Raw genomic sequence first — 60948 nt, 5'->3', positions numbered from 1 at the left:
AGAGGACCTGTCTGGGCGTTCCTCTGAGGGAGCTGCAGGATTTCGGCAGGAGCCATGGGCGGGGGACAGCGGGTTGGGAGGGTGGTGGTATAGACTGCACTGGAGGGAAGCAGAGGGGAGCAAGGCAGGACAAGGGGCCAAGGAGCTGTAGCACGGTGGTTTCTGCTGAGGGAAGGGAGCAGAGCTGGTAGAGGCCATGGGGCGCTGCCTCCCGCCCTGGCCCGCACCCTGCCTGCGGCCGGGAGCGCTGGCAGGGGAGGACGTGGCACCGCGGGTGGGTCTGTGGGGTCGGGGTCTGTCCCGGAGAACCGGGGAGCAGCGGGGCTGTGGCGTGCCGGGGTTTGCCCTGCCCTGCCCGGCGCTGCCGTGCCCGGTGCCGCCCGCGGGGCCCCGCGCTCCCGGACTCCCCCGCCGCTGTCAGCGGTGCTGAACGGGCGCTGTCCGCGGTGTCGAACGGCAGCGGCGCTCGGCGGCCCCAGCGCGCTCCCCGCTCTCTCGGCGGCGGCGGCGGAGGCGGGTCCTGCCCTCCCCTCCCCTTCCTCCCTCCCTCCTCTTCCTCCTCTCCCCGTGCCGGGAGCGCGCTCCCGCCTCCCACCCGGCACAAAGTTTAGCAGCAGGAACTCGGGCGGGAGCAGTGCGGAGCCGGCGGCGCCGGAGCGCAGCCGCGCTGAGCCCAGGCCGCCCCGGTGCCCGGCGGGGGCCGGCGGCGACCGTGCCATGCGGGGCTCCCCCTCCCCACCGGCGGCGGCGGCGGCGGGGCGGGAGGGCAGCGGCGCCCCATGCGGCGGGGGCGGCCGGGCGGCGGCTGACACCATGTGCGCCCGGTGCCCGGGGCGAGGAGCGGGGAGCAGCCATGGCCCCCCCCGCCGCCCAGCCGGGGGTGCCGGGCGGGCGCGGCTCTAAGGTGCCCCCGGCGCGGAAGCTCCTCTGCATGTGCAGCCTCTCCCTCTGCCTCACCTACCTGTGCTACAGCCTCATGGGGGGCACCGGACCGGGCGCTCTGCGCTCCCCGGCCGCGCTCCCTGGCACGGCGGCCCCGCGGTCCCCGGCCGCGCTCCCTGGCACGACGCTCCCCGGGCCCCCGCGCTCCCCCGCCGGCTTCCTGGGAGGCTCCGTGGCTCCGGACCCTTCGGCGGCCCCGGCGCGGGCCGGCAACAGCAGCCGGGAAGGGGCGGAGGGGGCCTGGCCGCGGACGCCGCTGGCTCCCGGGGAGGTGATCACGGCGCAGAGCGGAGCCTTCGAGAGGGACCCGCAGGAGTCGAGCACCACGGACGAGGAGCTGAGCCGGGCTGGCAGCCCGGGGAGCCGCGGCGGCAGCAGCAGCAGCACCACGCCGGACTACGGGGAGAAGAGGCTGCCGCAAGCTCTCATCATCGGGGTGAAGAAGGGGGGGACGCGGGCGCTGCTGGAGGCCATCCGGGCGCACCCCGACGTGCGCGCTGTGGGCACCGAGCCCCACTTCTTCGACAGGAACTACGAGAAGGGGCTGGAGTGGTACAGGTGAGGGCGCGGGAGCTGCGGGGCAGCGCGGGGCCGCCCGGAGCGCCGGTGTGTGTGTGCGGGGTGTCCGTGAGCAGGTGGTCCCGGGGGTCCCACAGTGCTCGGGGGGTGCCCTGTTCTCCCCCAGGCTGGCCCCGGTGGGTGGCTGGCGATGGGGCCCGGGCCCGGGCCCGGTGCGTGGGTCCGCGGGGACGCGGCGGGAGCGGAGCCGAGGCAGGCCGGGCTCTCGCGTGGATCCCTCGCCGGGGCGCGGTGATGATTTGGAATGCGGCGTTCTCATGGGAGGGCAGAAAATGTGCGGAAACCTCCTCCTCTAAGTGCCGTGCACTGAGAGCTCGGGCAGACCCTGGCAGTGCCACTGCACTTGGTGTAAACCGCGTCTAAATGGCTCAGTGATTAGTAAGTACTGAAATAAACAAGATCGCGAGCGGCTCGGTGATGGATGGCCGGGGCTCCGAGTGCAGGAGGACGCCTGCCTTCATACGAGCTGCAGGGCTCTCTTCACAAATGAGATTTACTCTTTTATTCAACAAGTTCCGAGTCAGAAAGTTTTTTTTCCATTGACAAGATCTGATATTAGCCGTGAAGAAGCCTCTACGTGTTCTTGTCTGACACAGGGCAATGTTTCAAGGGAATCTTCTGCTAAAAGCCCTGATTGTTAGAAAACAGCGGGCTGCAGTAATGAAGTGTTAAGTGCCTTGGCAGGTTTAGCAAATCAATGAACTCTGAGGGCTCCGGCTTTCTCTCTGGCTTTTAAAAACGCAGGACATCCGTGGAACCTGCAACTTACCAGCAGTTTACGGTTAAAAGCAACCCATGCTAGTTTCTTTATAAGAAACAGTCTATGGCCGGGCTGGTGAAGTTCTGTCTTTTTGCTGCACTTAGTATGGTATCTGCTGTGAAATGAAGGGAAAATAAATAGAGGCAGCGAGTTAGTTACTGCTTGGATTATCTGGTCACTCTTTATCAAATAGACTACACAGCCTTCATGTCAATGGCATTTAAATGTGAGGAACTCCAGGCAATTTTCTGTGGCAGTTGTGGAGGCGAAGTCTTCATAACACTTCCTTGCTCCAGCACCGGCTTGGCTGTGTTGAAATGCTGAGGGATTTTTTGGGGGGGATTTCAACAAAGTGAACATCAGCCCCGAGAGTGTGTTTGTCTGCAGGAGTGTGCTCAGTGTGCTGTACCAGCATGGGAAAGGAATAAAGGACTGGCTGTGCTGCTTGTTTTTATATGTATCATTTCAGACACAGTATCTTATTTCACTGAATTTTCTTGCAGGAAAGGTTTGCCTTGAAAAATAAGTCTAGAAACTTGCTGGAACAGGCTAGAAAGTGGCATATAAAAAGGTTTGGGTTTATTCAAAATAAGCAGAAGATCAAGCACTGAGTATGGCAAGCAGCTGCCTTTTCCTCTTGTAAGTCATGATACAAGGAAAGGGCTGGAGAGTGGGTGTAACTCCTCTCGTGGAGTGAAAGGCACACACAGGTTTTCCTTCGCAGATGCATTGTGAAATCTTTCCTCCTTGCAGCAGCAGCTCTGGGGTTTGTTCAGCTCATTTCCAGCATGGGCGCTGTGCTGTGCTGTGGAGGGGCTAGGTCAGGGCTGGTCTGTGAGGGTCCAGGGGACAGGAGGCTGGGGTGGATTCTGTGGCTGTGTATATAGGCTATATAATAGATTACGCTGCTATGTATCTGCTGTTGTGGCTTGAGGACGTGCCCCGGTTGTTTCACCTGAAGCCAGATATCTCCACGCCTGCCCAACCCCAGCAGTGTTTTCCTCTCTCCTTGCACACATCTGTTACCTTGCTCGGGCAGGACACCAAGTCACCCCGCGCTGGTGGCTGCACCTCGGTGAGCGACAGGTTTCCCCCAGAGCCACACCGGGACCGGGCTGTTGTCCTGGCACAGGAGGCGAGTACACTTGATGCTGTACATATACAATGGAGGGGGAAGGTGGCCATCCCCACTGGCAGCTCTTCCTTCCTGCCCCTCTGGAGCTCACCTGGTTGAGCTCACCCAAGGTGGCTGCTTCCAGCTGCAGCCCAGGATTGGTAATTGGAGATGTTTCCTATCCACAAAAATACCAGTTTTCTTTAAGCAAAGAAGCAGCTCTTGAAGTGTTTATACCAGCATCTCCTTACAGCCATCTCTACCACTTGTTTATGTTTTGCATATAACACTTCTCTGTATGCCTCATAAACTGTTAGCTTTTAATGCTGTCAGGTTTTCCCTTATGTAGCGAAATAAGGGAAGAGCAGGCCCTTGGAGTTCCTCGTTTTGTCATTGAGTCCTGAGGATGTCTTCTGCTCCGGCAGAGCTGTAGGGAAGAGGAGCAGCTTTCCCAGCTTGGTTTCTCTGCCTGTAAAACAAAGGCAGCACCCTAACACTACCATGTACTCTCATGTGTCCCATGATGTGTGCTGTGGGTTTGCTGTCTTAGGACAGTCAGCTATGAACCTGGTGCCTGGGTCTGTGTGGGGACAATAGTCAGAGGCTGAAGTTGTGGGGCAAGCAGAGCCCCAGTGCCAGCTCTCCACCCGAGGTCTTCCTGCACATGTGTTTGTGTGAACTGGGTCGAGGCTTGTTTCAGTTGGTTGGTGTTGTGCTGCCAGAATCATTTGTGTAATTGTAGTTTGTGATTCTGCACATCCTGGTGTTGGGCTGTCTGAAGGACAAGTGCAATGATGCCGCTTTCCTTAAACTGCACTGAATACCCCCGTGTACATTAACTCTTGTTGATAAATTTCCTAGCGTGTCTATTTGATGCAGAATGTAAGCTGACTGCTGTTAAGCAGTGTGCTAAAGGCTGAGTGGGAAGTGACTTTTAACCTTTCCTTCTGTTAGCAGACTGGCAATGCTTCTCTCTGGTGTGTTACTGACATAGCTTCATCGCTCTTTCAAGTTGGGGACACGGCTACCTAGCAGTAAATATTATCTTTGGTGATGAACTTTGCTGACTTCATCCCTTTCACTGTGCCAGGATGTGGTCCCACCGCGGATGAAGGTTGTGGCCAGGGGCCGGTACTGCCTTTCCTTTGGAAGTTGCTGGCGACTCTTTCACCCACTGGTTCCTTCTAAACCATGGGATGCACTGTCCTTCCCTGCAGGAACCGCTGCTGATTTCCAGGCAGTGCCTGAGCATCCTCCTGCTCCCTCTTGTGCCCAGGGCAGCTCTCAGTGCCCACTTACCCCAGGCATGGGGTGACCCCAACATGCAGCTGGGCTGGACCAGAGTGTTTTGCACAGGGATATGCTCTCTCCAGTGTGATGCTCGTGCCTCAGTGGGCCTGTCCCATGCCGTGAACTCTGCCCCGAGCTGTCCTGCTGTTGGAAATGAATTGAGAGCCTTTCTGAGCAGAACGATGGGGGGACCTGGAGGCCTCTGAGCACGGAACGAGTTAAGTTTATATCTGTGAATGTGAAAAGCGGTCGGTGCTTCAGACCTCAGGCTTCGGCATCTCAGAGCTCTCTGAGCTGAGTAGAATAGCTCAATGCTCCAAGTCCACTGCTCCCACCCACAGGCTCAGCACCATGTGGTGGTTCAGTGCTGTCCACACTTTCAAGGCTTTTTTGCCATCCTGCGGTTAGCAGAAAACTGGAGATTTGTAACAGTATTTTGAAAACAAATTTGCAGTTTTAACAAAAATATAATCCCCACAATGCAGAGAGAGCAACTGATAGTGGTGGGCTTAAATTGTGGAGCTTTAAAGCTCGCTGATTTGAGGATTATTCCAAATAATCGAGAGTTAAATTCTACGTGTACCTGCACACTGCTTTACTCCTTGTTTCCCTGTCGGTGGAGCCTTCACAGAGAAGCTGCAGCAATGCCTGTAATGAGACCACGTTCCTTTTACTCTGCCCTAGGCCTCCGTGTGTTAAGCACTTACACAGGGGCATAGCTTTCTGCGTGGAGCAGCCCCATCGCAGGCGCTGCAGGAGCAGTCACCATGACAGGCAGTGGAGTGGTTTGCATGTCTAACGCTATTTTTGCCGCCTGTCTGGGTTTTTCGGAGCGCTCTCGCTAACCGTCAGGGCTGTGCGTTGTGCTGTGAGCTGCTGCCCTCACACAAGTCATGGATAACACCATGACAGGGAGCTCTTCTCCTGGTAACAAACACGTGCTCTCGAGCCAGTGATTCCAAGGAGCAGCTGTGGCTGCGGAGCCAGTACTCACACTTGTATCCCTGTGGGCACTGTCGCCTGTGTTGGGAAGTGCCTGTCATACACTGTTATGGCTGCGATGGGCTCACCTCCTCCTGCACTGCCGTGGGGGCTGCGTGGTGGGGCTGTCCCTGTGCACCGCGGCTGATCCTGCTCACGGCTATTGCTGTGTCTGAGGAGTGTGATGAGACCCCCCTGCAGCATCCCTTAACAGCTGCTGGACAGCAATAGCTTGGGGCCGTTCCCACACGGTATGACCCTCGCTGTGAGCAGTAATTGTGTGGCTGGGTAGTGCCTGTGCCTCTGATCTGCTTGGGGTATTCAGAAAATCAAACCCCTTCCATCATGCTGTGAGGCTGTGCTGATGGGCACTACAGAACACCTGCAGCGGATGGATAGATCAGGGCTTGCTGCTAATGAGTGGCACCACTGCCGAAGGCTGGAAACTGCTGTATTTCTCTGCAAAAGGCCTTCCCAGTGTACAGTGCCCTCTGCACTCCTGGTAACTTAGGGAAAGTGTATTGATTTTTTTTCGTTGGACCTGCTGTGAGTTGGCTTTTGCTGAAATGTAGTGACTCAGCCGCCCTCTCTCCTCTGGATCCAATGCATCAGGATTCATCTGGGTTGAAGACTGTACAAGCATTTCCATGTCACAGCTCTTTCAACACCTTGTCCCCTTGTGCCTGTCCTAAACCTGTAAGTCTGGGTTAGATCCTACGTGCGTGCTGGTTTTCCTAGCCCAAGTGTTCCATGACTTGGACGCACACACGTGCACACCTGCAGCACTGGCCTCCCACTGGTGCTGAGGTCTGGCTCCCAGTGAGGCTGGTGCAGGCTCAGGGCTGACCTGGGTCCCAGGCTGGAGGCCGTGGCAGGGGCTGAGGTCTTGCCTGGGCAGTCTCTGTGTTCTACCCGTCTGGGGACTGAAGAGAGGTCACTCCAGCATCAGGCGTGGGTTTTCTTCCACATCCAGAGCTAAAGGAGTGAATCCACTGTGTGCCATAGCTGGGGGCCTCCTGGCCCTGTGTGCTGGGCTGGTGGCAGCAGACTTCTCCCAGCCTTTCTGCTGGGTTTCAGCTCAGGGGATGGGCTGCAGGAGTGATGCAGGCCTGTCTGCAATGTTTTATCACCTGATGATGGCTACCCACAGGCTACTTGACTGTAGCCGTGGGAATGGTGGCTCCTCGCAGCCCCTTCATGCTGTGCCTGCTCTTCTTGCAAAGAGAGTGAGAAGCGTGAGGGGCCGGAGCGCCCACAGAGCTGCTCGCTGCTTCCACTGCTGTGTAAACCACTTGCAGGTGAGTGTGTAGTGGTGGGGGAGGCAGGGCAGGTAGGGGACTCCATGGCCATGTCCCAGCACTGCAGCCTCTGGGACCTGCCCTCCTGTGATCAGCAGGGCTATGAACCCAGGGCTCAGAAAACCAGCCAAGGGATGCAGAGATGCTCTCAGAGCATATTTGGAGCATGTAGGGAACCGCCATAAGGCTTGAAATGCTCCAACTGTTGCACTGTGTTTTCAAGAATGTTTTCTGTGAGATTTTGCTCAATAATCCACTAAACAGACACTGCAGTGCTTTGCTATTAATGGCTTAAGTGTTATTTGTAGTGTTAAAGCTTGTGAGCTTCGCTCTGTGTGTGAATGCAGCATCCCTCAAGCATGTAGATACTACAGAAATCCCAAAATAGGCCTGAGGAAAAACAGCCCCCTTGGAAAAGAGGAAGGCAAAGAGTCAGTTGCTTTTGTTCGTGGGTTTAACTGACGAGCCTGACCCTGCTTGGTTCCTAATTTAGTGAGGCTCGTTCTGCTCTGCTCAAAGCCCAGGCTAGCAATGGAGGTGCAACAGGTTCTCAAAGGAAGTTATGGACAGAGGCTTTTGATTTTCAAAGTGAAAATTCCAGTACAAATTGGTGACACCGTGTATCGAGAGAGGTCAGAGCCTTTTGCTTTCCATGGCTTTCTCTTGCCTCTTGTTGTCATGGGGACTTCTTTTCCCTGACTCTTTCTATCATGCGCTTCAGCAGAAATTTTATTGCTTTGGGGGCTGGAGAGGCTCATGTGGGACATTTCTCACTGCTCACGGTGCAATACACACAGGTAATTTCTTTCAAATGATTTTTGCTTGAAGTGGTTTCAATGAATTGCGAAGGGTGCGAGTATGAATGGATGGCTGCCTGTTTGCACTGGGCTCCGGTGAGGAACATGAACCGTCAAACTTTCCAAAGCATTAAGTGTGGATATTATCATTTCACTATGGTATGTATGTAGGCAGCAGTCCATTTTATCCTGTCTTTCTTTTCAAAGTAACTTTTTAAAGTAACCTTTAGGGTTTGAGGTGGTTTAGATTGGTGTTCCTCCCTTTTAAAAAGTTAAAAAGAAAATCCTAAGTTATAGGAGTCTTTTCTAAGCAGTGATTTCTTGCTGTGAGTGAGCAAAGGCACAGGCATCCCTGTAGGAGCAGCTTCTCACACCTCTGCTGCAAGGTAACAGGGCTTTGAGCTGCTTCAGGGGATACCGGTGCGTGGTTGGGGTCCTGTCCCCCCCAACCAGAGGTGAGCATCCCCCAGAGTCCCATGTGTTCAAGGTCAGGTTGGATGGGGCTTGGAGCAAGCTGCTCTAGTGGAAGGTGTCCCTGCCCATGGCAGGGGGTTGGAACTGGATGAGCTTTGAGGTCCCTTCCAACCCAAGACACTCTGTGGTTGTGTGCCAGGGACCTCCTTCCCGCACAGTCCCTGCCTGGCCCTCTATTTGCTCATTCAGGCAGCTGCTGTTTCCAAGCCGAAGGAGAGTGTTTAAAAGCCAGCTGTTTGAAAGATGTGGAAAGGATTCATATTCATGGGGAAAAAAAAAAGGAAGAAAAAATAAACCAAAACAACCTCAAAACCCCTCCAACGTGTTTTTTCAGATCTCCCATTTGCATCCCCAGAGTCAACACACCAATTTAGTAAATGTTGCAAGGCACACAATTTTCCCCCTTGTCATATTATACATCCAAGCATCGAGGATGGATCATAAACTTGCTCTTTATGGCTTTAACATTTCAATTGCTAGTCACATTTTATGTAAATGAAGGTATTTACCTTGACAAGCTCTCCTGTGAAGTACAGTACTTCTTTAAAGAATTTATTTGGCAACATAAACAGGCCAAATGCTGAGGGTGGATGCAACATTCACAATTGATTTTTACAGCTAAGTAATGCAGGGTCCTCCCAAAATATACCCAGTGTTGTCTGCTCCAATCTTGTCAGTGCCTTGGAGAAACTGAGGCAGCAGGATGGGGGGAATGGAAATAGAATAGCAAAGGGACATCAGTTATAGCCACAGACCTACTAAACAGAACTGGCTTTGGGTAAAAATAACTCCAGCTGCCAGACTTTATTTTGTATTACTGAGATTGCTGTAACGCATTTCAAGCCAAAATCTGATTTCCATTCCCTCCAGAGCCAGGCTGGAGAGGACGTGGCCCCCTCCTTTAGTAGCAGGTAATCATTTTGGATCTGAACAGAGCAACCTTGCTCTGGGAGCCTGAATTTGTAGCTCTCCTTTGTTTTAGAGCATATTTCCTTTCATCTTGCATTGAGATGGGCACAGTAATATAATACACTGTCTATTAGTCTTCATACGCATCTGCAAATAACTTTATTTCAGCCTCAGCTCTGCCCTTTCTGTATTTGTTCTTGATGGACATTGATATCATTAAGCTGAGCAGTGAGTGCGCTCATGGAAAGCCAGCGTCAGGGCTGTGCTCAATTCACATTTGGATTCTGCTGCCAGCACAAGCTGCTGTGGCCCAGCCAGGGCACAGACGAAGCCACCCAACCTGTGCGAGGCCAACTACAAGGGGGCACCAGCCACAGAGGCTTTGTGGCCCCCCGGCTGTCCCCAGGCGGCTCAGCTGCTGCCCCCCCCCAATCCACATGGCTCCCAAAGGGTTTCCTTGCTCGTCTCTGGGTGTGAGGAGCTGCACCCCTTGGGCAGGTCATTAACTGGGTATTACTGGGCTCCAATCCTGTTTATTGCATCCAGGGCGCTGACCTGTGAAATCCTGGTGGCAGCCCATGGATGCTGGAGCCCTTGCTGCTGGAGGGCTCTAATTGGCCTTCAGTTCATCCCTGCTTGGTCTGTCCCCTGGGGAGCACCAGCATTGATCCTGCTGCTGCTCTCCTGCACCGTCAGCACTCTCACCTCCGATCTCATTCCTGGGCTGTTTATTTGAACTGTGTTAATCCCAAACCACCAACCACCACCCCTGCTGCTCCATGGGGCCATGGGACAGCACCAGGTGGTATGGGAGGGACAGAGGTACCCCAGGAACAGGCTCTGCCTCTTTTACCTGAACTGCTAAAATCATCCAGGAAGTCAAATCGCCGCAGCCCAGAGCTCAAGAGGCTCCAGAGGAGCTGGGTGGGATGATGGCGAGGTGTGATATCTGGTGTGGAGGGAGGTGTAAGTGTGGTGGTTGGGGCTGGATGTGAGTTGTGCCATGGGCAGGAGGGGATTAAACTTGCCCAGCAGTGGAGAGGAGCTCTTGTAGCATTCTTGATTGCCAGTCTTCACTAACAGCTACCCAAGATAGATTAACTGTCTGGCCAAAAGAGAGAGATCCAAGCTAGCCAGGCGTCTGCTGTGATTGCTGGTATGACCATGTACATGTGTCCCTGGGGAGCTGCCAGGGTCCGATTAGCAGAAAACCCCAGTGACGGACCCTGTTCCAGTTTGTGGTCCAAGAGTGAAATTAAGACACAAATGAGGTCAAGTACCGGAATCGATCAGAAAGTTTGTTACAAGGTACAGAAAGGCAGTTATTATAAAAAAGGGAAATTATTGTAATAAAGCGGATAGTGATAGGACAGGTTGGGAAAAAAGGTAGAAAATGAAGCAAGGATTCTCCCAGGGAATTGATATTGGAGTTTTAGCTCAACTCTTCCCTCCCATCTCAGTCAGAAGACAGGTGGAATTCCATCTCAGCTTCTCAGGCCAATCTTTGAGAGTGGACACTGGAGTCTGATTTCAGATCAGTCTCTCACAGACAGTGGGGGCTGAGGGGAGCCCTGGCACCATGGGCAGGGTCCCCAGACCTCCCTCAGAGGGGCAGAGCCTGGTCCCCACTTAGAAGGGGCTCTGGTCTTCTCTCGCATCTGCTGCTTGGGATGCTCTTCTGCCTGTGCCTCGGCATGGGAGGGGGGCTGCCGAGGCTGCTGCACATGCCTGGATCAGGAACAATAACAGTTCCTTACTCAGCTCAAAATCCTCCAGAAACCCCCCAAAAGAAATCAAAGCACTCTGGAAAAATGCCCGAGGCAATAACTTCATTGGTAAACTAAAGCACTGAGCATTTCTTAGACCCAGCAAATCATAATGCAATTTCCTATGCAAAAAGGGTTTATCTCTATCTAAATATTATTCTGCATCGTTACTCATTGTAGGGAAGCTATTGCTCTCCTAGGTTAACTGATTGAACTTTGGAAATAAAGCTGCAAGCTTATCATACAGACGAGAGCTTGACTTTTATTGCTCCTAAACTGTAGTGACATTGTTAGATGTGAGTAAATGTATACTCCATTAGAAAATATTAAAGTTTGATACTACTTTAGAATTGAGAAGATTAAAAGAAGCATTTCTGCAGTCTAGCCCACCATGAAATTGGAATCTATTTGGTATGTAAAACATGTAATACAAATAGCCTAACAATTAATGGCAAAGGAAGAGCTGGTATGGATTTAAAGCTGAAACTACCCTGGAGTTCTTGAGGCTGGGGTGGCAGCAGGGGAAGTGTGTTATCAGATCATAACAGGCTTTTTCTGCTAGAGCCATTGCTGGTGAAGTTACATCAAAGTGTGTTACTTTTACCCTGTTCCCACATCATACTCTGGAATGCTCTCTTCTTGCAGTGGGGCTGTCTGTGGGAGTCCATCCACATCTCTGCCATGGACCGGTTCGTCTGGAGAACCCGAACAGAAATTCCTCAGCCATTTTTTGCTGTAGGCAATGGTGTGAAAGTGCCTTCCCCTTGCCGGCGTGTGGAAGGAGCCTGTTTATTAATGCTTGAGTTCAAAGCTGCTGACTGCAGTCGGGGTAATGCATTCAGGAGCCGGGTCCCCGCGGTGGATGCGGAGCCTTCAGCCTCCCGGTCGCATCCCTTCGAGGCAGCCGCTTCCCGGCGCCGCTCCCCGTGCCCCCTATTAACTTCTGCTAATGCTGGAGCGCATCGAGGCGGAGGAAAGCCTCAAGCCCCTGGCTGTGCCCAGAGGGTGAGGATGTGGGATGCTGGCGCCGGGTCTCCGCAGAGTTGGATTTCATCTTGCATCCTCCTGTGAGCCCAGGGGTTGCTAAGCCCTGGGTTGCCCTAATGTGGGGTGTGCAGGGCTCCACAGCAGCACGGGTGGGGGGACCTGAGACCAGAGTTGGGTTTTTCTAGGGGAAAGAAGTAGATTGCAGTACCACAGGCTGTTTGTGATGCCTTTGGGATGCAGATTCAGGGCCTGCAGTTGTGGTGGTGCTGCCGAATGAATGTTGTGTGAACCTTCAGAGTATAAATTGCATTTCTAATCCAGTTTTTCTCCCAGAGAACCCCCTTGCACCTCGTGTAATTTTGTATGTTGGCCCTCTGTGCTTAAACGTACAGTGCAGAATATGTAACTCCTTCATTAACAGGAGTTATGTCCTTGGTGTTTCTTGCTGGATGACTTAGTATTGTAATGAAGAACATGAATGCTGTCTTAATTAAAATGCAGCCTCCTACATGAATATATACGTTGCCGCTGAAAATTAAGGTCCGCTGGAAACAGAGAGTTTAAAACGCTTGTGGCAGATTTAACTGGCAGCATGTGCAATGGGAAGTGATGGGATTTGGAGCGCCCCAGCTCTGCAACCCAGCCATGCAGGACTGTGCTCACAGGAACGGGGATCTCAGCTGCCTTCACAGCCTGATCCTGCAGGAGCTGCCTGTTCCTGACTGGCAGCAGAACTGTCCTGGGGTGCCCCCTGCCCTTGAATGTGGCTCTGCAGGGCTGTTGCCCAGCTGCTGGCAGGACACAGGCAGGATGCAGGCAGTGTCAGCACCATACCATGCCCATCCTCGTCCTGTGCTGAACTGTGGCTGGGAATTGCCCCAGCTACAGTGCTCATTCCAGGCTGGTTTGTTTTACCGGGGAGGTGCAAAGCAGATTTAATGAACCAGAGAATTTGTTCCATAATATTGCTTAAAAATATATATTGTAAATGCAAACACTGCCAGCTCCTCTGCGAGCACGGTGCATGCATCGCCATTGGCAGTATTATCAGTTATGAAGATATTTTGCATTCAAGGATTTGCAGTTTCTGGGCCCATGAATATTCAGGCTCCAGTTTGCCCTTTCTGTCTGTGCACTGCACCGATCCCTTCCTTTCCTCGCTCCTTTATTTTTTTTCCAGTGGATTCAATTAGTTCTATTTGCTGCTTTAGCAATAAAACAATTCCCTCTGTGGTATTAAAATGAGTTTCTCTCATTATTTCATTTGGCTTCTTGCTGTATGTTGAAGGAAGGCGAGGGGGCTCTGCTCATCCTCTGCCCTGCTTCACAAAGGCAGGCTGCCAAGCCAGGGAGGACATGGAAGGTACTTGGGGCAGCATTAAGGATTAATGAAGGGCACTCGCTAGCTCAGAGGTGCAGGATCCTCACTGACAGAGCTGTTCTCAGAGCCACAGGTAGAATTTGACTGATCCTAAAGACTTCCAATAGGACTTTGTCACCCGACTCACTGTGAGCTGGCCTTGAACGTGCCGAGCTTCTGAAGAGGTTCAAGGAGTTGGGTTGGATCGGTGCAGAGCCTTTGCATCAGCTGTTGGTAATGAAATGCAGAGCCTGAGCATTGAGAGTACTGGGTTTAGCTGAGGCACAAGTTAATCTGGGAACACCAGTTTAAACCCAGCAGATCAGCTCATGGAAATGGTGTGGGCAGTGCCTGGTGTGTGGCATCAGGCTGGAGATGGTCAAAGGTCCTGGTCCCATTTTCTCCCAGAGTAAAGCCCATCATGGCATAAGAAAAGCACACAGGCATTGTGAGAACCGAATAACAGTGATTATGTGGGCAGGGTGTACAAATAAGTACACGTAATGCCAGAGCCCTCTCGTCAGTCTGCTCTTGGAGTGCCCTTTCGGGGGGTTGAGATGGTGTCAGGTAGCCGTGCACTGCTAACAGACCCATAAATCATTCTTGTTTCACACTGTGCTAAACACAAATCATATTAGTTACAACACTGAAGAGCATCTATGTAGAGGGAAGAGAAAGGCAAGGTAGAAAGAGGAAACTGGATTTAAACCTAATTGCTTTTCTGTGTATGTTTGGCTGGGACAGGGTGCACGCGGCATAGGCAGAGGTGGGAGCCTCAAAAGGCCGACTTGGGTGTTAAGGATGGATGTGAGGAGACGTGGCTTTGTGAATCCAAATTGTGTGGGGGGGTGTTAAATTACTTTTCCTCCTCTCTGTGTGTCTGGGGAAGGTTAAAACAGTTGTGCTGGTTCCAATTCCCTTTTCATTACGAGATTAAATCTAGACCCAAAAGAGAATTTCCAGGCTGGCAGAGTGGCTGCGACCCCCTGGGGCTGACAAGTGCCTGAGCTCTGGGAGGAAGAGGTTTGTGCTTTTCCTTTTCCCATGACATAGAGCCGAGTCCTGCTGCAGTGAGTCACCCACTGCCTCCAAGAAATCTGGGATGGGATGGGTGCCCGCTGGTCCTGGTCCAGAAAACCCTTCACCAGGGGAATCAGTCAGTAACAGCGAGTTTCAGTGGGACAGAGTGGAGGAGCTTAAACAGGAAATATGTCTATCTGGCACAGAAGACCGTTTTAAAAGGAAGAAAAATTAGAGTATACAGGAGGGTAAGGAGGACAGCAAAGTCAAGTAATTAATCACACTGGTTGTAACTTGGAAAGGAAATAAACGTGATAAAAGGATTTGTCTGAGTGGATTACAGACAAATTAGAAAAAAAGGAGGGGTCATCGTGGACTTGGGAATTGTGCTCCTCAGAAATCTTCAATCATCCTCACAATCAATTCTGCGTTTCCTTAACAGTGGTGTGAGACACGGCTCGCTCCGCATTGTCCTAGATTAACCGCTAACTGCAGCCCATACATTAAATGAGGTATTGAATATTTGTCTCTCAACAATACACTTGGAAATTGTTTATTTCCCTACCAGGCCATCTGCAGTGCATCTGGGTACTGTAACCTAACAGCGCAGTGTAGACAGGCAGTACCTGCACTTGATACCCTCCGCTGGCATCCAGGACAAGCTATTACATGAGCTGCTTTCTCCTAAACTGTTTGTTTGTTTCGGGAGACAATTACACCGAGTTTATTATACATCGTATGTTTCTCTGCAACGAACAATCTGCTTTATGGGTTTTCCTAGTAAAATACCAAGTCGCTATGCTCACTAATATGATTCAATTGTATTGTGTTATCTGACCTTTAAGGAACTTGCAATCTATAATAACATGGTTCTACAGCCGATCTACTAGTAAAAAGCCTTGGCTTCTGGGAAATTCAGTCTGCAAATAAGTGGAGCCCAGGTATGAAAGGAATAACAAGGCACTTTAACCCTTTGGCTGCCTGCCTGCCTGTGGTGGTTTTGCCATCCCTGTGACAAGGTGCTGCGGGGATGTGCGTGCACAAGGAGGCTGGAAGCATGGTGCAGTGGATCCCATCCTGGAGCACCCAGAACTGGTGTCCCTTGTCCTTCCCCCTGCAGGCATGGGGACACAGAGGGGATGTAAATGGGACACAGAGGGGACCTGCTCTCTTGGCTATGCTGAAGGTTGGTCACCCGTGCCCCGGTCCAGCACGCGGTGCTTGGCAGTGGCGCAGGCTGGGCGCTGCTGCACTCGTGAATGGTGGCATGGAAATGATGGACACTGGGCTCCTTCCAGCCGCCCAGCGCTCCCCTCTGCCGGCTCGCTCTGGGTGCGCTGCCACACACGGGAGCACCGTTGAGCTCCGCTGCAGACCAGGGAGCCCTTGACCTGCCCCGTGGTGGCACAGGGGTCCCATCACCACCAGTGACCCCAGGACCCTGAGTGCTGGTTATGGGCTGCTGCTGGAGGGCACAGCACAGCCCAGCCTCTGGCCCTCCCTGCTCCCCTCAGCTGGCATTGCAGCCAGTTGACCCCATGGCACAGTGGAAGCTCAGGAGCCACATCCCCACGTGCCCACGTCATTCCTTAGCCCAGGCTATTCTTCTCCTGCTTGGAATTTATCCACAAGCTGCTTAGAAGAGGTCTGCAGGTTGTGGTCTCGGCCAAGGCTGGAGTGATCCCTGGCTTGTAGGTCAAATAGCCCAGTCCCCCCAGGAAGGGATTTGCCATCCACCAACTCATGCTGCTGGTCCCTCTCTGCATCTCCCCTGCCATGACCAGCAGGACCAGGGGCCCCTGCAAGGCACAGCACTGCTGAGGAGGCCTGATAGGGACAGAGGGGTCCCCAGGCAGTGTCTTCTCTGCCCAGCAGACAGCCATGGGGTCTCTATCCCTGCTCTGTTCGGATGCTTCCAGCCCACTAAGCACTCTCTAAGCATCCTGGTTGCTTTTGTCTGCCCTCCTCCCAAGGCGGCAGTGCTTCTCCTAACAGGCATTGGAGTGATTTTATTTAGCTGAGTAAAAGATGGGGATAGTTGGGAATGTGCTAGACCCAGGAATTGGCAAGAGACTGGGAAATTGAGCAGAGAAAGAGCTACCTCCGAAGTGTTTAACGATCCCAGAGGCTGGAGGACAGCCTGTGCCTGGCTCTGGGTGCTGGGTTGTTAAGAAAGTTTTCCTGCTGCATTGACTTATGGCAGAGATCTCTGTGAAACAACTTTTCCACCGAGGAACAGGAGATCAGAGAACTGCTCCCTTTAACGCTCCACTGTGCACGAACTTGCAGGGATATCGTTTGAGGCTCTGCTCACCTTGTTAAAGGTCAGCTTTTGATCCCATCAAATACCCTCTTTACCTGGAGATAAGATTTAAAAATGAAAGACGAAAGAGAAAGAGCTTAAGGAAGAAGGAGAACCTGGAAGTGCGCTGAGCACACTCACACCTGGCTTGTGGCAGGGGAGACATTAAAGCAGGCACTGGTACAGCCAGGGAAGGGCTGCGTGGGGTGGGAATGGAGTGGGAATGGGGCAGCTGGGGCATCTCAAGGGCTGTGGGGCAGCCCCATGGAATGGCTGGGCCGGGCACACTGACTGCACCCACGTTGCTGGCGCTCCCCTGCCCTGTCCTGCCGGAGCCCGTCACCGCCAGCGCCGCGGTGCGAAGGAAGCGGCGCCGGGCCAAGGTCGCGGCTGAGGTCAATAAATAATACATGACAATTAATCTTAGCAACCTGCAGCGGGGGGAGAAGGGCGAGGACACTGCGGCTCCTGCGCCGGGCTGGCAGGTGGTGCCTTGGCTCCGTGTCAGCCCAGGCAAGGCAACGGAACACAGGCCTCTGCGGGGATGCTGTGAGCGGGTTGGTGGCACGGCTGGCACAGCCCCGGTGCTGGTGGAGCTGGGTACCACAGTGTCCCCCCTTGTGCTGGGAGGTGGGTGGCTGGTGCCTGCTCCCCACAGGGCACTGGGCTGGCTCCCAGGGTGTAATCCGTGGGAGCCACGCAGCCTTCCTGCATTCCAGCTAGCCGTGAGCCCTCTGTGCTGGCGGGGTTCAGCAATTGTTTGCCTTTTACAATCAATTCCCATTTGAGATGTTTTAATATGTATAACTGTCTCCTTGAGACTACAGCATTCCGCAGGTGGTAACACTCAAAGCTTTTTTTTTTAATCTGTAGTAAGGATTTACAAAGGAAACCTTGACTTTTAGATTGATTTTTAAATAAGCATATATTTAGCTGTTAGTGCTTGAAGTACATATTGGATTATATTCTTCTGCAAACAGAATATTCTAATTGATCTTGCTAATAAATAATGAAAGCCAGCCCTGCTACATATAATTCAAGGTTACACTGCATTTGTACCAGCAGCACTGGGGAGTTTTTTAATGCTTAAAAGATTATTTCTTTTAAAAAGGGAAAAACCGGGGGGGGGGCAGACTAAGTGCTGAGCTTTTCTCTAGAATTCCCTTTTGTTATTCTCTAAAATGCAATTAGCAAGTGTCACCGTTGGAGACCCTGATATCCATATAGAACGGAACTTGAAAGCCTTTCTCTCTCCCTGCAGCCGCCCTCTCGGGAGCGGCTCAGTGCTGGTGCCTGGCTGGTGGGTACAGAGCAGCGGTGAGTTTGCAGAGCCATGGGGAGGAGGGCACTGGGTGCTGCTGGAACGTGGCATTGGCTGCGGAATCAATTTTAATGTTCAGCCTTGTACTGACCAGTGATGGGGCACTTGGCTGTGGCTGCTGCGCTGGGATGGGCACTGTGTGCCCAAGGGATGTGGAGCTGCCAGGGCTGGCGATGAGGTCTGGTACCGCACTGGGAGCCCGGGCTCTCTGCGGGGCTGTGGAAACCAGGCTGTGGGCCAGGAGCCAGGCAGCCAGCGCTAGGCATAGTACACAGCCGGTGCTGTGCATGGCACGCAGCTGATGGTGCTGTGCATGGCATGCGGGCGGTGCAGCCCAGTGCATCACATCATGACCAGGGGTAACTCTGGGGCTAGGTGGCGTCTTGGGCATGGCCACAGCTCGTGACACTGGTGCAGAGCATCCTTTGTCATGAGTCCTGCTGCGATTGCGTTCTGGCACATCTGGAGCCCACCCTTCATGTTGTCTCCCCAGGCCCCAGCAGTGGTGGGCTGATGGGGATGGAGGCTATGCAGAGCTCAGTGACTTGGGGAGCTGAAGTATTACAGTTTGCAAATGTGGTGCAGGCTTTCAGTGTGTAGAGCAGGCATTAATCACTCAGTGACATTGCAATTACCATAAAGGATAGGGCATTTATTTGGCATTTAACTTGTAATTAGCGGAAATAACTATTTCTTCCCTGTGCTAAGAAAGAGCAAGTTGCAAATGGGCAGATTTGACCTAGTGAGTTTATGCAGCTCAGCTGCATTGGCTTTGCCACAGGGCAAACAGCTCTTTTGTCCAGCTGAGGTGAAGTCTGCTATTAAAGCTGACATTCGTAGCAGTCATCCCTGCTCTGTACAAAAAGTCTCCCTCCTGCTGGAGTGATGGCAGTGGCTGAGCCGTGGGGAGGGCAGGACACCTGGTGAGTGATCATTGTGGGCAGGTCGCTGAGCCCAGTACCCTGCTTTTGGCCACAGGCAGGTGCCCAGGGACACATGACAAGGCATACCTGTATGTATAATGTACTGCTCCCTAATATGTGGGGTATTTCTCCCTAATAATCTCAAATATCCTCAGCCCAAGGATTAGGACAGAGGCCAGCTCAGCACCCAGTGCAGGGCAGTGTGCAGCTGGGTGGCTTTATCCTTTGCTTCCTGATGGCTGCTGGAGGAAGGGAATGATCTCTGGGGACAGGGCAGCCATCTCAGCTGGGGTGCTGTATCCAGTTCCACCACTTTGAGACCAGCAAAGCTCCTCATTTCTGAGCAAACCCCTATATATCTTGTGGCTGGACTTGCCCTTCCGCTCCCTGTTGGGGACAGGGCAGCAATCTGTGTCTGATCCTTTTGCTGCCATCCTGCTACCCGCTGCAAGAAGCCATTCTTCCTCAGAGCCAGGAGTGGTGCCCAGGGATGAGCTGATGCAGGTCTTGAGGCGAGAGAGGAAGTTGCTGTCTTCCTTTTCCTGTAGGCAGCTGGCAGCCACTCTCCTCACCAGCTGGAGTGACGATCAGCCAGCAAACACTGAAGAGCTGCTGACATCTCATGGGAAACTCACTTTTATTTAGGTGCACGTCTGTGAGTTTTTCTGCTTCTTATCCCCCTTGCTCCACATAGAACAGTGCCTGGAGTGCAGGTTGGATGGGATTCTGTGGCTCTTGGAGGGGAGAAGACAGGGATGCAGAGCTGAGTGCACAGAGCATCTTGGACCTGTCCTACCTCTGCAGGGCTGCCTCATACCCAGCACATGATGTGGAGCTGGGAACAGGCCGATGTGTTGCTGCAGGGCCCATGGGCTGCTCAGGGTGGGTGGCCCAAGCAGGAGCAGAGGGACAGACACAGCAGGGCAGCCAGGAGAAGAGGACAAATGGACACTGCTGCCGCTGGGCAGGACGGAGAGCTGCAGCCCGTGGCTGTTTATTAGCAAAACTACTCCCGTCTTTGCCTGGTGTTTGCTCCCGGGAGTCAGGATGAATACGGATGAGGGTGCGCAGGGAGCGGGGTGGTTAATGAGAGTGGAGTCCTGGGAGCAGGAACCCCTGGGCTGTAATCACACCCCGGGGATGGAGCTGGTCCCTGGGGAGCTGTGAGATGTCCCGGGTCGTGTGCGCTGCCTCCACGCTGCCACGGCGCGGGGCGCGGGGCTGCGTTCCCCTCTCCGCAGCTCTAATTGTACCTGCCTCGCAGGCGGTGTGCGAGCCGCAGTTAATTAACGCTCATAAAGCCGCTCGGCACCCTTGGAGAAGAGCGGTGTCATCGCTGCCGCTGTGATTTGCAGGCAATGCAATTAGTTTAATTTCAGGAGGTTCCCAGCCAGGCAGCCCTTCCCGCAGCCGCTGCCCCTGTCTCTGCACGCTCGCGGGGAGCCGGCTCGCACTGTCTGCCAGGGAGGAGACAGCAGCGCTCGGCGTCTGCTCCTGCCACCACCTCTTCCCCCTGCGCCCTCCCCGGCTCTTGAATCATCCCCAGTTGCCACCCTTTTGTCCCATTAACGGCCTGATGTCATCGTGACCTGTGGCTGGGGTCGCAGCAGCCGCCAGTGATGTCATGAACAGATGAACAGTAAAAGTCACCTCGTTTATCCTCAGCTGTTTACCCCGGTGTGAGCTCTGGGGCCGCCAGGCCCTGTTCAGCTGCAGAGGGGTCTGGATGACACCCTCGTGCAACAGCCCATGCTGCTGGAAGCCCTGATGAGGGATGTGAATCCAGGCTGGCCTCTGCTTTGGGTTCTTTTTCCGCACTGCCTTTGCGCTGTGGGGACCAAAGTGCTCCCCGTGCTGCTTTGCAGCAATCCTGGCCAGCCCTGAATGTTCACAGGATGAGGCAGGTTGGGGGTGTCCATGTGTATGTATATATGTGTATGTATGTACATGTATGTGTGTGTATGTACACATTTAATAGGTAAGAAACTCGAGGACCATCTGTTCCAGGTTTTGGGGACACTAAAAGCCATTTCTGGCATATGCTGAGGCTGTAGGTAATAAATCACTGTGGGCTCAGTGATTCCCCTCCACAGGGATTCTGCTCCATGCTGGCTCTGATACCTCATGATCTGGGTCCTGTGCAGCCTCCAGCCCCGAGGCAGGGCAGGGCTCAGGCCCTTCCCGGACAGCCTGGAATAATTGGATTGCTTGGTTCTCTCTGGGCTGCCTGGGAAAGAATGCCTGGCCTTTCCCTTTGTGGCCCATCTCTTCACAAACCCATCCTTTGTTACCGGCTCTTTTTTATTCCCAGGACATGAAAACTGGGGCCTGTCATCTTTCCCTCTATCTTTGCAATAGATGAAGATGTCAGGGAGCTTGATTAGCTGCTTAAGAGACCTGCCATTACCTTTTTCCTCCTTCAATTCTTGAAATCATTTCATAGGGATCCAATTTTCTCTTTCGTATTCACTCCTGCAAACAGATTTGAAAAACTCTTTGTTAGTTGAAATAGTCTCTGAAATGTGCTGCTGTATTTCTTTTTGCTATTCTAATTAGTCTTTTAACTCAGTGCTGCTTGTATTTATAGACGGCTAATCCTCCCTCTGCAATCCTCCTCCTCCATAGCAGAACATTTCCACTGTTTAAAAGCCATTTGCTCTTTCCTGTTTTCTGTTTCCCAGTTCCTCTGCTGTTGCTGTTTAAACGCTCCAGCTCTTGACTGAGCTTCCTGATCAGACGCAGGGTCCCCTTTGCTGCGGCACCTCTCCCTGAGCGAGATTCAGCTCCAGGCTGGCACAAGCCTTTGAGCAGCTGCCTCGCTTCTCTCCTGCAGGATTATTTCAAGACCGCCTGTTTTAGCTGTTGAGCTCCTGCCACCGGCTCCTGCAGGAACGGGCCATCCAGGGTGGGCATGGACATAGCTCTGGTGCCCTCGCACCTTCCCACTGCACTGCTGCATGCAGGAGCCTCTTGCTCTTTGCTGGTAGCCACAGCCTCAAGTCCTGCTGCTCTCCAGGGCTGTGCAGGCTGTGAGCATTCAGAGCAGCACTTTGCTCTGAGCATCTCGGGTTCTCCCGCTCAGAGCAGCTTCAGCGTCTGTGTGTAACCAGATTCGTGTCCCCATCCATCATCCTAATTAAATCCTAGTTTAAAATATGTTTTTAGTTTTTGATGCTTTTATGTACTTAGGAGCTTGGCTGAAGTGCTCTGCTGTAGTTTTTCAGTAAGCCCTTCAGCTTAGCACTGAGGAGCACGTTGTGGTTTCCCAGGATGGGGGAGTGCAAATGTGCACTTATCCCCCAAAGCCGGTGGGAGAGTCCCCCATAAGAGCCCTTTTTGCTGTGCGCCTCTAACCCTTGACTTAAGAGCAGTTCCTCTGCTAATGCTTTAGCTCTGCATTTATGAAGCTTAAGATAACTCAGAGCTCTTCTGGAGAAATGCCAAATTCTAGCATAAAATATCAAAATGTCTTGTATGGTGCAAAGCTTTATCTGTAGGCTGGAGATGTAGGGCTTTCCCTTTATGTGGCCCTCCTGCCAGAGCTTTTCATAGCATGATTTCAAAGAGCAAATGTGCAGGAGATCTGCTGGCTTAGCGCAATTCCTAAATGCAGATAAGGCTTACAGCCCTTGCGCCAGGTAGGAAGATTCCAGTGACAGCTAAATGTGCTCAATTGTGCAAATCCCTGGCTGTGGCAAGGAGAGATGGGGAGCACAGGCAGATGGTCTGGCACAGAATGCGTGCTGGGAGCCTGCAGAAGCACACTTCCTAAAAGGTGTCCTGATTGCCTGGTGGCAGAGTCCTTTATAGACATGGAGGTGAGGGTAACGAATCCCAGCTCCCAGCCCCACTTGGATGGGTCCCACCACCATAGGTCGCTGCTCCTCAGCATGTCATCTTCCTCTGGGTTGGACTCAAGCAGTCACAGTGAGCAGCTGGCCACACAAGCCCAAATCACCAACACTGCTGAGCTGAAGAGCATCCCCTGTGTTCCAAGTGATGCCCGATGCAGGGAGCAGCGGCAGGATGTGACCAGAGCATGCAGCCTGGGCTCTGCAACATGGGGAGTCTACACACAGCATTGTGTGTCGGTCGTGGGGAGAAAGTGCTGCTCCACACAGAGAGCTGGAGCAGCAATCGCAACCCAGCTCCAGCGGGGAGAGGAGAGCTGCTGGGGAAAGAGAGGGGCAGGGAGGATGAGAGTGATTAAATACAATGCTGAGTGCAGGGTGAGGAGGTTGTGCTTGTCAGGGGCTCTGACGAGAAGCAGGGGCAACCAGGACTTTCTTCTAATGCCACATTTTAAAACGTGCATATCTGTTACCAGTGAGTTATGCTCTACATAAAATATTAGTCCTTGTCAAGATATATCTTTCCAGTGCATAAACCGCATATTTTGTTGCCTTGTTTCTTTATTCAATCTCTTCGCTCCCAAAAATTCATCTCCATTTTAGCGTTTGCTCAATTCTCTTCATGTTTACATGCCATTTATGAGATGCCCACGGCATGAATCCTCTGCTGCGGGCATCCAAGACGCCCCAGCTGAGGAAAGGGGCTCGCAGTGTCCCCAGTCACGATGCCGCCAGCACTGGGTTCCACGTGGCAGGATCCGGTACCGATAGAGGAGAGGCAGATGTAGGTGGGTGGCAGCTTCCCAGGGACCCTCAGGTTTGTTCCAGGAGTGGTGCTGAGAGGCTCAAACACTGGCTGCAGCCGGGGGCACGCAGACCAGCTCTCTCCAACCCACCAGGGCACGGTGACCTGCCATTTGCTTCTCAGCAGCCATGAGCCAAGGACAAAGCACCAAAAGAGTTAGCCTGAATGAGCACGGAAAGGGTAGACGGTGCCAGCATCTGTCATTGCTGCTGCGGCAAGGAAACCCTGGCAGACACCAGGAATGGCCCTGAGTTTCACAGACGTTTGCTGAGGAGAATCTCAGCAGCTTCCAAAGGATGGAGCTCCAGGAGTTGCAGTGTGAGTGGTCCGGAGAGCTGCCTCCTGCAGCCGCTGTGCGAGGGACTTCTGCAGCTCATGCTCCACGAGGCTTTGCAGAGTGCAACCTCTTTAATCCTAGAGGGAAGGAGTGTCCAGAGACCTCAGGGAAGGCTTCAGGATGAAAAAGAACTTTATTCCATTTGACACTGTGTCAAAGCATAGGGAAAAAATTAGAAAGATAAAGCAGGAAAGCCCACTAAGACCATATTTATAGCTGCCAGGTTTAGCCTTGGCTGCCTTCATGTTTCAGCAATCGCAGGAGTCTTCAACTTCACCTCCCCGTGTGCATGCGATGCCCCAACCTCCCCATCAGATCTGGGGTCTCAACACCTTCCACTTTGGCCGTGTCCTATGGACCTGGAGGAGATGGGATAAATCTTCTCTGCCCCTCTCCCGTGGGCTCAGGCTGCTCCCAGCCCTTCCCCAGCCTCCACCAGATTTGCCTTTCAATCCTTCCCCAAAACTGGCATCCCCTCAGCTGGTGTTCCATGCTCACAGCCTCCTTCAGACCTTGCAGTAAAACTTTACACATCATTTATCATGAGATGTATTAACGGTACAAACAATGTCTTAGCTTCCTTTTATCTCAGCATGCTCACCATGTGGTCTACTCATGACTATTAGCAGCACAGATGACAGACTAGGCAGTGAGAGGATGTTTTCTAATTTGCTTTCCTCACGCCCTTATGCTAGGGGGGGTTCTGCCACCAGTCTAAATTGAGAATAGACTGGGAAGGAGTTCATAGTACGCAAGGGGTTAAAGTTGTGCGTGTCATTATGCACAGACCAAGATTTCTGTCCGTTTCCCGGTCCAGCCAGTATTTTTTAAGCATCATAAATCTGTCTCCTTCCTGCTAAAGCCAGCAAGAAATCACGCCTCACTGTGTCAGTCTCTCGGCCTGATTTAAGCAAAACCATGCAACTGGTTGCTACTGTATGGGAATGCAAAAGTAAACGCCTCATCTGCTATGCTGCTGGTGGTTCCGCAATCATTAATCTAATGAAACCGATAATAACTCTTGGGGATGTGGTTCTGGGTGAAATCTCAACTCAACCAGAGACAGGCTGAGCAGCCCGCACATTCAGGGAGTGATTTGTCATCTGCAGGATGGAGGCACCTGTAATGAGCAAAACGACTCCTGGCAAAACCAGACTCTGCTGTTTGGTGGGAGCAGGCAGGAGGGGTTTGCTGCGGGTGCTGTGCGTGCAGCACTGATCCACACGGCCTGTGCCAGCCTGGTCAAACAGGACATTGCAAGAGCAATGAAGAACCTGGAGTCTCACTGTGACACCTGAGCAGGCACTCGGGAGCCCAGGCCTGTGCGTGCTGTTACCCTCTCCCAGCAGGGTGAGATCATAGAATCGTGGAAGAGTTTGTGTGGGAAGGGACCCTCAAACCATCACAGGCCAAGGGAAAATGCAAGTGCTCATCTTCCTACTGGCTCTTAATGAAGACCTGAGAAAGAGCAGCCAGAGGAGAGACAGGAGCTTTGTGCTGCCAGGGAAGGGGCTTTCATTGGTTTGCCCACACGGACAGGTCTGCTTGCTGCCTGGGGATGACGCACACACATGTCCACGGTGGCATCTTCCTGCTGCTCATCCAGAGATTTCCTCCTGCACCAGGGGTACCTGGAGCGACGGAGGCCAGCAGTGGCCCAACCTGCTGATGGACAGCCCCAAGGACACAGAGCCATGGCCAGGACACCCCATTCTGTTAAACATTACACCATTTTGTCTTCTTTATGGCTGGAGGCTTTTACAAGAACACGCAGTTTTTGTCTGCACTCCAGCAAGAGGAAGAAGGATGCTTATAATCCGGTGCTGGAGAAATTGGCTGAGGATCAGAGATCTGTGCCAGCCCCCTTTGCTCTCCCAGAATCTGCGGCAGAGATGCCTGGGAGCGTTTCTGAACCATTCTTTTTGCCACAAAAAAGAAGCTGCTAAGTCAAAGCCTAAACAGTCTGCAAACTAAAGTTGGTTCTGATGAGCCTTCAGGTTTTACAGTGTTGGGGGAGAAGTTCCATTGTTGACAGAGCACCTTCTTTCAGCTGCTGTAGTGAACAGGTTTGACAATGAGTCAGAGTTTGAAGGCTTAATCAATTCAGCCTTAGCATGTGAAAAAGCACCCAATTAATAGGGCTGAAATCAGGGAAGGCTGTGTTTGTATAGACCCCAAACAATTCACTGAGAGATCATAACATTTCCAAGACATTGACCGTTCATCCACATGGGAAGAGCTTTTATGTTTCAGAATCCCTCAGGAGAAGAGGACGATCCCGGGCTGGTCTGTGAGCGGGAATTCCTTCCTGATGAACCAGACAGGCCCTGCGATAGGGGAGCATGAGCTGGGTTTGAGGCAGCCAGCCCTCGGTATGCAGGGGTCCCTGCTGCCCAGCACGTGCCCAGCCAACAGCAGTGCCCATGGAGACATCCCCAGGGGTGATGGTGCTGGTTTTGGGGAGCTCCCCCTGAGACCTGCCTGGCTGCAGCTGCCCTGTTTTAGCTGGTGCCTCCTCAGATGTTTCCCAGGATGATGCCGGTTTTCCTGCAGGTTTTATGCACTTCCAAGGGGACAGAGGGAGGAAAGTTTATGGCTGCGTTTGTGAGGAGCAGGAGATTATTTGCATATGCTAGGAAAATCACAGAGGCTATATAAAGAGGGGACAGTACCATCCTCCGGTGAGTGGAGTGACTTGGTATTAGCCTGCAGTCAAAGAGGGTCTTAAATTACTGTTGTCTTTTTTGTATTGCTGTACAGTAGTTTAAAGATAAAAGCCATCTGGGAAGAGTTCAGATAAGTTGTGGGGGGAGCCAGACAAGCTTAGATGCTCTGACTGCAACGTGCTGAAATGAGCCTGCTGCCTCCAAGTGCTTCTGCTTCTCCTCCCTGGGTCCAGGCTGATAAACCTGAGGTACCCGCTGCAGGGTACAATAAATCCTGCCTGGATCATTCAGCCTCTTCCCCTGTGGCGTGTCCCCTGTCCCAGCATCTGCCTTTGCAAAGCAGCATTGCCTCTGCAGACCCTGCTGACCATAGCTGTCTGTTGGAAACAGGCTCATTACCACCGATGGCTGTAAATCCACTTTCTTCCCTTGGTGTGTATTACCATGGAACTTTCTCCAAAACAGAAGCCGCAGGCCCTGATCCGGGAGCTGACAGCTTGTATCCCTCTCCCTGTTGTCCAGGACATCTCCCCCATCACTGGCACAGACCAGATGGGGGATTTGCTCCTGGTGCCCCAGAGCTGAGGTGTGTGTTCGGGTGCATGGTGATGCCTTTTGGACTGTCCCCAGGCACAGAGAGGTGGCAAGATCCTCAGCTGTGAAAGCCCAGAGGAAGGGGGGCCCCATGCCTGCTGATCCAGGGGTGCAGTTGAGGGTTTTGCCTAGCTGCAGTACAGCTAACAGAGCGAGAAGCCCTCAGCTCAGCTGGCCCCTGCCTGGCTCTGCAATTTAAACATGGGTTAATTAGGAATAACGAATATAGCCTGTGGTGGGCTGGCACAGGCAGAGTGGTGAGTGCAAGGGGAGATGGGGGGCTCTGGCTCCTGCTCCCTGGTGGATCCCACAGCTCAGTCCCATGGGGATGGTCCAGGAGCATCGCTCCAGCCAAGCAATGTGGCTGCGGCCATTGCCTGAAGGTGTAAGTGGTATTTTGGGCCTTTCCTGGGTGGATGGGGTTTCTGGCAGCTGCTTCCCAAGCATTTTTCCACCACTCCAGTGGAGCACTGACAGACGTGTTCTGCCTCACAAATGCCAGAACAGTTTTAGTCAGCAGCATGGGGCACAGTGGTTGCCTGCAGCAAGGGGTGAACAGGGACACAACCGGGATGCAGTTAGAGCAGCCGCTCTCCTGGCACCGTGGGGAAGCAGCCGAGGAAACACTGAAGGCTCCTCTGCCAGGAAGCAAACCCCGAATGAAAGCAGTGAGGGTTGCAGTGATGGGTGCAGTGATGGTGCAGGGCCCCACTGCACTTTGCAGCTCAGGCAATGGAGGTACTAATTGTGTGGAGCACTCATTAAGGCGGCTGACCTGGAGTAATCTTCTTATTAGACCTTTCCAAGAGGGAGAACCCCTGGGAGCAGCCCTGGTGCAAGGCACTGGGCTGACAGTGCTCATGCTCTGTGGGGCTGTGGCACTGCCCTGCGGGGCCCAGAGTGGGTAATCGTCCTCCTGGCAAGCTGGAAGCTGCAAGGCATTACTGTAATCTAGGCTGCAGGAGATAACAGTGAACAAGCTTTGCGGAGTCAGACAAGGATAAGCACTGACAAAGTCTGGAATTTTTTCAGATGATAATGTCTCTCCTTAATAAAACACTTAATGCAACAGCGAAGGCTGCGTGTCCATCCCCACCGGGCAGGCTGGCCACGGGCTGGCTGATTGCAGCAGCGTGCAGCTGGTCACAGCCTTGGTCTGGCCTCCAGCATCCCACCAGGAGCCCGCTCCCTCAGCAAGGAGCCAGCCCAGGCGGGCACGGTGCTGTTGGGCAGCCCATATACCCCACTGCAGGTACTGCAAGGACTTACCCTGCACCAGCTGCTGAGCGGGAAGTGCCACGAGGGACGTTCAGCCTGCACTGGAGATGCTGGGACTAAGTCATCGCCTTGGGACTCATGGTGCTGGAACACAGGCTTAAATCAGGCAGGACAGGCACAGGGCGAGCAAGTCTTTGAGAAACTGTATTGCCGATTCCCCGGCGGCTTTAGAATCTGCCTTTGTGTCGTGCTGCTTTTGAATTGCCTGTGTTCACACCGCAGCTTGAGGGGAGTGATAAGACTCATGAATATGGAAATATTTCTCAGGGGCTGGAAGGGGGTTTGCTGGGACTTGGGGTGTTTTCCTGAGTCACTCACATCCCAGCTTTCTGCTGGGGCCGTGTGCTGAAGTGATGGGCAGCTCTGGTCCAAAACAGCCCCCGGGACAGTGCTCCTGGGTCTGCGCATCCAGAGTGATGCCCGAGCAGGGGCCGGGAAGCAGCTAGGCAGGTCCCTTCTCAGGAGGAGGAGAGCAGGGGCCCAAGGGTGGGCCTGGGGAGCTGTGTGAAGGTGACGAGGTGTTTCCTGTGCCTGTGCAAAGGCACCCAGTTCTCAGCAGTCACTGGGACCAGGATGCTCCATGCGGTCTGCGGGAGCAGGCATGTTGCGTTCAGCACGCGTTGTCCCCGCCAGCAGCACAGCCCAGCATCGCGCTGTTTGCCCAGTGAAGTGGTTTTCCAGTTCCCTGGCACTGAGCACCCTGCTCCCTGCTGCTCTGCCTGCGAGGTTGAAGCTCAGTTCCCCCTCACTCCTCACAGATCTCTGTGTGCCTGCATCCGGCCCAGGCAGCAGCCCCAGCCTGTGGCTCACCACAGGAATGTGGGAACCCCGGAGCAGCTGGGGCTCAGTGAACCCTGTGCCCGCAGGAGCTGGTGTGCTCTGGGAACCCCCCACCGCTGCTGGCCTGGCTCGGTGCTGCCTGGGTCCCCTGATGGCCCCAGGCTCAGTGTCAGGAGCCCCCAGGGCCATGGGGCTTAGTGCCCCAGTCCCTGCCCAGCCCAGTGCTGTGGTGCCCCCCAGTCCTGAGCTGCAGGGACAGTCACACCGCCCGACACAGTGCTCAGCATGGGAGGCTCCCTGGATGTCGCTGCAGACAGCTCTGCATACATCCACTTGTTATCGATCTCTCTAAAAATCTTTAAAGATTAACTTCTGGGGACAAATATAACATCTTTATGGAGCGCCGGGAACAAACTGCTTTCGCATTCGGGTGGCAGCTTGGTGGCACAGAGACATCTGTTTGCAACAGGATGCGCTGAGCAGATGATCTGTCAGTGTGCGAGGGGATGCGTCCTACAAGCGGGTGCCCCCCCCGTGCTGGCAGGTAGAGGTAACCTTGCCATGGCTGCAGCTGCACAGGCTGTGCTCCAGGACTGTGTTGGTGACACTTGTTACTGCACCGAGTTCTGGTGTGTGCTGTGAAACCGGCCCGTGTCTCCTCTGACTTTGACCTCCAGCATCACGGCAGGTGGGGAGCAGCCTGCAGAGGTGTGGAGCAGAGCCGGCAGCAGGCAAGTGCATCCCACCCTTCAGGTCGATGCCTTTGCCACAGCTATAGAGAGTGGTTTTGATGTCCGCGATTACACAGCACACCCGAGAGGGGGGCTCTGGCTCCGCTGTGTATGAGCACCGCAGCGCAGCTCCATGGCCAAGGAGGGCTGGGAGAGCTCTGGGCACATTTGTCACCTTGAGAAATGCACAAAGCACCCGGTGGTGTGTCATAAGTGGGTGACAGCATGGTCAGAGCTGTGCGGGGAAGAGGTGAGTTTGAGCCTCAGCCCGGGTCTGTGTGTTCACAGGGGTGCGCTCTGCCTGCAGCGGGAGCTCGGTGGGCTCCAGCAGTGCTCTTGCACTCGCTGCAGCGTGCCCAAACCCCTGGAAAAGCTGCTGTAAATCCAGAATTAATGACTGGGGTACTTTCATTCCTTCACCTTGAAGTTTTTGCTCCTTCAAAGGGTGGCTGGAGCCCAGTGCTCCCGCGCACAGCTCCCCTGCAGGATCAGGTCTCTGATGTGGAGCTGCAGGATGCTCTGGATAGCTGTCAGGCAGACACACGTCTGCCTGGAACCACTCCTGTCCTGCTGCATGTTCTGTGAACCTCTGCTCCCAGGCAAGGCCGCAGCTGTAACTACTGCATGGAGTTGCAATTACTCCTGTTTCTGCCCCAAACTACTGATGTGTGCCAAGAGCAATCCTGACTATTAAGCTGGGTTTATTCAGAGGACTGGCGATGCCCAGCTGGTTCCATTGCCTTCCTAGGCAGCACTGCTCACTGCGTCTGCACAGTGCTGTATCCCCAGGGCCAGGGGGCTGCAGTGGGTGCAGGCTCTACCACTCAGCTACAGACAGCACTTGCCATGGCCAGCCTGGGAGCAGCAAGTCCATCAGAAACCAGCCCTGGTAGTGCTGGGGTTGGGCAAACAGTGGCCAACACACTCAGGACTGCTCCTGCCTGCCTGGGAGCCTGCAGTTGATGGCACATGCACAACGGCTGTGAGCTGCACAGGAACAACCTGCGGCAAAGCCCAGCTTGTGGCTCGGCAGCAGAATGAGCATGAAGAGACCTGGGCAGCAAATGCTCTCACCAAGAGAGGAGACCTTGGTGAGTTTCTGCCTTGTCAGGCAGCTGTGAATGAATGTGCCTTTTCCCAGAGCAGTGAATCATCGTTAGAAATCACTCAGTGATTGATATTAGAAGCAGTCGGTATTGGGTCACCCTGTCCATCTCACGAGCCAGTGTTGGTGCATTCCCCTGGGATATTTGCCAGGCATCTCTGACCTACATCATGCCGTGGAGTTTCCTCCTTTCCCTGCCATGGCAATTCCCTGATTACCATGGGTTGCTGCCAGAAAACTTTCTCCAGTATTCAGCCTGTGTTTTCCTTATGTTAATTTCTTGCCATTACAGCACCCTGATTAATTACTCTGTTTATGCTTCTAGAATATTTGCAGGCTGTTGCCATTGATGCAGGAACACTTTATAGAAGAGGAATGTCTGTAGATCTGTAATTGCTTAATGAAGTGCTGATAGCAGGAATCAAGGATGCTCACTGTAACCCTGGGCTGTGTAGGACCAGTGAATGTCTTTGTGGTCTGCAAAAGACCAATCTGTGCCCCATTTTATGGCCACCTCATAGCCAGGCTGGGCTAGCTCAGGCCTTCTGCTCACCTTTGTAGGCTCTTCCTCCGCTGGTTGACTTTGCAGCCATTGCCTGGCAGAGTGATGTTCATAAGGACTCATGCCACAGACTCCTTGTCCCAGGGAATGCCGAATCCAGGAATGGGACAGGGGTTCTGTGTGGCTTCGCTGACTTGCAAGTTAGGGTAACAAATCCCTGGGAAGGTGCCTAGCACTGAGTGCATCGGGATCCGGGTTCCTTGGCCCCCTATCCCAACATGCCTGCATTTTGCACTTCCTACCTGTCCGTTCTGCCTGTGTTTCCCAGCTCTGGCTGCTGGGTTTGCTCCCTGGCACTCGGCAGTTCCTCATCCGCAGGCACACAATGCTGTGCATCCCCAGGCAGGGGCTGAAACCCAGCCCGCTGGGTGGTTCCCACATGGTCCCAGTTTTCCCTGTGGCATCGCTGAAGCCAGGCTCCCTGCACGCTCTGGGCAGCAGATGTGTGATGGTGAGATCGGTGCCCACCGGGAGGTCCGTGTCCCTGCGTGCCATCTCCTTCACAGCAGCAGCTCACAGGGCAGGCGCCGGCTCGGCTGGTACTGCCATAGCTTCAACATACAAAGATGCTCCAAAAGGTTTCCTGAGTCCCCAGCACGGCTCCCCTGCCTCCTCAAGTGAGAAGAGAAGGACCCATTAATGGCTCTTCGTTTCTGTTTATCAAAGAAAAGAAAGCTTTTGTCAAGCATCAAAGCCGGGATTTAGGACACAAAGCAAACGGCTTTGCTGTGGGCTTCTGAGGAACCTCAGGAAATAAAACAGTTGTTTGAAATTCCTGACTCAACCGGTGACTCCGAAACCCACCCTTTGTCTTCAGCTGAGCAGGAGAGGATCAAGAAATTACCTGTCTGCTGTGAACCTCTCTGAGGTCAGGAGCTCCATCCCGGTCTGGAGTCCAGGGCAGTGAGGACGCACTGAGCGGGTGTCCAGGCGCAGGCTGAGGCTGCAGCAGCCCTGTGCCTTGTGAGGGCTGGCAGCAGACGGCCTCAGAAAGCCTCAGAAAACCCAGGACAGGGTGAAGCAACTGGCAGGAAAATGCAGATGAAACATGTGGCCTGGAGTGCAGATGTGCAGTTTCTTTTAAAACCTAATAACTCGAGATAATTGATAGTGGAGTGCAGTGTTTCCAGCATGCTGGATTACGAGCGTCTGTCGCTCACAAGAAGCTGTAACCTTGAGCTATGAGACATTATTGGCAGTATTTAACCCAAATCTTTTTTCCATCATTGTCAAATCCCACTTTAACATGCACCACAGGAAGAAAGCCGAATACTAAATTGATTTCCTTAATGGGAAGTGTTCTTCAGGAGATACCAACCTGTGTGGAGATGCATTAATAGGATTACAATGGAACCTTTTTATTTTGCTTTATTTTTATAGAGATCCTTTGTGGAGATCCTTTGCTGACACACAGGACCCTGTGCTCACACACTGCGCTGCGTGGCTGCGGTGCAGCCAGGACAAGAGCATCCTCCTCTGGGGACACAGCTCGGGAGCTTGGGACTGTTCCTGCAGAGGCTCTGGGAGCAGCCTGGGGACCAGCGGCGTTTGCCACCCACCAAAGAGCTCCCTCCCTGGGCGCTGCATCTGCTGGGATCTAAGAGCACCCAGTGCCTGTCCTCACCCAGAGCTCGGTACCCCCAGGCCTGGGGAGGAAAAGCAGGAGAGAAACGAGCAGGGGCACAGGGCAGAACCAGCGTGGGGCTGAGCACGGTGTGCCCAGGGCTGGCCCTGACCTGCAGAGAGCCCCCAGCAGCCCCAGCGGGGGCTTACATCACAGCCCTGGTTTCACTCTTTTCCCAACTGCTGGAAGCCTGATGTGCGGCATCAGCACGGGTTGGGGTGTGCTGGTGCTGTGCCCGAGCAGCCTGGGGCACCGAAACAGGCAGTGCTGGCCATCACCCAGGGGCTGGTGGGATCGTGTGTGCCAGGCAGGAGGAGCAGTGCGTGCCTCCTCCAGGAGCACAGGAGTGCTGTGAGTGATAAAGTAATTACCTTCTTCAGCACAAGCTAATTGACAGAGAACTAATTGACTTTTTAGAAGTTGCCGTTCCCCTTCCCTGGGCAGGGTGAGAGCGTCTGGAGCTTCTCTCAGCTGCTCCTGCTGATGTGGCCGAGCTCCTGCGGGAGCACAGGGCAGGTCTGGGGCTGTACTGGGGTGCCTGGCAGGCAGAGCTCAGCCTGTGCTCAGCACGGGGTTCCCACGGCAGTTGCTGACTCAGTGCACAGTGGTGCCACGTTAGAACGTCTGTGTCAGTCATGGGGCACTGTGAAGTGGTTCACAAGTGTGGCTGGCAAAGCTGAACCTTTCCTTGTGGTACTCCGGGGATTTATGGCTGTGAATAGAGGAGCTGTGTAGGAAGCAGCTGGTGGCTGGGCTGCGAGGGGGGATCAGTCACAGGAGGACAGTCTGCTCCTCACAGCCCCGCAGGTTGCTGCTGCCCCACCGAGGGTCGCTGCAGGGAGCTGAGGCCATGAGGGTGGTGTCAAGGTGGGGAAGAGCCACTGGGCCCTTCCTGAAGCCGGGGACATTCACCGTGTGTGTGCATCTTCTGTCAACTGCCACTGCTGAGCTGTCTGCTCTCTCATCAGAGGCAGAGGCGTATGCAAACACACACAGGAGCACCTTCCCCCACTGTAAAATGAGGATTGTGAAACTTCAGCCCAATACTGAAGCCAGTGACTGCTCCTTTGTGGTGACACATCTCCCCACATGTATCTCCTGGAGTCTGACAGTCTGTTTGGCATCCCCAGGCCCCGCAGGCATCCCAGGATCCAAGCTCAGCTCCTCAGACCTTGCCTAGCATGCACCATTTCCCAAGCTCAACATGACAGTTTAACCCCTCAGGAGATGTGATGGAGATAGCACAGGCAGTGGCAGCAGATGAGCACAGACACAGCGTTCCTGGTCACAGTGCGAGGTAACGAACAGGAATTTGTAGACTTACAGGAAAACACTGCGCGTTCCCAAAGGCTCGGTTCGCTCGGGAGCTGGCCCGGAGCATGGCACTGAATTCAGAGATGCGTTGCCCCAGGTTTGCCTGCCAAAGAAGGGAAGAATCGTGGTGTTTCATTCACGTGCCCAGGGTGCAGTGGGGCCGTGCAGTGGTGCAGATCCCCCTTGGCCTCATCTGCCCCCCTGCTCTGGCTGGGAGCAGAGGATACCTGTCAGATGCTCCCACTGCTCCCCTGCCACCCCACTCCCCGGCTTCTGGAGCAGTAACAAGTCCCAGGCAGGCAGAAATAAGCTGCCACTGTGATGGATAACAAAATCGCAGCAGCAGTTAGGGTGGATTATGGCTTTTTTCTTCTCTAACAGGAAGGAGACGTCTCTCCATATGAGCCTCAGGTTGCTCAGGGCAGCTACCACCGTCATCCATCACTGCTGGTCCCCAAGCACTCTCAAACTGGAGATGTGTTTGGTCTGAAATGTGTCCACACGGCATGAGGCTGCCGAGCAGGTTGGAGCTGATGGAGGCTGCTCTGCCTCAGAGCTCCACCTCAGGCAGGGAGGTTATGCCGCTGCCTCCAGGTTGGCTCTGGCCCCAAAGGCTGTTGTTTTCTGGGGCACAGGGTGTGCATGGGGCAGGAGCCGGGGTCCGTCAGGGCCCCCCTTGGCTGGGTACCAGGGCTGGGACCTGCAGCTCTGCACCCAGTCAGCAGTGGGGTCACTTAGTTTGGGGCTGCAGTGGCTTTGGGAAGGATGTCCATGCCCTGCTGGGTGTCTGGTGGCCCACTGGCCAGCATGGGTGCTGAGCCTGGTCACTGCACCCCTGCCCTCTCCTGGGGCGCAGTGTGAACCCCTGCCTACAGGCTCTTGAGACTAAACTGGAGCTGAGCATTGCTAGCAGAGCCTGCAGAGCCGGCTCTTCCTTAGAGCAAGGTATTTGTGACCAGTCAGGTAGCACAGAAACATCTTAACAGGATTACCTGTGATGCCATAGGTGTTAAATGTGCGGGCGGTTTTGTCCCATTCTGGTGTAGCAGCAAAAGGACAGAGCTGTCAGGAGCCCTCGGTGGCAAAGCCTCTGGAGAGCAGGGAGTCAAACAGGAATAACCGCCGGGGCAGTGTCAGGGTTTATTGTTCCTGGCACCATGAACAGGTTTCCCCAGGAGGCTGGAGCCTTCCCAGCAGAAGCTGTGTGGGGTGAGCGCTGCAGAACAGCAGGGTCGGCAGCACAGAGCCCCCTGGCCCAGCCACGCTTGGCACATCCCTGCCTGCTCTGGGACATTCGGGTCATTCAGCCCCAGGAAGGCACCTTCCATGCCTGGAGCAGTGCCCAGGGCACACACTGTGCGTGTTCCCTGCTCAGGGACCATCAGCACCCCATGCACTGGCTGACTGGGAGCGCATCACCTGTCAAACAGCATTGATCTGGACTCTGTCTTATCTGAAATGACCGCAGCCCCGAGCAAGTGCAAGGAAGACACTCCTCTTAACAAGCACAATTAGGGCGTCAGGGCTGTGACACAGTGGCAGGAAAGGAGCTTAGCCATGGTGATTAATTTCCTGGTGCCGCAGCGGGGCTGCACGTCTGCCTCTGGCGCAGGACGGGCTGACCTCGGCTCGGCTTCGCTGTAACCCCAATTTGATGGAAACTGTCAGGAAACATTCAAGTACAGAAGGAGAAATGTTTCCTCTGGGAAACTCCGTGGGGATGCGGTGTTTGCCTTTTGGAACCAGACCTGCTGATGTTGTCCCTGGCAGCTGGAACCAGAACACGCATCAGCTCAGGCCAGGGCAGGGGTGGCACGATGCTGCCCTGTGCTAGCAGCATGAGAGCCATGGTGGGACGCAGTCCCTGGGGCGGCTGCCTCGGGCAGGACAGCGCACAGGCAGGCACTGCAGCAGCGCTGCTGGGTGGAATGGAGATGCTCACGGCACAAACCCATTTGCAGCGGGATTGTGGTCATTTCCCTTCCACGCACCTTGGGGCTTCTCCAGCTCCTTCCCGTCCATGCCCCAGCAGCATCACGCTCGTGCTCCCAGCGCCAGGGCCCCTGCTTTCTGCAGAGGTTCTGCATTTATTCACTGGCTCCATCCCCTGCTGACAGCCAGCCCTCTGCTCTGCTTGTAACGTCTGGGTGTAGCAGCTTTCATCAGGTGATAAACCTGGCTCAGTGAAGCCAGACCTTGTGTCAAACACACTCTAATATTCTCAAAACACAGCCCCAGCAGTGCACATCCTGATGCCAGACGTGCACATCGGGATTAAGCGGCAGAGCCCCTGATGTTCTGTCAGTCAGGATACAGCAAATCCCGTACGTGCAGCACAGGGGAAGGTTTTGGTGGAGCCATGGTTGGAGCCTTCCTCCCTGCTCTCTCTGCTGCAGACATTTACCTTTGAACCAATGAGCTGGGAAGGTTTTTGTGCTGATTAGAAGCCCAGCATTAGTATGCAGATGAAAATGCAAATCAGCCTAGCCAAGACTTCCTGGATGGCAGTGCAAGTCAAGGATTTAATCCAGCCTGATCTTGGAAATAGTTTAAGCTCCACAAAACAAGAACACACAACCTGATGGAAAGACCTCATCTCAATAAACCTCCCTGCCAACAAGCTCCTGGAGCCTCTGTTTGCCTTAGCAATGATGTTTGGGCAGAGGTGAAGTGCCTGGCACTGGTGCCCGCTGTGATACCTCTGCCCTGGTGCCCCCCTGTGCTCCTGGGCTGTGCCGCTTTGCCCCCAGCTGGGTCATCAGTGACTGTGCTTGCTGCTGCCCTTCAGAGACCTGGGGCAGCATCTTCCTCTCCCCTCTGCCTGCCTCTGGCTCTGCCCCATTCCATGCTCTCCAGGTCCCCCCAGAAATGCCCAGCTCTCTGCTGCAGACCAGGATGGTTACTCTGGGCATGCTGGAGTCCTGACTTGGGTGAATTAACTGCATCCCCCTGAGCTTTATTTCATCATAAGAAACTAATTGTCATCTCCATGCCAGGTTCTGGGATTTCTTCTGCCAATTCCTGCCTGATTCCCTTCAATATATAGAGGCCAAAGCTGCAGAAGGGCCAACCAAGCCCCCGATTCTGGTCAGAGCTTGCAGTGGGTCAGATTGCCAGCTATGAGTCTCCAAATCCAAATAGAATTAATGGGCTGCAAAGTCCATGAACTGCACATCCTGAGTGCACACGGGGCAGACCCAGTGGCACTGCTGAGCCTGGTGGATGCAGGGTCAATGCTCCCATGTTAGAGCTGCAGCTCGCATCCAGTGCAGAGCAGGGAGCCGGGAGCCCATGTCCTCACTTGCTCAATCGACTCCTCTGCCAGAGTGCCAAGGGGCCACTTTCCTGCTCCTATCCTAAGGGAACTGCAGGGAAAGCAGCAGGCGAAGGGATGCTGAGAGGGAAAGGCGCAGTCATGGCGGAGCAGTGTACCAGCCTGTTTAGTGAGTATTTAATTAGCCTCTATGTTAAAGGTCTGGTCCCCAGAAGATGTACATAGGAGATGTGGGGACAGGAAAACTTCTTCAGCAAGAACAAGCAGGGGGACTGTGGGCTTCCCAGCTGTTCCCTTCCAGAGCTGGAAAGCCTTCACACGAGGAGCAGGAGCCAAGGAATGCTGGCAGTGCCAGGTGGCTGAGCACAGCCCTCACTGCTCCATCCTTGTGCATAAATTATCTCCAGGCTCTGAGCTAAACAAAGGGCCCTGAAATAATTCTGCATTTTAATACAGTCAGGGCTCATGCCACTGTTGTCCTTACAGAAAGGGAATTTGCATTTCTTTCTGCCTGCTCACCCTGCGCAGCTCTGGCACCAGAGACCTGCCGCGCTCCCTCCACTCCCCACCACACTGACATGTTTTGTCGCTTCATCACTGTAACACAAAAATGCAGAGCTGCTCCAGCCCCCCAGACTGGGGAGCACACCGGTCTATGATTCTATGATTCTTTTCCAACCTAAATGATTCTATGATTCAACAGCCTCCAGTGTGCAGGTTCCTCTGAAAGCATCACGCTCCAAATCACTGCTGCTGGTGACCAGGCATCTCCTGCAGCCTCTGCCCGCTGCTCTCCCACACCACCCCACGGCAGGGCCTTGAGCTATCGGAGCCAAGGGAGGAGGAGCTGGCACCTGCAGTTCTGGTTTATGTTTCTGTGAAATCAGGAAAGAAACAAACTGCAGCTTCTGCCTCCCCAGGGAAAGGCATTCCCCTGGGCTTGGAGCCTGTCGTTAGCTGTGCCTCCTGCGGAGAGCACGCCATGAGCTGGTGAGCAACATATGTAACAAACATAACACATAACATAACATATACCAAACATAACATATAACATATAACATAACATATAGCATAACATAAGATAACATAACAACACAACATGTGTTTCCCCTGCCTGGGACCATCTGCAGTCCCAGGGCAGGCGGCAGCACATCCCTGATGTGCTCTTCTCCTGGGACAGTCCCTTCAGTCCTGGCATTCCTCAGCCCCTGTGCTGGACACAGGGGCCGTGGGGGGTGTCCAGTCTGGAGGATGCTGCCGTTCCTGAGGGAGCACTAAAGCACGAGCGTCCCACCTCCATCCTGCTCCCTCCGCCGCAGCAGCCGCGCCAGGGCCTCCCTCTGTGGGGAAAGCCGTGATCGCAGCTTTCAGCATGTTCAATTACTGTCAGTTAATGATGATTAATTTACAATTAAGGGCCTCTAAAGGGTAGTGTGTGTGTGTGTGTGTGTGTGTTAAATAAATATTGATCTTTCGTTTGTGGCCACAGATATATTACCCCAGTTACGGGAAGCACAGCAGCGGCAGGAGCTGGGCTCCCGGCACAGAGAGCTACCCCGGATCTCAGTCAGGAGACCAGGGTCTGCCTGGGGCAGGAGGGTTGTGCTTGGCCTCATCCTGCCAGGAGCTCTGGCTGCTCAGGACTGGGTGAGGATCTCTTTGCCCGGGCTGTTTCAATGTCAATGGCAGTTGCTTGGTCCTGTTCTCACTTGCAGGAGCCGGGTGAGAGGAGGGGGGTGCCGGCCACTGGCCATTTTCCTCTTGCACAGCCCCTAATTGGCCTTGTAAAATAAGCAAACTGTCCAGAGCCTGTTGCGGTTTCATTAGCAGCTCAGACAGCTCACAGCTCCTCACTGAATGCACAATGTGATCTTCAGCCCAGCTCTGGAGTGCTTCTGGCTGGCGTGGTCCCACCACAGCCCGCACACACGTGCCACATCGTGTGCTGGGGGATGAGGTGCCCCGAGGTGTCCCCATCAAGGACACCATCAGAGGACGTGGCCCGTCCTGTCAGGGTCTCTGGTGGGGTTTGGCCAGGGTGGCCGGGAGGAGCCGTGTCCCCACAGGATGCTCCTCACAGGGGATGAGCAGTGTGGGCTCAAGGTTTCAGCTTCCTGTGTGCCCCATCCCTGTGCACCATCTCCCCTGCCCAGCCAAACCACCCCGGTGACTGTCCCCTGGCCACAGCTCCTCTGCCCCGGGAGCACGACCCTCGCTCGGCAGAGCTGGCCATAGTGCACAGCCCCTTGTTTCAGGCCTCGAGGCACAAGAACTGCCACCAGCCCAGATGACCATCATTATCTCATCCTGTCATGCACGTCGATCAAGTTCTCTTTATGTCGGAGCAGTGCCTGACAGCTGCCTGACGTTCCTGCCTGTAATGAGCACATTCTCCGAGATGTATTTCTCTAAAAACCTTGTAGTTAGTTATACAGCTTTCCACATTTTCCCATTTTAGCACTGTTTTTAACTTGCACTGGTAACTGCTTTGTTGGGCTCGCAGTGGCTATCTGTGCTTATCAATATTCACAGCAAGATCCAGACTAAGCTTATGGAGAGCCCTTCGTGCAATGTACCACAGGGCCCTGCCCAGGCCACTGCCACTTAAAGGCACATCTGGAAATGACAGGTAAGGCAATAGGAAGGATCCCAAACTGGGGAATATGCCCAAGCTGCCTTCATCCATGCATACTGTGACCATCAGCTCCTGGAACCACCACAGCATGTTACAGTGGGAGAAGGCAAGGAAGACAGCACAGACAGAGGTAGAGCATGAAGGCCAGGGACCAGCAGTGCCTGGAAACATCTGCAAGGAACAGTCATCTCCTCTGTATTATGCTTCTCCAGAGACACGAATTTAGTGTAGCTGCTGCTGTATCATACATCCTGCATCCCCTCCTATGGCTGCATGTGTACAGCCATCCATGCAGATGCTCTTGCATTCTTGCAAATCCATGTGGAGGGACATTCAGAGGCTCCGTGCATCCTCACACACATCAGTGAGTGATGCCCACAGCCCTGGGATTGTTTTTTTCTTTAACTTCATTCTGATTTCCCAATACCTGGTGTTCAAGATTCTAGAGAAATACCCAAACATGGTGCAATCCAGCCCAGAGGAACGAAAGCCATTTCAACAGGCATCACAGCCAGCAGGTCCTGAACGCTGGAGCTCAGGGCTGCTTCCACAGCACCACAGCCCTGTTCTTCCCCATCTGAGATTCTTTTCTACATACAGATGATTCGGGGCGGGGGGAGGGGGGAATGCCATCCTACCCCACCTAGAGCCATGTCCCAGACAGCTTCTGAGTGATCTCTGCTCCTTTTCCCCAGCATATTCCCAATCAGCATCCCCTCGCCAGGAGCTTGTTTCCCTTCTCTGCAGTGCATTTCTTGGAAGCAGGCTCATGAGAAGAATATTGTCTCTGGCTTTCTCTTTTATTTGAGGCATGTATTTAAAATGATGCTTTTGTTCCAAATGAATGAGTTGATTCATTCAGAAGTGCAGTTTCTGTTTTTGAATCAGCAGAGCTGTTTATGCTCATAGTGTCCATAAAACTGTTATTTTAGTCCTGACACTGATGCTTATGAATAAAATTTAGATCTCATTCAGAAGTACATTAGCTGTAGCTATTTGGCTTCTTGTTAAAGCATTAATTTTTATTGAGAAGACTACATTGCCAAGCAGTTCTGCATCTTGCAGCAAACCAAGTACCTCGAAGTACAGAGGCCAAATTACAGCACATGTTCCCCTGGTACCCTAGGGTCTAAATGTTCAGTTTCTGTCTGGTTTTGTTCTGCTGCTGGATCCTGGTGGGAACTTCCCAGTTAGCCTGGGTGAACAGGCAGACTGGAGTAGATGCACCATTGCTCGGGCAGCCAGGGTCTGCGGGGGTCACTGGTGAGCTGACACCGCATTGCTTATTGGTGACGGGCTGGGTGCTGGGTGCACTGGAGCTAATTAGCTCTCCCGTGTATTTATTGCACTTTTTTGCTTAAAGCAAGCTGTTAAATGTCAGAAATACTTTAGCATTTTAGCAGAAAGATAATTTTTTAATAGACTCCACCTACAAAAAGGAGCTGACTGGCAGAATATTAAACTCAGGAAGATTTATTTTTAATCCGTGCCTCCAAACAGCTTGAGATAACCATTTTTTGCATCACTCCTGGCTGGTTAATACTGCTGGCCCTTGCCTGTCCTCCTCACTTGGTGCTGTGGCAGCTGTGGGCTCTCAATCCCATTAACCTTGCCTGCGGAAGGGCCAAAGCCAGAATGAGCTCTTGTAATCAGGAATGTAAACAACACCCACCCCCTATCCCTGCCTGCTCCTGGTGCTCGTCAGGGCAGGATGCTGCCAGCTGGGCTCTTCCCATCATCAACTTCCCACACACCAGCTTCCAGTAGTCCCTAAATTAACAGGCATGCAAACCCCCAGTGAAACCAAAGTAGCTTTGGTTCCTCAGGACTGAGTCTAGTGCTTTGTCAGTGTTGGCTGTGCTCTAGGAAGTGGCACCAGCAGCATGGAGTGTTTGACAGGACTGTGGTGAGCCTCTTCCTTAGAGGAGCCAATGGATGCCCAGGACTGGTGTCTTGTACCAGCAATGGTGTTCTTCTCAGTGGTCATGTTTATATCTTGGCTCTTTGAGCTGATGGCACAGCACTGGGGGGGATGCTGAGTGTCTCCACAGTGAGACTGCCATGAGAGGCACAGGGATGTCCTCTTGTCCCTTCTGCCTCTGGTCCTACTTGGTTTCATTTTCAAGCCAAGTAGTATCGGGCTCTCCTCAGTATCAGCACTAAGCCCCTGGTGCTCGATGGAGCAATTAAGTCACTGTTCATAATACAGTAGGTTCTGAAAATTAAGGTGACTTTATTTGTTTCTCAGTAATATAATGAGCTATTTTGAGTGGTGCTGGATTTAATGGCTAAATCAATATGTGTATTTAGTGTTAGGCTTTATTTTAGCACTAAGTGACATGAGATAAGCAGACTTAGAGAGTGTTAATTGGTTTGTGTTTAGCATTTACACTAATCGGAGGGTGCAGTGCTGCCCAGGGCTCTGCAGCACTAGTAATTCTGTTTATCCAAACCAGGAGTTGTTTACTCTATTGACTGGGGTGGCATCAGTCTGTTTTTTCACTTACTTGAATGTTATACTGCATATGTGAATTTAACAGAGTCCTGGCCTATCTAAGCTGTGCTGCACATAGTGCGTATGTGTATGGGGAGAAGATGGTTAAACAAACCTTGAAGAAAACATAACGTTAGCAGGCACCTGTACTGACCTCCACAGTGCAAGAAAGCAGCTTTTATTTTCCTTTGCTTGTGGGCCTGTTTCTCTGCCTTTGTATTGAGGGTGTGCACAGCGAAAGCTGCCCTCTCCTGCTGCAGTCAAGACAGAGCCCCCATCACCCCAGTTATTCCACCAACCCTGCTGAGCCTCCTGCTGGGGTCGTGGTGCTCCCTTGTCATGAGCCAGACCTAAGAGATGGGGTTTATCATGGGGGTGCTTGGGCTGTGGTGCCCAGGGAGGGATCCTGCCCAGCTCTGCGTGATACGGACATAGCCTCCAGGGTCTCTCCAGGCACAAAAGCACCAGAAGCCTCCTCCGCTGTTGTCACTGAGCTGCCTGGCCTGGGCTCGTGTCCTTCCTGCACTGACAGGAGCAGATGCCCAGGGAAGAGCCCACAGCAGCATCCCAGGAGCCGAGGCCAGCACAGCACAGTCAGCCCGCAGTGCATGGCATGGCTGCCTGCAAATGGCTTGGAAGCAGCCCCGCCACCACTGTGCTCCCATCACCTGGCTGCTTTTAGTAGAGTTGCTTTTGGATCATTTAGTTTTTATCTAAACATTTGCTTCCCAGCCGAGGTCTTGGAGAGCACAGCTCTGGCCACTGGAAATAGAGCTGTCTGCTGCAAGCACTGACAACGCTTTCTGCTGCTGGAAGCTGCCTCCTGAGCCATTCCCGGGCCCTTCCCTGCTGCAGACCCAGGACTCGCTCCATCCCCAGCCCCTTCCACTTGCAGTGGGGCAGGTGACCTGGGTGCTGGAGGCTTGTGCGGGATCTGCGATGCTGTTCCCCAAGCAAGGATGCTCTATGTAGGAAAGGTCAGGCACGCCACAGGCTCTGCCTTCTGGCTGCCCTAAGCTGTACTGAGAGGTAAAACAAGATGAAATCCCTTTTATTTGGCAATTGCTATTTTATTGATTTCTGCCAAGCAGCCCCTGGCTGGGTGGGAGGGGAGCAGGCGGCTGCCGGCAGTGGGGAGAGGGGAGAAGCCTGGAGTTGCCGTTATCTGGAGCTGCAGCAGCTTCTGACAGCTCCCGAGATGGACGTTAAATCACTGCTGCAAGGGAGAGTGAAGGGATGTCAGTTGGGCTCGGAGAGGAAGCTCCGCTGTACCGATTGCACTGACTGTGTGATCCAAGTCAGAATGAGAATCATAAATCTTGATTATTCTCTGTCTCAGCTGATTTGAACCAAATGCCTTGGACAGGGATATAGTTCACATCTCGCTGAAAACTGCAAAAAAACTGATTAAATGTACAAACTGATATAAATAGCACTCGATCTGTGTTAATGCCCAAACTGTCACTGCCGAGGGTGAGGATCCTGCACGGCCAGGCTCTGTCCCAGCCCGGAGCAGCTTCCCGGGTGTTTTCAGAGGCGCCTTTCTCCGCTGCTGTTTATTTTGGTACTTTGTTCCTGCGATGCTCGCCGTTATTATGATGCTGTCAATTACAGATGGCATCTCTGATTCTGATTGCACTTTGCTTACAATTAAGCATCCTATAGAAAAATGGAAATGCTGGGTCATTAACATAAAGTAATAATAAGGTAAACCATTCAATTATGGAGGAAAAAACATTTTGAATAATAAGGATATTGTATGCCTAAAAGACATTCAGATGCCAGTGTATTACCATTTTTGCATACATAATAAATGAACTTAAACCCCAAAATAATCGGCAGAAGCAAATAATAAATAGCTGTGCCCTCAGCAGTGAAGAGCAGCTCCGGGGTGGGAAAAGGGAGTCTCAGACCTGTGCGGTGCTTGGCAGTCACTTGAGGTTTGCCTTGGCCGCCGTGGGGCTTGTCTGAAGCTGGGACCAAGGTGGTGCAGTGCCCCCTCTCAATGCCTCCAGGGTGCTCTGGGGACCTGGGAGCTGACACAGCCAGGTTGGCTATGGCGCAGAGCGGGACACATCAGGAGCTGCAGGGAAGAGGCGGTGAAGGGGGACGGGGCAGTGGTGTTCACCACTGCCTGATGATGGCGAGGGAGGGCAATGGAGCTCTGCCCAGGGCAAGTGCTGGGCCCCAGGATGCAGGCCTACCCCACTGTAGATTAAAAAGTGGGATGTTGTGTTTTGGACAGTGGAGGTTGGTGCAATTGGGAAGATCTGGCCACCTCATGCATATGTGGAAGGATTTGGGACTGGCTTTGCTACCTCCAGCATCTGCTGTCCCCTTCCTGTGCGATCCTGTCCTCCTTGTCTCTGTCCCCCTGCATTCAGCTGCTCTGCCTGAGGCACCAATGGCCCTGCATGGACCCATCTTGTCTACAGCTGAATTTGAACAAGGACTCATGAGGGCTTGAAGCCGCAGAAGGGCTGAGCTCAGGGCTGGCTGCTGGCCCCTGCCCAGCCGGGACCGGTGGCTTCATATCAGACCTTTCTGTGCCACTGGGGTGAGAGTCCATCTCCTTTTCCTGACTGCCAGCGGTGCGAGAAGTCAGCAGCTGGATGTGCACGATTACTTCTGTTATTCAACTGTTCTCCAGGTACCGCTCCTCTGTTGTCCCTCCATAACAATTCCCAGCCTTTTAGCTGTTGATGGCTCGCCTATTACTCTGGCACTGTGTTAGGATAACATCCAGATACATCTGAAGAGTGGAATTTATTTACTGTTTTTCCCTGAAAAGCTTTTAGCATGATACAGCAGCAGTGCTTTCACTTAGGCAGCCATTATTGTCAGGGTGTTTTTCATGGTAGAAGTAAATTCTCCAGAAGATGAAAAAGAACTCCTCATGATGGGTAGCTCCAGACTAATACATTTTAATAGTCTAGTTTCATGGTGTTCCTTCTCAGGATGGGACCGTCTTTGGGAAACAGGAATGGTTTGAACCACCCAGTTGAGTCAAATCAGTGTTTAATGTGGACTGGACTGTTTGTAACACCCTTCCTCAGCTGTATCTTTTCCATATCAAACTGGCTTTTCCAGGAACCATCTCCTGCAACATCAACGGCATGTATTATTAACAGTCCTGAAACTTCCACAGATATTACTTAGCAACCAGCAAGGGCTGGCGGCGCTGGCTGGAAGCACTTCTGCAGGGGTGCCGGGCAGTCGCGCCGGTGTGCTCAGGGCAGAGGGGCCTGGCTGGTGCATGTCTGAGGCCAGCTCCACCTTGGGAAAAGCTCTTCCCAAGCGAGTGTGAATGGAAGCTCTGCCGTGGGCTGCTGCCAGAAGGTGCACTGGGCCTGCTGGTCTGGAGGAGACTTGTGTCCTGCAGGCGCCATCCAACATGTGTGTCAGCATTCCATGTAGCTGATGCCTCTTCTACCTGTGGGTGTGCTGGGAGAAATGGAAGCATCCTCAGTCTTTGGAAGACCCGCTTTGCACAGCAAGCTGCCTGTGGCTGAGACTCAGGTATTGGGACACCCCAGTTTTTCAGTGAGTTTGTATTTGCTCATTAAATGCCTGTTGTTTGCTCCCCAAACTGCCTGAACTTCTTCCGCAAGACTTGCCTCGAGTGTGGAGCTCAATGTGGTTCACACAGTCCGTGGGGCGGGTGGGCTGCTTTCTGGGTTGGCTGCTTGCTCAGCCCTAGGATTTACACACAGTCATGGGCATCCAGGTCTTTTCCCTTCTCCTGTGACAGTGGGAAATGAATGAGCTCACTCAAGGGACTTTTACCCATATGCTGAAGGGAAGCCTGGTCTTAGAACAGACCTCTTTGACTTGCACATCCTCAATCAGAGGAGGCAGGTTCTGCCAGGGAGTCCCTGTTCCAGTGTGTGCGAGGCAGGGCGCTCACTAGTGCTGCTTAGCTGTAACTGTGATTAATACAGCAATTAAACCTGGGAGATGACACTGAGAGATTCTCAGAGAATAGGATCACAGTGCTGCCGTAGAGAACAGTAGTGAGGCTTAGTCAGAACAGTGTTGACTGCAGTGGGGTTAGGAACAGGCATTTCCAGCCTTTTTCACAAGCTGTTTCATGGCTCAGCACTGACCAGCAATAAATCATACGCTAAAATTGGAGAGTCTGGGCCAAATTTATCCCCGGTAGAACAATGTGACACTGAGCACACGTCTTCATCCTCAGCACTGAGATGCCTTTGCAAAGCCAAAGCCAAGCGGTGCTGAGGGCCATGGCTGTGAGCCCCTGAGGTGGTGTGTGCCAGTGCAGATGTGCCAATGCAGATGTGCCGAGTGCCTCCAGCTGTGCCAGAAGCTTGCAGCGCTCCGGGGGCTGCTCCTAGGTCAGCTGCTAGGCCAGGCCAGGGCAGCGAGCACAGCCCCGTGCATTCGCTGTGGCTGCTGAGGAGGAAGGGGCTGGTTAAGGGCACCCCCATTAAGAAGGCAGTAAAATCACAGCAGCACTGTCTAATCTGAGACGCTCCAATTTGCGTGTGAGCTGTGCAGTCAGATGGGCAAAGGGATTTCAGCACAAGGCAACAGCCATATCCCAGAGGAGATCCACTTGAGGAAAGAACAGAAGAAAGCAAGATTTAGCACTAAGATCATAACTTCAGATTGCATTGTGTGAGCATCAACATTCTATATACGTGAGAGCCTTTGGGGAGCATAGTGCTGTAATAGCTATCCAAGCCAGCCTGAACAGCCAGGGTTATTTTTAATTGCAGCTGAATGGATCTAACCTTGTGATGTTTGTTCACAAAGCATTGCTGGATTAATACAGGTTCCATAGTTGCTTCAGCTAAAAGACTTTAATGGATCAGCTTAGTTCTCTGCTCCATGATTATAGCATTCTTACCCGCCTATCATGCATGAGCCAGATGGTCCCAGTGAAATCAGAGCATATTTATATTTTTGTCTGCTACTCAGCCACCTGCCCACTGATTTAGTTGCAGAGTGGTAGGAGGAGAGGAGCCTTCCTGAGTGAGGTTCGCCCGCCTCAGTCCCCAGCCCCGGTATCTTCTCCACCTCCATCAGGGGAACCATGGACGTGTTCCGTGCCCAGGGCTGCTGGGACACTTGCCTGCTGGCCATGGAGGGTGGCCACGCTCCAGTGGCAGTAGCTCTGTCTCCTGGCATGGATTCAGCCACTTTCCAGTGAGCAGGGGGATGTTTTCAGTCCTATTGGCAATGAGAGCCATTAAGAAGGTACAAGTACTAAAGAGATCCTGAGCAATGCCTATAAAACCTTTGAATCCCTGACAGAATCAATAGTGGGCTCTCAGGACAAACTTGTTATCCAGGCCAACCTAAAAAGATGCCAATGAGCTGTTAAAGATTATGCATTTTGTGGAGACATAGAATCCCTTTCACCACCATTGTTGGACTCCAGACTGGGTGAGATGATGAAAAATCACATTAGAAATAGACTGCTCCAAGGGCATCTTCCTCAGTGTCTGGGAGAGCGGCTCAGATGATGCTCGCGGGTGGCATCCTTCCTCCAAGTGGAAGCTCCATTGGGATTTGTTGCAATGAGAGGCACAGACCCCTCTGGCCATGTCTGTGAGGGAAGCAGGGGTGGAGGAGCAGGAGAGCAAAGGAGGGAGCAGGGGAGCCCCATGGAATGGAAGTCCTGGGATGCAGCCAAGGCTCCGCAGTGTCCCAAGCTGTGCATCTGCCCAGGAGCAGCCTCAGCAGGGCTGGGGCCAGGCCCCTGCTGCACACGCTTGCCTCTGTTTGGATAACTTTGCTATTGGCACCATCTCCAATTTGGCATCTCGGTTACCATAGCAACTCGATGCTTCCGTTGGGATCAGATCAGCCTGCAGTTAGTCAGCACCGTTAGCACCTGTGTTGGTATGGCAACACTGGGCTCTTCTCCATCCATCCTGATGCTGCTGCCCAGGGATGGTCCAGGTGGCCCTGGAGGGATCCTGTGGCCCCGAAGGGCAGCGCAGCCCCATGCTTGGCCCTGAGATGCCCCCAAGCCCTGGCTGATCCCTATTCCCTGGCTGCAGTGGGAGCTGGGGCTGCTCCTGCTCTGGCTGCAGTGTCCTGAGCTCCTGAGGCCTGCACAGGAGGAGCTCAGCAGGGATGTGGCTGGCATGGAGCAAGGCAGTGCCCTTGGATCTCAACCTACCCCTCATGAGTGTTCTGCATGAACACCAAATGGCTTTGCAACCTTTGGGGGTGGGGAAAGCTGCTTGTGTTGGTGATGGAAACCAAGAGTCCCGGGCAGCCCTCAATTTGAGGTATTAAGTCCTGCAAGAGTAGAGCTCAAGGCACAGAGAAGGGTGGTTCAGCCCCTTCTCCCACAGCCACCAGCTTGCTAACCACTGAACTCCCTCAGTAAGTCCCCCGGGGGAGATTGTTTTGCTTTAGCCCCAGTCTGATCTGGCACCCGCTTTTCTGAATGTGCTTTGCAATTTGTGTAATGGTTTTTAACAGACATGTGCAAGCCATTTGAATTAGAGCAGTATGAATCTATTAGGCAGCGACAGATGCAAGTTTTGTGTCTCTTATTAGAAGGGATTGGATTCCGAGGTTTAGTGATGTGCAAAGGATTGGACTTTGGAGAGATTAAAATTATTTTCAGCGTTAAGCACAATATTTCTAAGCTAATGCACTCAGTCTTGAATATAGATTCAAAGAGCAAAAAGATTATAAAACATTAAACCTATGTAAATTCAGCTGTAAATTTATGTTTGAGCAAATTCAACAAGAGATTTGACTTGGGGGCTTACAGCAAATAGGTTCTGCTTTTAATGCACGCTGCAGCGTGCGGCTGCAATGCCACTCTCCCCTTCAACGTCCCACGGCTGCTGAATTACTGGCAGGTCACAGCTGACAGCTCAGGCAGCTACACTGGAATGTGTTAATAATAAAAGGGAAAATGACTTCATGTTTGCCTTCTCAGAAGACAAAAGCAGATGTTTGCTGCACCCTGCGGAGCAGAGCCGAGCTCCGTGGGCAGTGACACTGTCTCGCTGCTTGGGCATCTCCTCTTTCGGGCAGCAGTTGTGCAAATCAGAGTCCTCCTCTGCTCCTCCCGGCCCTGGGAGTTGCTGAGAACTTTTTTCGCTTGTGGAGAAGATGAAAATCCAGCCAACAAAGGCTCCTTTAGAGTGGGCTTGCGGGAAACCTGCGGCACCATGAGCAGGCTGCCTACACAGAGATAAATGACAGCTGTGACTGAAGGAATAAACAAGATAATCTGGATTTAAATAAAGCACAAGGGGATTTTGGCAACATGCAAATTCACAGATTTATAAAACGTATCCTTTGAAAATAAAGAGCTTTTCTGAAGCTGGCGGTTAAGAACAATTACTGCAGCACATTTCCCAATGAGGGCTCCGAGCTGGCCTTTGCCACGAGCCAGAGGAGGCCGGGAGCCATGGGGTTGCTCTTACGTGCCGAAGCAGCGAGTCCCCATCCTGCTGCAGGAGCTGGGGCACACAGGGCCCCAGCCTGGTCCTGCTCTGCTCCAACTCACAGCACCAGGGGATGAACAGGAAAGGTGTGAAATACCAAAGGCCCACGCAAGCACCCGATAATGCATATTCGATCACTGCTTGGAGGACCAGGTAGTTCTGGATCCAAGCCCAGGAACTGCAATAAAAGTTTCATTTTGACATGGCACAGCACAGAGATGCTGCTACCAACAACATGAAGAAATGAGGCCTGTCCCCACAAATGAGTGATGGAGCTGCTGATGCCAGAGGGTGGTGGAGCTCCTTACTGGGGCTTGTTGTCATTGTCCCCTTTTTTCAGGTGGGAGGTGATGGAGAGGGGTGGGATGTAAGTAGAGACCAGAGGCAGAGCCATGAGCAGATGTGTCCTATTCCAGCACTGCTCTGCAGAGGTGCATCAGGTATGGTCAGCAGCATGTCCATGACTCTTCGTCAACCAGCCTAGCTTCAGGAGGGAAAGAAATGCTGCAAGAAAAGCCAAAGTGTGTCCAAGAGGCTATGGAGTCCACTTGAGGAGCAAAGCCTTGTCCCGGCACTGCAATTGCTCTGCAGCAGCCACCAGAGGAGAGCAATAGCAGCACTGCATCCTGCAGGAGTGCTTGGAGCTGGTTGGCATTCTGTCAACACATGTGCAATTAGGGCAGAGCACGTGGGAGCAGCTTTGTGAAGGTTAACTGCTCTGAGGGGTATTCCTGCCCTTCCAGGGGCTCGGCCTCTCCGGGTTTACCACCCTTGTTACCCTCAGCAGCAGGAGCTGATGATGCCATGCATTGTTCTCTGCTGTGCCCTGGGCAGCAGCTACTGTGTGCAGCAGGATGGGTGCATGTGGTGGGATGTACACGTGCAGCAGGATGCGTGCAGTGGGATGGGTGAATGCAGCAGGATGTGTGCAGGGCTCACGGGCTCTTTTTTCTGATAGGCTCCAGATGCTGGTGCCTGGTGGGAGCTCAGCAAGGCACCCTTGTGCCTGCCCAGGAAGGGCAGCACCTTAAAGTAACTCTGAAACAGGGCAGAGCTTGGGGGAAGAGCTTTTCTGCGTGCACATCCCAGAGCCGCAGCAGCTGTGGTGCTCTGCAGGGCCAGGGGTGTCTTGAGGACACATTGCAGATCCCAGTGTTATCCTTAAAACTGTGCAGCAAGAGCTGAATTTGTTTTTCCTCCTCTTTTCCTTGATCGCTCCTTCCCTGCTGTCTCTCCTCAGTGGCAACCTCTCTACCTATTTGTCTTTGTTGAGCATGGAGTTAAACGGGGTCTGTAAATGTGGCAACACTTTCAGGTTATTAGCTCTGCAATTCCTTGGCTCCTGTTTGTTGTGATAACATCATCTGAAGGGGCTGTTGTAATTAATAGTTTGTTCGTGCTTCTTTTATAAACCCCTGGTGTGTTTGTTTTATATTTCAACATCAGCCACTACAACTTGCTTCCAGTGTCTTGTCTGAAGCATCCCCACTACAGGGAAAGGGCTTAGAGGTTTGGGGCTTTTTTTGCAATAGTTTATTGAAACCATAATTTAAAGGCAAAACTCAGTAAGGACAATATTAAAGGCAAGACAATCATCTTGCCCTGACCATAGAGCAGAGAGGACCAAAATCCTTGTTTGCAGAAGTGCCTGTGAAGGGGCAGCTGGAGCATGGCAGTGCCTGCAGGACAGGACCCTGCTCCTGTCGCCCAGCCCTGGCCAGTGCTGGGATGGGCTGGAGCAGCAGCAGGGGTGAGGAGAGAGCAGAACTGCCTCTGAACTCTGAGTGATTTCATCTCTTTTGAAGCACTGTCATCTAAAACCCCACAGACCACAGACACAATCCATGATGCAGAGCAAATGAAGGCTTGTGTGAGTAAAGTACCACATCTCTGGGCACCAAGAGGCTCCGAGTGCCAGGGAGGTGCTGGTCAGGGGGAGAAGGGGCAAATGAAGCACAAATGCCATCAGTAACACCCTCTGATTGCACAGCCAGAGCATGGGCACAAGGGGCAGGGCCCAGCCAGGCCCCGTTTGCTCTGAGCTTTTAGTTTTAGAGCCCACAGGCACTTACTCGCAGAGCAGCATCTTGTCAGCTGGGAGAGAGACCAGGCTCAAGGGAGCGTTACAGTCACCAATCAGGCAGTGGCTGCGGCCGGCCCGGCTCACGCTGCAGCCGAGGTGCTGAGTACCGGTGAGAGGTGTTAACTAACCCGGAGCCCGCGTTCCCCCAGCTCCTAGAGCAGAGCAGTTGTGCTGGTGGAGGCAGCGCTGCGGGGCTGGGGCAGAGCTGCCTGCGCCATGCAGAGGGTCAGAGCTGGCGACAGCCAGGGCCCCCTCGAGCCCTCTTGTCTGGGAGTCCCTCGCTCCTAATCCAGCAGAGCTTTGAGCATCTCGTGGTCGCCCCGTTTTGACAGCTGACAGCCTGTGTCTGACTCAGAGGAGCACCCACCAGCCAGTTCTGCTTCTGCTGGTCCCTCCTTCTGCTCAGACAACTGCACAGGAAAACAGCTTACCCTGTCTAAGGCAGCACAACAGTGTGCGGGTGTCCGGGTAATTAAACACCACAGGGGACTGGTGCTTGGTGCTCACCTGGCAGTCCAGCTCCATTTGCAAGGTAGAAGAACTTTGCATACTGCTCCTTCTGCTTTACCCAGGCTGCTGCTGCCTCAGCTGATGCCCTCTTCACTCAAAAATCAGAGCTGCCTCTTCCCATTCCCCATAGTGCCACCTGCCACAGGCCCAGTGATCCTGCTGGACCCATTTCACCCTCATGTGTCACGGTGCTGATCCAAGCTCCCAGCAGCAGCAGTAGGAACAGCCCCAGGTGCCCGGAGTTTCACCCCCATTATCAGCTCATGATCAAACATGCCTCTGGCCTGGAAGAACCTGCTGTGAACCCAGACCCTCAGTATTCCTGTTGGCAAAGGGAGCATCAGAGCTGGTCCAGCCCTGTCAGGCTTTACTGTGCTGTAAAATGAAGATTGGGATAAAGAGAAAAGGCTGAAAGCTCTATTCTCCCATCCTCGCAGAGCAGGCCAGCAGTGAATACAGAGCACAAAGGAGAAACACTGCCTGAGCCCTGCAGGATAAATTAATGGACCTTGTTGCTGCTTGATGTCTTCGAGCAGAGATGGGTCCGGCGGGACTGGACACCTTTGTGCATGTTAATGTGCCTGTTAACTGCATCTAGAGTTGCCACTAACTACAGAGATTGGGAAGCAATGTTAACACTTTCTGCTTTGGAACTTCGTTAAATCTTCAGTGGCAGGAATCAGGAGGAAAGGAGCACAGGCAGAGTAGTCCACTGAGACTGAGAGATCCTTGGTCCTTTAGGAGCTCCCATTACTGATGGGTGCAAAGGACAGGCACCTGGCCAGAAAACCCCCAGCCACTACCTAGGATGTGGTACCTGTGTCCACGCAGGCTGGCAGCACTGGCACTAGGGATGTGCTCTGGCTGTTAGCACAGGACAGCAAGCAGCAGTGTAAAGTGTGGTCTGCAGCTTGTGATAGAACCCGTTAAGAAGGAAAGGCATACAAATTGCTACCTATAACTGATGATAAAATAACTATTTTGTGGAGCAAGGAACACATTGATTTTGGTAATTAATGGTTCAATAGAAACCTGTTCTTGGAGCGCCCTGGGCAAAGTCACTGGATTAGAAGCATCTTCATTCCCTGGCCTCAGTTCTCTGCCGCACTCCTCCACAGGTTCTCCCAGCTCCAAGGACAGCCGCAGGCACTGGCTGCTGCTCCCCACAGGCTCCCACTGTCCTGGCAGCTCGTCGGGGCAGGGACTGGGGCTCAGGCTGTGGCAGTGCTCACCCGGAGCACAGACACCCTCCACTTCCAGAGAGCAGCTCCGGTGGGACACGATGCTGGAGGGCCTGGCCATGGGTGTGCTGGAAGGGGTGAGCTGGAGCCCTGCAGCCCTGCTCACAGCACAGCCCCATTGCCAGGACCCAGAGAGAGGTATTTTAATAGGGAAGAGGTGACTGCAGGATGCCAGGACCCTGCTGGCATCTTCACCCCAAAACACTGATGGCACGAGCAGCCCTGTGGCAGCCCCAAGCCCCTTCACTTAGGCTGGGCAGCAGCCACACACAGGAGGCAAGGCTGGCAGTCAGAGCCAGCTGGGCCCGGCCTCACTGGAGCTGTGTAATTCCTGAAATGGCTTTTTCCTGGGGCTCGGCGGTTTGACGTCAGCATCACCGCAGCCACCGGTGCCCAAGGTGCTCTTACAGAACCATTTCCAGCCTATTCACATTGTTCCCTCACCGTATGTTTGTACTAAAAATAGTTGCAACGTGAAGGGATAATGCTGTAAGACCCCGAGCATCGCCATCCTCTGTGTCTGCTGCAGGAGACCTGGCCAGTGCTATCAGTGCTTCCCGGAGCAGTGACACCGCTCCTCCTCCTGCCTCCCAGGCACCCCATCTGCAGGGCAAACCAGCCAACAACAGGTTAAACAAACAGGGGTTGTGGGGCTGCGTCTGTGCAGGAGCACTTGGTGAGCTCAAGATAAAAATACTGCTATAACTCAGTTAAGAAGCAGTCAGTGCATGGCCATGGCACATGCAAAGCCGGAGCTTGGCCCCTGGCACAACTCTTCAGCATCTCCAGCACCCTGAGGAGGTGTGAAAGAGGCTCTAATGCTCTTGCCAGGGACATCACTTAATACCTTCCTGCTTGCTATGATAATCTTTAACTGGGGGCAGCTGGGATGAGCATTTACCTCTTCATTTTCTTAGATATAAATGCTATCTCGCCGCAGTTTCATTTTACAGTATGGTAATATGCTATCCAGGAAAGTCTTGCTATGCTAATTTATCCAGTAGGCAAATTCCTTTTGGCTAATAAAAGTGCTTGCACAGGAAGCTCAAAACCCAGCAGCAATTAATTATTGACAGAGCATGTGAATTAGAGATAAAAGAAGAGTCATTCTTTCTCACATACAAGATAGTAAATAAATTTAATTATTGTACTAGAAGCAAGGGATCTTATTCTGTATTAAGTTTTATTAGCTGAGACATTTAAAAGCATGTCATCATAACAAAAAGGTCTTGTGTAATCCTAACTGCACCACTCTGGTACAAGGCTCTGAAGTGAATAGGCTTAATTGAGCAAATGGAAGCAGATGGCTTGCTGAACAGACAGGTATTGTACAGGTTTATTGTCAATTAACTTTTGTCTACATATGCCTATGGCGAATTGACTGTATAATGTGTTACTGAGGCTGATTTATTGCTTCAGGTGCCCACCATGTCCAGGGTCCAAGAAGAAGCCAAGCCAGAAGTGCTTTGGTCACTGGGGCCCGCAGGCACGCAGCATCCCTCATCCTGATGGCCCCAGCAGCGCCTGCACAGGGCAGGAGGGACATGAGGTGTCCCCCATGCCCGGCCCCTCGCTAACATCCCTCCTCTGCTTCTGCACAGGAACGTGATGCCCAAGACGCTGGACGGGCAGATCACCATGGAGAAGACCCCCAGCTACTTCGTCACCAACGAGGCCCCCAGGCGCATTCACTCCATGGCCAAGGACACGAAGCTGATCGTGGTGGTGCGGAACCCAGTCACCCGCGCCATCTCGGACTACACACAGACGCTCTCCAAGAAGCCAGAGATCCCCACCTTCGAGGTGCTGGCCTTCAAGAACCGGACCCTGGGGCTGATCGATGCCTCCTGGAGCGCCATCCGCATCGGGATCTATGCCCTGCACTTGGAGAACTGGCTCCAGTACTTCCCTCTCTCCCAGATCCTTTTTGTCAGTGGCGAGAGGCTCATCACTGACCCGGCTGGGGAAATGGCCAAGGTCCAGGACTTCTTAGGCCTCAAGAGGATTGTGACAGAGAAACATTTTTATTTTAATAAGACCAAGGGTTTCCCCTGCCTAAAGAAGCCAGAGGACAGCAGTGCTCCTCGGTGCTTGGGCAAGTCCAAGGGTCGAACTCACCCCAAAATAGACCCAGACGTCATCCACAGACTGCGGAAGTTTTACAAACCCTTCAATGTCATGTTTTACCAAATGACAGGCCAGGATTTCCAGTGGGAGCAGGAAGAGAGTGATAAGTAGAGCCACAAAATCAGGACAAAAACATGCTCTTTTCGTTTGAGGTGTGAATCATCATTAGAGACCCAAAACTCACCCAGGGTTGGAGGCTCAGCATCGTGAGCGCAAGGCTCTTGCGCTGTCGGGGTTGCTGCCAAAGCCACCCCACGTTTCCAGCCCTGAAACCTTAGTGGCATCAAACCTCAGGTTGCACTTGGGCTCTCCCCATTGTGACCATGAGAAGCCAGGGGCTGGTGGGAGGAAGGAGGCAGAGGGCGCGGGGCTCCTCGGAGTGTTGGGATGCTTCGTGTCCGCATTATGCTGCTGGTTCCTCCTCGCAGCCAGGCAAGGCAGGACCAGCTCCTGCGGGGCTGCCTGAGCAGGAGGGTGGCCCAAAACCCAGCAGCATGGGGTCAAACTCATAGATTTGATTTCTTCTGTCCTGGCTTTTAGTTTTGCCCAAACGGCAGCATCAGATCTGTTGAAGTCCGGGCTCGTGCATTCACATGCACACTGGTGTTTATGTGTGGAAGGAATAAAGCCAGTTATGCTGCAGGGGAACTATGTACAGAAGCTTCATTTGCACCAGATGTTCCAATTACCTGTTGCACTAAAAGTGTTTACCAAGTGCCACAAAACGCCTGGGCCTGATTCTCCTCCAACTGATGGGTGCATCTCCACTGCTGGAAGGGAGCCCTTCCTCTTTGCTGGGATGCTCAGGGAGATCAGACCTGGGTAGTCCCCAGGTCTCCCTCCTTGTGCTGTGCCCTGCTCCAAGGTCTGGAGCCAGACATTCCTGGTGGGAATGGCAGGGTGCCTGCAGGCAGAGCCATGGGGACAGCCCCAGCGCAGGGCCTGGGCAGGGCTGGCTGTGGGGCCTCTGGCACTGCCCTTAGCACACTGAAAACGAGAGCTCTCCTGCCTGTCGGTGACAGAGGGGCTTGCACAGCGGGGAGGCAGCGCTCAGCTTTAGTTCACAATTACAGAGAAGCAATGGATTCCCAGGGAGAGCACTGCTCTGCACAAAAAGTGTGTGTTTTATACTGGAAATGGCCAAGTCAACCAAATTTGCAGTCCTGGTAGAAGCTGTAGAATAAACCCAGATCTCATCAGGATCCACCAGTGACATGGTGAGTGCTGCACGCTGGAACCAGTGGAGAGCAGCCAGCAGCACTCTGACACAGCAGCACTGTTCCCATCCCCATCACTGAGGGAAAACAGAGGGAGGGAAAAACAGGGAAAATGCGGAGCTGCTGTTGCTGAATGTTCCCCTCGTAGGGGTGATTTCTAAGGGCACTCCAATACTGCTGGCTGCTTGCTTTGTTTTAAGAAGTGGTGAGGATGCCTCTTGGGGCTGTGTGTGAGTCCTGCCCCCTTGCGAGAGGCTGGCCCCTGGCTGTTGGGAAGCAGCAGAGATGCTGTGTGAGATCACTGTGGGATGACAAAGACTCAGTTTTGATTAAGGTGGCAAGAAATCCCTCCTGAGCCAGCTAACCAAATGAAATCACTGTTTTCTGGGTAACAAGCTGAACCTGCTTGGGTTTCGCGGCCTGTCGTGTGGTTCATTACACCATGAAGTGGTGCTGGTGCCTTGGATTGGATGAAAGACAGAGCTGAAGCCATTTGGACAATTTAGCCCATGGGCCATGCTGGAGGGGCACCGCGAGGTCCCTGCTCACATCACGTCAGTTCCCGTTAGCATGATTAGATTTAAAAACATCTCCTGACACAACACAGTTTTTCACAGACCCACAATCCCCGAATTATTACCTGAAAACTGGAAGTCTGTAACAGGAATCATTTTGCAGCGTTTCACATGTTATTAAAATGTCAGATCAGCTCCGAAGTGAAAACCGTTGTGACACAGTTCGGTGCAAGCTGCTCGATGCATTCAGTGGAGGATGAGGGAGGGGGTGACCGAGGACCAGTGTCCAGGCTCCTCACCAGGGGGTATCCAGAGATCTTTGCCTGTTCCCAGCACGCTGCAGCCCTGACACCGCGGCTGAGCAGAACCTGCCAGTGCAGAGGGGGAGTTTGGCCCTGGGAGATGCTGCCCCAGCTCACGGCATGGCCGGGACCTGGCAGGTTGCTGGCTGCATGTGACCGCAGCATGGCACTGTGCATCACCTCATGGCCAGAGCTGGGACTGCCTCAGCCCCCGTCCCCAGCTTAACCGGGAGCAATTTTTCTCTGAGCAAGGTCTCTCTGAGCTTGAAGAGCCCCCGAGAAGCCCCATCCCCACCCTGCAGATCTCCCTGCATGCCCCAGCCTTGGTGTGGTCTGGTCTAAGCTCTGCCCTGTGTCTCCCTGGGCAGCTCAGGGTGGCTTCTCCCGGGAAGAACCTCTGGTCCCCAGCTGCCATCAAGCCACTGTCACTCTTCCCATTGTGCCCCTCACTGAAGGGACAGGAGATCTGAAACCACATTTTTGTCTGAGAACTACGACTCGATGAAGCATCCCGGTAGGAAAGTCACGGTGTGCGGCTGGACCCGGAGCATCTGTCCTGCGCTGGGACGAAGCACAGTCACATCTGGGGCTCAGTCCTGCCGCTGGGAGAGGGCCCTGGAGCAAGGTGCACTGCAGCCCCCAAGAGGGGTCACCGCATGGTTTGCAGCGGTGCGGGGTGCAGGGGGTGCTGGGCCTGCCCGTGCCCGTCTCTCGCTCCCATTCTTTCTGCCATAAGTTCAGAGGTTTATTTTTTATACTGGCTGCAACCTCCATCCCGGGAGGAGCCGCCCAGCGCCCGCGGGCACCGACCGCCCCATCCCGGTGGGACGTGGTGCCACCGGCCCCCTCTGCTTCCCTGACACGCACCCCGTGTCTGCCGCGCCGACGCTGGGGATTGACAGGGGAATTATTTTCTATCTGGCCGAGAGTGGCCTGTGAATGAGAGAGTCAGGTTAATAACACGTTTTTTTAAAACTATTCAAATGTCAGCATTAGAATACACAGGAAATTGAATTTTGTATTTGATTTCAATTAGCAGAGCATAAATTATATTTAATTTTATACACAGACTGGGTGATTCATTGTTCTGGAAAAGCTGGTACTTTATGGTTCAGAGACTGGAAATGGAGTTAAGTCTTTTCTGAAACCAAACTGCTGTGCTGTCGCCTCCTCCCAAACGCGTCTCTGTCTGTCAGTGTCACTGTACCTGAACAATATGAAAACCCCGAACTGAACACTTGAACCCACAGCACTAAACAATAAAACATTGTAGCAGCTGCATTTCTCTGCTCCATTTCTTCCACCAACACCCCGCGAGCAGCACAGCCACACTGGGTGCTGGCCATGACCCATCATCAGCCAGCCCAGTCCTGAGCAGCCACTCGACCCCCCTATGGGACACAGCCCCATTGGTGCCAGAAGGGCTGGGGGAAGGTGCATGCCATAGTGGGACCAGGACCTGAACCAGGACCACCTGGGCCAGCTCCAGCCCACAGGGTCTCAGGCATCCTGAGATGTCCTTCATGGGATCCAGTCAGGGACCCACGGAGAGCACAAACCCTGCTTTCCCCCACAGGCAGGGACCAGTCACTGTCCCCAGACCCAGAGCTGCCCCAGCTGGGGACAGCAGGATTGTCCCTGCAATGGGGACAGCAGGATTGTCCCTGCAATGGGGGACAGCAGGATTGTCCCTGCAATGGGGACAGCAGGATTGTCCCTGCAATGGGGGACAGCAGGATTGTCCCTGCAATGGGGACAGCAGGATTGTCCCTGCAATGGGAACAGCAGGATTGTCCCTGTGGTGGGGACAACTTTCCTCACTGGCCTTGCAGCTCGGGCTGCACCTCCCAAGGTCACAAAGAACAAATCCCTGAGCAGTGCCTGAGACATTTCACTTGCTGCTCATCAAGGGCATGTCAGTGGGTAATAAGGGGAGGGAGGGGGCTGGCTGCAGGCAAAGAGATGAGGGGGGATTTTCTTTCTCTTATTTTGTGTGCAGTTTCCTGCTAGTCTGAAAAACGCCGTTTCACAGCACAGCCCTATTGTGTCATCGGATAAAAACCACTGAAAAACTTTTATCAACAAAATGAGGAAGTAGTCAACTATAAAATTGCTAATTATTTTCTAGTAAATTTACTTTTAAATAACTTTGGACACCAATTACAGGCACCATTAAGCCCCATTAACACTGGGTATATTTGCTAAACAAGGATGGAATACTTATTCAAATCAAGATCATTTGTGTGTAGATCTTGCTGTTTGGAAAGCAGTCCCCTCTTACCAGATGTTTAGAAAGTCAGCAGAAGATCAATTACACCTCACACGTAGTCAGATTTCTAATATTTAAGTTGTGGCATGATGTAATTTAACCCTTGAGCCAAACACCCGCATGAGCAGGGACTGTAACCCTGAGGAGCTGCCCTGGCAGCACCGGCACTTGATGGATGCAGGGCCAGGGCTCCTGAGCAACTTTCTCTCTTGCAAGACCCAAGTGAGCCCCACATTAAGCTGCTCCAGCTGCCTCTTACAGTATCTCCTTCCCCTGCTCCATACAAGGCTTTTGCTGCCTACAGGGATTTGCTCCCAGAAGATCCGTGCAGCTCCCTGCTCTCTCCACATGCTGCACATGTGCAGGATG

General features: G+C 53.2%; 1 protein-coding gene across 1 annotated transcript; it reads left to right on the top strand.

Moving 5' to 3' along the window:
• Positions 1 to 853: 853 nt before the first annotated feature.
• HS3ST4 (heparan sulfate-glucosamine 3-sulfotransferase 4) lies at positions 854 to 56387 on the top strand (the record flags this gene model as incomplete). Its single annotated transcript, XM_080618824.1, has 2 exons — positions 854 to 1500; positions 55751 to 56387. 2 exons carry the CDS (start codon positions 854 to 856, stop codon positions 56385 to 56387), a joined length of 1284 nt encoding a protein of 427 aa, XP_080474950.1.
• Positions 56388 to 60948: the final 4561 nt, after the last annotated feature.

The sequence above is a fragment of the Psittacula echo genome (assembly GCF_963264785.1).
Source record: "Psittacula echo genome assembly, chromosome: 5".
Classification (NCBI taxonomy): Eukaryota; Metazoa; Chordata; class Aves; order Psittaciformes; family Psittacidae; genus Psittacula; species Psittacula echo.
The sequence above is the reverse complement of the archived record's forward strand: the minus strand, read 5'-3'. Positions and strand labels throughout refer to the sequence as shown.